Genomic DNA, 72,089 nt, shown 5'->3' with positions numbered 1-72,089 from the left:
CTGTGACGAATGTGAACTGCAAATTGTTTGAAGCTCCTAATCAGAAAATGTAGCCTTGATGTCTGTCTCCTTTTCAATGCTGGAAATAGTAATTGGTTCACCAGTAGTGAGGACCATGCTCGCTGCTACCTCAATCATAGACAAATAGGAACAGGAGTAGGCCATTGTATAATGGCTGATCTGTATCTTAACACCATCTATCCACCTTGGTTCCATATCCTTTTATACATCGTCAGGCAGAAACACTATCAATTTTGAATTTAAAATCGTTAAGTGAGTGAGAATCTGCAGCTGTTTGCGGGAAAACCTCTGCGTGAAGAAATGCTTCCTAACTTCTTTCCTGAATTATTTGACTTGGATTTTAAGGTTACGTCCTTCTGGACTCCCCCACGAGTGGATCAGGTTTCTCAACTATCCTTCCGAAGTCATAGGAACCCCTATCAAATCACTCCCTAAACTTCCACATTTTAGGGAATACAGACCCAGTTTGTGTAACCTCTCATGATATAACACATGGATCCCTGGTAACATCCTGATGAATATCCCATATGTGTGTCCTTTCCAATACTAATATATTCCTTCTAAAGTGCTGTAGCCAAAGCTGTGCACCCATTGTAAGAACACACAGTATTTCTTCATGTAGGTGCTCTCCGTAATCACCAGAAGGCTACAAGAAAGATAAGCAAAACCCCTTCTCATTAACACCTATTTTGTCTTAATTTTATAGCACTTTAATTATATTTATCAGCAGATGGCCATTTTCTTCAATTTAATTAAGATTTGTAGCATTAAGGCACCTTTAATTAATAAGGTTGTTTTTTGGGAATGAAAGGACATTAACCTAAGAGATGAATATCTTTAAACCACAAGCAACGAGAGCTACTTCTTAATTACAATAAGCCTTGCAGTCATCTAATTAAAACATATATATGTAAGGAATGACCTTTAAAATTAGATTGTGACATATTAACAAAGTCATGACTATACTTGTTTTACATCTCATGAAAACATTAGTGTTTCATCCCGGTGAATAATAATTAACCGTAAGAATCGACAGGGCAATACAATTGTGAAGTTTATGAGATTATTATGGTTTAGGATTGGATATTTTGGTATATCAGATTACTGTATTTTGAGATCCCAGCTTTAAATGTAAGGGAGATGAAAGTGACCATGTAACCTATGCTGGAGGCAGACAGTAAGCCTGAGAGGTTTAATTGCTAGAGCTTTGTGGAAGACTCAGATTGTTTTATTGAGAGAGAGGTGACAGATATTTACACCTGGGGACAATGACAGCTGGTGCTGAGTTTCCCAAAGCCTCATAAAGGAGTCACAGCTCTCATGTTGTGAGCATGGTGCTGTATATTATCCATTTGCTTCTAAGATGAAAGGAGAGTTGGGGTCAAAGATAACTGATTAGCATTCCTACTTAGATGCAAAACTGACGTGTTTGCCTTTGCCATGGGAAAAAGTAGCGGAGACAATTTGCAGATCAGGTTACAGGCTTCCCTAAAACCCAGGTACATCACAGAAAAAAAGCAGTTGCAGTTTATCTTGTGTGATCTGTAAGCAACTGAGGAGAGAGCAAATATATAACACAGCTAGGCCTGCACCATAAGCAGAGAAAATGGTGAGTCTGACATTCGCAAAATGCTAGTGGAAGCTCATGCTCAGATTTCAGATTGTGTTCAGGAGGAGTTAAAGGAGACTCGGCCTAGCTTGGAACTGGACGAAGGGATCTACAGCATAACCCTCCATGTGAAAGGCAGCTCTGGAATTACAAGTTACCAGGTTGGGAAAGTTAAAAAAAGGAAGCAACCCATGGGAAGCTCAGAGCAATTGTGAACTATTATCACCTTCTATGCAGATGGTAACAAGGATATAAATTTAACATCATTGTGACCATTTTATGGATGCCCACCTGGGCCATTCCTGACCTCAACAGAGCTTTTGTTCAGTTCGCCAGATGGTGATGCTTTAGGTGAATACAGGCCTTATTTCAATACAGTAAATCCCTGCCTCTTGTGACTTCCTTATTTGCATATTCACTTACCTTTACTTTGTACTTTGTACACTACATTGCCCATCACGTGAGTAATGTTCACTTATCTGTGTTTTCAGAGGAGAACTCTCTGGAAAAGGATTCCTTCTTTTAGTTCTGGCTATGGACATACAATTCATTCTTTTTAAACAGCTTTCTGACAGGGATGAGAATGCCTGGAATAGTCGCAGCTGAAGTGCAGCTCAAATGGAGAAATTAGCCTGGAAGTGTCCGAATCTCTCAGCCCAGAGAGAAATGTTCACCAGTTTTGTCTGCCAGATTTGAGGTGATTACTGCTTTTCTTAAAAGAGGATTGTCTCTTTTTAAAAAAAAATTCAACATGTGTCTTGTATTACACAAAGGGCCTGATTGTACCAAACATCGCGCCCGTTTTCAGGCGCGAAATCACGGTAAAGTTGGGCGTCGGGCCTATACTGCGATCTGCACCCGATTCTGAGCAGATCGCGGCTTTACCAACACCCGATTCGGGCGCAGGTCCGGCCCATGCCCAAATCAGGCGACCCGACGATTTAAATGCATTGGCATGCATTTAAATCGACTTAATGAACCGCGTGCCCAACTCTACCGCCAAATTCCACTTTACCGTCTTCTGGCCCGTTCCGCATCCGCGCTGTAAGCGACCTGCAAAATAAAAGTCTGAAGTCGTCGCTGCAGCTTCCGAAGAGCGGGGCTAGAGCCTCCAACGGCTCTCTGACCCAGGTCATCCTCTGGTTGGGGTGGGAGGAGGAAGGGGGACGGGATCCAGATCATCCTCTGGTCGGGGGGAGGTGAGGGGTGGGAGGAGGAGGGGGGGGCGGGACCCAGATCACCCTCTGGTCGGGGCGGGGGGGGGGGGAATCCGCTGCCAGTCTGCAGAGAGAGAGGGAGAGGGGGGCAGAGAGAGAGAGAGAGGGGGGCAGAGAGAGAGAGAGAGGGGGGCAGAGAGAGAGAGAGGGGGGCAGAGAGAGAGAGAGAGGGGGCAGAGAGAGAGAGAGAGGGGGCAGAGAGAGAGAGAGAGGGGGGCAGAGAGAGAGAGAGGGCACAGTAAGAAGTCTCACAACACCAGGTTAAAGTCCAACAGGTTTATTTCCTATCATGAGCTTTTGAAGCGCCACTCCTTCCTCAGGTGAGTCATCAGGTGAGCCATCAGTAAGAGACTTCTCACTGTGCCCACCCCAATGTAACACCGGCATCTCCACATTCACGTTGCTGGAACCTATCTAACTAACTTCCATTGAAAACAATGCACATCACTCGTGATTTTGTCATTTGTGAGGTTTCGCGAGAACCTAACCCCTGTGAACGGCGGGATTTTAACCTATCCATTAATGGACCTGTTAATAAAAACCATTTAAACTAGTTGGAACTTTAGCTGTGCATTCCCTGATCACTTTTTCAGGTTCTACTATGGCATTCCTAAAGGAGCAGCTGAGACAGTCACATTTTCAGGCAAACTGTTCAGCATCCAAATGGGGCCTGCAGCTTGTCATAATTAAGATGATGTGGCCAGAAGACTAATTTAGGACGGCCCTAGGGTCCTTCCATTTCATCCTGTGCTGCACTGATTGAGTCTGGTTTTGGGCACTAATGAAGCTAGGCTCCAACTATGTCCAAATATCAATTGTGATGATTAATGCATAAAATTGCTGAGTTGGCATTAATGTACCTCCCAGAGCTACAATGTTTTTAGACTAAATTCTACCAGAAGGAAGCATATTTTCTGAAGACCTCACTTAAAGGAGTTGCTGATCTTGTGCAACCATATTCCCCAACCAATTTGCTTCTGTCTTTCTCGTGTCAATAGTTGGTCAAATGTATTGAATTAAAAACCTGAGGGGGTCACAATGGAATTACCTATTCTTAGCCAGGAATACTCTCCCCCTCTCCCATGCCTAACAAATAATACCATATGATCATAGAATCGCTACAGTGCAAAAGGAGGCCATTTGGCCCATTGTGTCTCCCTGTAAGTTTACCCCATAATCCCACGTATTTGCCTCACTAATCACTCTAACCTACATATCTTGGGACACTAAGGGGCAATTTAGCATGGCCAATCAACCTAACCTGTACATTTTTGGACTGCGGGAGGAAACCGGAGCCCCTGGAGGAAACCCACGCAGACACAGGGAGAATGTGCAAATTCCACACGGACAGTCACCCAAGGCTGGAATTGAATATGTGTCCCTGGCGCTGCGATGCAGCGATGCTAAGCACTGTGCCACCGTGCCAACGCTATTACCACTATCCCACCCTATCATTTAATATGATCATGGTTCAAATTCAACAAACATTTGATTTTCTGCTCTATCCTATGTCCCTTGTTCCTCTTAGTGCCCGGAAATCAAGAGAACACAAATGGCCACACGTGTCCAATTGCATGCGCTCCCCAGCCTCCCTCCTCAATCCCTTACAGCAGTGCACGTCTCCTTTGTGGCTGTCAGCAGTGTGAATGGCACTGTATCACTTGATTAGTCAGCTGAACTAACAGTTCAGAGCTTCACCTTGCAGCCACCTGCGGCTCCATTCATTAGATCAGACACTAAGCACAGAGAACCAGCCGAAATATGTACCCTTAATCCCCTACTTATGGCCTCTGCGTGGCAGAGATGCACACTAATGATAGTCTGCACGGATTCCCATTAGTTTCATCAATTGGCTCCTTAGCATGGCCGTGGTGGGCCTTCCAAATTTAAAATCAATACAGGGTCTGCCAGTTTAAATGTACTGCTCACTGATGCAGGCTGACGTTGCCAATGATACAGCTGCAGGCGATTTTGCCAAAAGAAGGACCACTCTTTGAAAATCTAAATGGTTTTCCCATTACCCGCAAAAAACCTTCACTCACATGCATCAAGCATTTGATTACTAATAGCTTGGAAGAAAAGTAAGCATTCTATTTATATGATGCCCTTGACAACCCTTGCGTTACAAGGTGCTTCCTTGTCCTGCCGGTTGCACAGAAAGAAATATTTCATGGGCAGTTTTCTGTGGGTTCTTCAGTGGTCCCCTTAAGAACTGAGGGTTAGACTGCTCACCACTTGGTCCACATATATTACAGTACAATCTCTAATTACTATTGGCATACAATTACAATAGGGCCCTAATTTGTGCATTTAACCAACCTTAGGCTGCATTGAGACTGGTGGGCCACTTGCCCATTTATAGCCTTGACTGAAAATCACATTTAGTAGGCCTCAAACATTGAAAGGGAGCTGCAGTGTCTCCCCCTACCCCACAACCGCCTCCCCCCCCCACCCCGCTACCACCATGCCCCCACGAGATCTTCAACTGTTACATGGCACGGTGGCACTGATGCCTCACAGTGCCAGGAACCTAGGTTCAATTCCAGCCTTGGGTCACTGTCTGTGTGAAGTTTGCACATTCTCCCTGTGTCTGCGTGCGTTTTCTTCCGGGTGCTCCAGTTTCCTCCCACTGTCCAAAGATGTGCAGGTTAGGTTGATTGGCCATGCTAAATTGACGCTAGTGTAAGGGGGAATAGCAGGGTAAATGAGTGGGTTATGGGAATAGGGCCTGGGTGGGATTGTAGTCGGTATAGACTCGATGAACTGAATGGCCTCCTTCTGTACTGTAAGGATTCTATGATTCTATGTTACCTATCCATTTCTATGGTGAATCGGCAGGTCAGTTAGTATATATGTAATGAGACAAGAAGATTTTGCTGTTCTGTGGGTGTAACCCTTCACCAGTTGAACCATTGGTCGGTATTTTCCAGCCCGCCGTGACAAGACCCTGTGGCAGAAGTGGCGGACCAACCAAAGGTCCATTGACTTTCGGTGGGACTGGAAGATCCCGTCAGCGAGCGGGGCCATAAAACCCCAGCTATACTAAAGTATCTTTTTCTCACTGACTGAAATGATGCCTTTGCCCCATTTCTTTTAAAATTTCCAATCTTTTGCAGTTTTTTGCTTTTATTCCACCTGCAACAGTACAGATCACATACTTTAATGTATGGGAATTAGCAGGTGACCGGGTTTGTGATCAGGTTATTCTGCACATTCTCCATGCAGTACATAAGATTTGATTCAAATGGGTGCATGAGGTTAGCACAAAGCCAGGAAGTAGAGAGAACAGGGTGGGCCTGGTGGTGGGAGCCAGGTTCGATTCCCGGCTTGGGTCCCTGTCTGCACATTCGCCCCGTGTCTGCGTGGGCTTCCTCCGGGTGCTCCGGTTTCCTCCCACAGTCCAAAAGACGTGCTGGTTAGGTGCATTGGCCATGCTAAATTCTCCCTCAGTGTACCTGAACAGGCCCCGGAGTGTGGCAACTAGGGGATTTTCACAGTAACTTCATTGCAGGGTTAATGTAAGCCTACTTGTGACACTAATAAATAAACTTTAAACTTAAAAAACCATCACCTTGTCTTTGACCTCCAGGCACCATAGCCTAATGAGGAGGATGAGAGCCTGGAATCACATCCTGCTCCTGATCCCTCTTAAGAAGTCAGGCAGGTCTAACTAGATTTCACAGTGACAGTGGAGCAGCTGCCAATGCAATCCAGGGGTTTGTGGGCGAGGGGGGGTGTGTGGCGTGTGGCGTGACTAACGGCGCTCCTGATGGCCATGGTCTCTCCTCCAAAGTCACCCCAGGCAAAGGCGGCATCATGGGTCAGCAGCTCATCCCCACCGTAGCTGGTAGTAAGGGGGGACACCATGCCACAGCACCCAGAAAATAATCGAGAACAACCTACATTAGTCACACCTGCATGCAAGTGGGTACCCTTCTCAGTTGTGAGATCCAAATATTGTTATGTGTAATTGTGTATATTGTTCTTTTCCAATTATTATCCGGCCGCATTTGTTCATTATCTCTGTATGAATGGATGGGTATGGATGCTTTTATCTGATTCTATGACTAGGTGGAGTTGCGAGTGACATTATTTGGCTGAGTATAACATCGCCCATATGCGTGTTCATGTCATGGAGCTGCACAGAGAAGGTGCCAATGGCCATGAAGGTGATATGGAATTGGAGAAACTCAGCTGCTGCAACCTTCTGATGGTCAGAGATTTTTGTGTCTCATGGGCATCCAGACCCTCCCTTGGATAGGTTTGGACAATCGTCTGCTGAGGCTGCCCCACCTCTCCCCCCCCCCCCCCGCCCACCCACTCTTCCTCATCATAGAACCAGCCTGCCGCCCTCAATTCCTCCTCTGATAGGGTATCTCCTTTCTGGAGGGCCAAGTTGTACAGCGCACAGACCATGACGATGAGGGAAACTGGCTGGTGCATGCAGCAGTGATTCACCTGAGGCCCATGGGAGACAGTGGTGTAGCGGTATTGTCGCTGGATTAGTAATTCAGAGGCCCAGTGCATTGCTCTGGGGACCCAGGTTCAAATCCCACCACGGCAGATGGTGAAATTTGAATTCAATAAAAATCTGGAATTAAAAGTCTAATGATGGCCACGAAACCATTGTCAATTGTCGCAAAAACCCATCTGGTTCACTAATGCCCTTTAGGGAAGGAAATCTGCTGTCCTTACTGGGTCTGGCCGACATGTGACTCCAGACCCATAGCAATGTGGTTGACTCTTAAATGCCTTCAGGGACGGGCAATAAATGTTGGCCCAGCCAGCGATGCCCACGTGCCATGAATGAATAAGATTTCAGAGACCACCCTACTCACTGCATTTTTGCAGACTGGTGCAACGATGGTGTGGTTGCAACCCAACAATATCATGCTGGGTTTATGTTTCTGTAGGACCATGGCGACCCCACTGTGGCCATGTCAAATTCAGCCCCATAGACCAATGCAATTGGATCAATAAAGTGGCATTTTATTAAGTCATTGTTTATTTTTCCCAGCATTTAAAAGTGTTCCTTGAAGTATTTAAGAATGGTTATCAAACTGAAAATGGGGTTTGTGAAAAAACCCTTTGTAGTTTTCTACTGATTTTGCACTCTTTGCGTACTATTATACCCGTTCACTGAACTTTGTACACAGAGGAAGCTATGGTCCTAAAGGTACATGTGAATATGGTCTTGATTCTTCAGATATGTGTCTCTTTGCACATTAATCTTCTGTAATGCATACCAGATGATGAATTTCTTTGTAATGTGCTGCAAATGTGGAGCAAACCGTGTAAAGCTATACGTCTTATCATGTGAGCAAATATACCTTCAGGTTCTATGCCATTAAATTGCTAACATTTGGCCTACATCATATGTCACTGCTTTTATCTTGAAATCAATGGAACAGAGTAAAGAAATTAAAAGAGAAACAATTTAAGTCAAAAACGTACGATATGGTACATATTAGATATAATAACAAACACCTGGAAGTGTGTTAAGAGATAATAATTTAATTTTAGAGTTCAGTTAATGAAATGAAAAGCACTGAGCCTTCACTTTTGTAGCTAGAGGCATCATTTGACCTCATTGATTGGATTACTAGGTTGTAAATCACTTGAAGGTTCCATTATCCTCTATTTTGTTTTATGTATGTCAAATGCAGGAGCTTACGCTTTTGTTCTTGCATCACCTTCCACTGCTAGATCCATTTTTGATGTTAGCATCCATTGAAAAACAAAGAGAGTTCTTCAAGCATTTTTATCAAAACCACCAAGATACTTTGCCTCCGTCTTCCTCAGGGCCCCAGCCGCAGCAAGCGAGGAAGGGGGCACCCAGATGTGACCACAAAGTCTCCCTCTCTGTCCAAACTGAGGCTGAACCCTCCTTTAGGGAATCGGAGCAAAATGAAAAGCCACATCTGAAGGATTCCTGTGAAAATCAACAGCTGCGAAAAGCTCGGGTGATGCTGACATTTTATCTGGGATGGATCAGTCTCCAGGCTCTGTTCAGTGAAGCAGGTCTAATCCTGCCATCTCCTCCGTCTGCCTGTAAAGTTCATTACTTTCTAATCAGTCCTTATGGCCCTTGTCAGTGAGGCCTCTGGGACCATCAGACTGGAACAAAGTGATGGATCAAAAGGTAAAGACCCGTTTCTTCTTCAGGAAGTCATCCTTTCAACCCATACCTTTTTACAATCAGGAGCAAGCTTATTGTGAAGTGACAGCTGGTGTCAGTTTGGGTCTCCATGACTCATTAAAAGAAGAGCTATAATGATGATAACCTTTCTTTATTTCCCAGAGAAATGGAAATAATATGCAACAAAGATTTTTTTTTCCCCAAGATTAAAGAACTTGGCAGGTGAAAAGGTTGCTAAGCAATAGACAAAAATGGCAGTTACCAGCACATCTTTGCTTTCATTATTAACTGTGTGTGCACCAAATTACTGATCTGTAGCATTCAGCAATGTGTAGGTGAATCAAAAATATCTTAGAATCATAGATTTGAATCATAGAATCCCTACAGTACAGAAGGAGGCCATTCGGCCCATTGAGTCCGCACCGACAACAATCCCATCCTATCTCCGTAACCCCACACATCCACCCTGCCAATCCCCCCTTGTTCAGTTTTTTCAATTACTGGGCGCAAGACTAGCAATTCCCACTGTCTACCCCTTTCCAACACCCAAGATCTTTTTATTCCATTCTCTATTTTATGATTTTTTTTCTTTCCGCACATTTTATCTCATCTGTCCATTCTTAGGCCCATACATTTACCTGGAAGCAATTTCCAAGCAGGGGGAAGTGAATGGAATTGCTTGGCTGAAATCCAGCAGACAAATGAGCAGGATGGACGTTAATCTCAGTCTGGAAGAAAGCTGACACCCTCACTCAGTCAGTGTGCTCACAGGTAACTTGGGGATGGGGACAGCAGAAGCATTGTTCCCAAGTCTTGGCACTGCAGTGCTGCATTGGCACCTGGAACCTAGAAAAGTGGCACCATCTCTCCCCCGCACCCCCACCTTTCACTGGCCAGAAGCTTGCAGGGCCAAACCCGCCAGGCTGCACATTCGGCAGAAACCTTTCCTTCCACCAATTAAATCTGAGTGGCGGCTGGATGAGGTGCATAAGTGGGCATTGGTTGCCCAGAATAGCACGGTGGCACAGTGGTTAGCACTGCTGCCTCACAGCACCAAGGACCCAAGTTCGAATCCAGCCTTCGGTGGTTGTCGGTGTGTAGTTTGCACATTCTCCCCGTGACTGCGTGGGTTTCCTCCGGGTGCACTTATTTCCTCCCACAGTGCAAAGATGTGCTGGTTAGGTGGATTGGCCATGCTAAATTGCTCCTTAGTACCAGGGGGAATTATCAGGGTATATACGTGGGGTTCTGGGGTTAAGGCCTGGGTGGGATGGTGTCGGTGCAGACTCGATGGGCTGAATGGCCTCATTCTGCACTGTAAGTGTTCTACGAGTCTATGAATTGAGCCACGGGCAGGTGGCCCACCCAATGCTTCGCATGTTGTTCATAAGATAGCTGCAGGGGAGGGGTGGGCAGGCCAGTGGTCACACCCTCTTTTACACATCCACTAGTCTGCTTTCCAGGTGATGTGTAAAATCAGCCATGGAAGCAATATAGGAAGTAATTTAATGACCTAACCAGGTTAGGAAAAGTAAGTACATTTGGTGATTCAACTACATTCTGTTTTTCTTCACTATGCCTTGTTAAGCATACTCCAACACATCATTGCTCACATCCTTTCAAATTTCAACAGCATCTAACCATAACCTTTAGTACACTTCATCGCATCCTTATTTATCCATCCATCATTGCCATTCATCTTAATCCCTGTTGCAATGTGATGCATCTGTCGCATGGTCACTCTCTTTGAATGTTCTGCATCTGTCAGGTGAACGCCTGACCTTCACTCATTCACAGCTCTGTTTTACCTTCCCTTGTTGAAGAAGGGAACATGAAGTCTGGTGTTGAGCTGCCACAAGCTGTCTTGCTCTCTGATGAAGACAAGAATTCCCTGGAGATAAGGGGCACATCTGTGTCCTGCTTAGTTCAAGATGGACAGATGAGGAGCTTATAGATAGCTTGTGACAGAATTATGAATATCTCTGACACATATATACTGATTTCATATTTTATTCCTTTATGGATGTGGACATCAGTGGCTAGGGCAGTGTTTATTGCCCAACCCTAATTGCCCTTGAGAAGGTGGTGGTGAACTGCCTTCTTGAACCACAGCAGTCTCTGATGTGTAGGAACAACCACAGTGCTGTCAGGGAGGGAGTTCCAGGACTTTGACCCAGCGACTGTGAAGGAATGGCGATATTTACCAAGTTAGGATAGTGAGTGACTTGCTGGGGCACCTCCAGTGGTGGTGTCCCAGGTATCTACTGCTCTTGTCCTTCCAGATGGTCGTGGTCATGTGTTTGGAGGGTGCTGCCTAAGGATCCTTGGTGAGTCCCTGTAGTGTACCTTGTAGACGGTACATGTGACTGGCAGGACTTACTCAGTTAATGGTAGGGTGTTGGGGGCAGTTACAAAGCAAAGAGATCTCGGGGTACATGTTCATAGCTCCTTGAAAGTGGAGTCACAGGTGGACAGAGTGGTGAAGAGGGCATTCAGCATGTTTGGTTTCATTGGTCAGAACATTGAATACAGGTGTTGGGACGTCTTGTTAAAGTTGTACAAGACATTGGTAAGGCCACATTTGGAATACTGTGTACAGTTCTGGTCACCCTATAATAAAAAGGATATTATTAAACTAGAAAGAGTGCAGAAAAGATTTACTAGGATGCTACCGGGACTTGATGGTTTGAGTTATAAGGAGAGGCTGGATAGACAGGGACTCTTTCGCTGGAGCGTAGAAGGCTGAATGGTGACCTTATAGAGGTCTATAAAATAATGAGGGGCATAGATCAGCTAGATAGTCAATATCTTTTCCCAAAGGTAGGGGAGTCTAAAACTAGAGGGCATAGGTTTAAGGTGAGGGGGGAGAGATACAAAAGTGTCCAGAGTGGCAATGTTTTCACACAGAGGGTGGTGAGTATCAGGATCAAGCTGCCAGAGGTAGTAGTAGAGGAGGGTACAATTTTGTCTTTTAAAAAGCATTTAGACAGTTACATGGGTAAGATAGGTACAGAGTGATATGGGCCAAATGCGAGCAATTGGGACTAGCTTAGGGATTTTAAAAAAAAGGGTGGCATGGACGAGTTGAGTCTAAGGGCCTGTTTCCATGCTATATTCCTCTATGACTCTATGGTGGAAGGACTGAATGTTTGTGGAAGGGATAACAATCAAGTGGGTTGCTTTATCCTGGATGGTGTCGAGCTCCTAGAGTGTTGTTGGAGCTGCACTCACCCAGGCAAGTGGAGAGTATTCCATTACCCTCTTGACTTGTGCCTTGTAGATGTTGGCAGGCTTTGGGGAGTCAGGAGGTGAGTTATTTCCACAGGACTTCTAGCCCCTGACCTACTCTTGTAGCCACAGTATTTATATGGCTAGTCCAGTTTAGTTTCTGTTCAATGGGAAGCCCCAGGATGTTGATAGTGGGGGATTTTGTGACGGTAATGCCATTGAATGTCAAGGGGCGATGGTTAGATTCTCTTTTGTTGAAGCTGGTCATTGCCTGGCACCTGAATGGCGTGAATGTTAATGACCACTTCTCAGCCCAAGAGAGAGGCGATACCCATCACCTCCAATCAGTCAGCCTTTGGTCTATTTCCTGTACTCCTGGAATGAAAATGTCTGATCATCTTGGACTAACATATTATGAAGACACCATGACAGCTCTCAGGAAAACTGTTACGGATCTGCAACAACCTCTTCCTGTAGTTGTGCACAGGCTGTGCACTGATGAACAAGTATTAATTTTGCTTTATAAAAACTGCTCGTCCCGGTGTGGTGGGTTGGTGGGTTTGGGGCGGGGGGTGGGGGTGGGGGGGGGGGGGGGGGGTGTGTGGCTCTAATTACCAGCTGCGTACAGTCGATGGTACCCTGTACCCGTAGCAATTCAGCCAAAGACACAAATCCAAGTTCCTGCTCATTCTCTCTATGGTTGTCACAGTGGAAATTTAGATCATTATTGGCCTGGCCAGCCATTCATTAGTGACCTGTCTTGTGCATTTATATGTGGCTGACTGGAAGATCTGAGATATATTAGCAGCAGTGTCTGGAAGGAACAGGGGGTGAAAAAATTGAGAGTGGTAGTCACTTTAACAGCCACTGGTAATGCATGGCCTCCAGGTCCAGCAGGGAGCAGGTCTTCCTGTAGGAAAGTGCAGATATCTGCCACCACTTGATGTAACAATCTCACCCTGCGCTGCTCTACTAAGAGGCCAAAATAACTGAGTCTGAGTGATGTGGACATTGTCTCCTGTGATCTTGAATCCTCTTCTACACACCTGTCCCCTGTGCAATTCTGTCCTGTTTATCTCCCTCCCATACACTCACCTTCTGAACATGTGCTGGTCCCAGCAGAGCATGTCATCGCTACCAATGATGTCAATGGTCTTCCTCTTCGAAAGGGCTGTCAACACATCTAATATGCCTCCCTTACAGATTGTACCTCTTTGAGATCTTCCACAGTTGAAAAGAAACTTTATTCACACAACCATTCTCTGCCAAACATCTGCCAAAGGGAGCTGTGACACTGATGGCAATAGATGAGTTTTTACACTGGTGGGATAAGGTTAAATACCCAACAGCTGTTTAAACTTGCCCCCATTTACCTTCATAAACCTTTCCCATTGAAGAAATGGTGAACAATCAGGGCTTGTATCAGCACATGGGTAGAGTATGCCTTTTGCTTAATATCGGGAGTTCCGTCTCGGAATCACAAGGTGTGGAATTTGAACTGCCCCCCAGAGACTCCCAGTGAATGGAGACCAGCATTATGTAGGTCTGAATTCTGAGTTGACATTGAATCCAGTTGGTGTTGATAACTCCTCCTCATCATATGGATTGTGAAAGCAAATAAAACTTGACCCTTGAATAGGACTATTGGCTGTTATAAAGATGGTCATGACTATGGAAGGAACATTTATGTTGAGGTCAGTTATACTGTCAGTCAGTTTGGGTGGGTTTTCCAGCCCTTCCTGTCAGCAGGATCTTCTGGGCCCGCCAAAAACGACCTCGTCTGTGGCGGATTCCCTGGCAGTGGGACCGGAAGATCCCACCAGCGACTAATGCTGAGTCGCCTTCACTGCCGGAAAACATGTGGAAATTCCCACCCAAAGTGAATCTTTTCACTGCGTTACAATACTCAATAATTACAGCGGCATGGTGGCACAGTGGTTAGCACTGCTGTCTCACAGCGCCAGAGATCCGCGTTCAATTCCCAGCTTGGGTCACTGTCTGTGAAGAGTCTGCACATTCTCCCCGTGTCTTCATGGTTTCCTCGGGTGCTCCGGTTTCCTCCCACAGTCTGAAAGACGTGCTGGTTAGGTGCAGTGGCCATGCTAAATTCTCCCTCAGTGTACCCGAACAGGTGCTGGAGTGTGGCGACAGGGGGATTTTCACAGCAATTTATTTACACTGTTAATGTAAGCCTACTTGTGACACTAATAAATAAGCTTAAACTTAAAATTAACTACTCTCCAAGGGATGAGTGCGGATATATAAAAACAACACTAACCACATGAGCGCAGTCAATGGTCCCAGTCACCTTTAGAAAGGCTGTGATTCTGTAAAGAAATAATCACCTGCTCACTCATCTGACTGGTACCATTGTCAAAGGAGATGAACTGAGCTGCCCTGGCACTTGGCCCATTTGTCACCTGTCTTATGCAGCAATGCATTGCAAATTGACTAATCTGTCAGAAGACACAGTAGCTTCCTCGAATGAGTCTATGGATTGTTGTCACTTTTTCTGCTGCTGTGCGTGCTGTCCTTGTTCTTAAGGCCGTCTGGAATTTCCCTGAAGACGGTCACAACATTCTTCCAAAGCTGCAGGATTCAGAGACAGCTTCCAAAGACAGAAATGGGGAGTCCCGATCCCCAGAGCCTGCTCACAGGAGTTGGGACTCAGGATTATGTCTGGTGCTATCTCATTGGTTTTCAAAGGTTTCAGCTCAGCAAGGGGTCTTAGAACAATTGAAACTTTAATGGCCCTATAATAGCAGAAAATGTCTTTGATGTAGTTTCTTATCAGTTTCCAAACCTAATTAGCACTGAAAGGATTGCAAGTTTTTCCCTTGGGAATTTTTGTGCATTCAGAATTTTTTCAGATTTGTAGAAATTTAACATTATTTTCCAATTATTTTACAATAATTCCCATTAGTATTCTTTTGTTCCTGAGCATTGTGTACTGGGTGAGTGGCTATGGAGAATACATTGAGTTGGGGGGAGTTCATAGAGTGGGCATAAGAAATCCGAGGGTGCATGGAGAATACAACGGGTCATAGGTTGACATAGGTAATTTGAAGGGGAATGGGTGGGTACAGAGATGGGTGGGGGTGAGGCCTGGGGTTTTGAGAATTGTTAGATAATATCGGGAGCTGTTCTAATTCAAGTCAGAAACTCCAAAGTGTTTTATGAAGTCCACTTGGATCATAAATTTTGCAATTTGAATTTGGCTAGGATAAGCATGAGGGCGGGGGGGAGGGGGGGGGGGTGTGGGGGGTGGGTGGGGGGGCGGTGCGATTCTCCCATCGGCTGCGCTGCTTTTTAACGCAGCGTGCCAGGAGACTCTAGCCGTTTTGCGGACTCTCCGCTGGGCACCCAGGACTGTGCATGTCTCCCAGTGCCGGATATCCGGTACCGTCAGCTCCAAGCCAGAAATAGGCGCAGTACTGAATAAATTATGCACCCACTAATTTTAATATAATTTAAATGTCAGATTTCTTATGCCCCCTCTATGCACTCTCCCCAATTCAATGTATTCTCCGTAGCCACTCACCCAGTACACAAGGCTCAGGAACAAAAGAATACTAATGGGAATTATTGTAAAATAATTGGAAAATAATGTTAAACTTCTACAAATCTGAAAAGATTAGAGGGCCCTGGACTGAAATTTCCAGGCCCGCTAGCATCTCCCCCTCGCCAGGAGTGTTTCATTCCAGCGGGGTTTATTATAGCTCCCCACTTGCAGGAAGCTGGAAACCTGACCCCACTGGAGTGAAGGGGGGGGCAATCAAGGTCCCCCAGATGACACTAAGATTGGTGGCATAGTGGACAGTGAGGAAGGTTATCTCCAATTGCAACGGGATCTTGATCAATTGGGCCAGTGGGCTGACGAATGGCAGATGGAGTTTAACTTAGACAAATGCGAGGTGATGCATTTTGGTAGATTGAACCAGGGCAGGACTTACTCAGTTAATGATAGGGCGTTGGGGAGAGTTACAGAACAAAGCAATCTAGGGGTACATGTTCATAGCTCCTTGAAAGTGGAGTCACAGGTGGACAGAGTGGTGAAGAAGGCATTCGGCATGCTTGGTTTCATCGGTCAGAACATTGATATATAGGAGTTGGAGTGTCTTGTTGAAGTTGTACAAGACATTGGTAAGGCCACATTTGGAATGCTGCGTGCAATTCTGGTCACCCTATTATAGAAAGGATAATATTAAACTAGAAAGAGTGCAGAAAAGATTTACTAGGATGCTACCAGGACTTGATGGATTGAGTTATAAGGAGAGGCTGGATAGACTGGGACTTTTTTCTCTGGAGCGTAGGAGGCTGAGGGGTGACCTTATAGAGGTCTATAAAATAATGAGAGGCATAGACAAGGTAGATAGTCAATATCTTTTCCCAAAGGTAGGGGAGTCTAAAACTAGAGGGCATAGGTTTAAGGTGAGAGAGGAGAGATACAAAAGTATCCAGAGGAGCAATTTTTTCACTCAGAGGGTGGTGAGTGTCTGGAACACGCTGCCAGAGGTAGTAGTAGAGGCGGGTACAATTTTGTCTTTTAAAAAGCATTTAGATAGTTACATGGGTGCAGTGGGAATAGAGGGATATGGACCAAGTGTGGGCAATTAGGATTAGCTTAGGGGTTTTAAAAAAAAGGGCAGCATAGGCATGTTGGGCCGAAGGGCCTGTTTCCATGCTGTAAACCTCTATGACTCTCAGAGGGTCGGGCACCGGGGGAGGTGCCCCCTGGGCATTGCCAGCATGGCATTACCAGGCTTGGCCCCCAGCACTGCCCAAGGGTCAAAGTGCCAATGCGCAAGGGGCACCTTGGCACTACCCACCGGGCATAGGGCAGTGCCAAGGGGGCAAGACCTAATGGGGACGGACTTGATGGTGGGGCAGGGCCCAATGTGGGTGATCGGTGGGGTGAGGTGTTCCACTGCCTCTGTGCAATCAGGACCAGGGGGGAGAGGGAGGCCAGTGATCGGGGCTGACCATTGGGGAGGGTGGTGCAGCCTGCTGGGGGCGGGGGGGGGGGGGGGGGGGGGTGGGGGGCGGGCTGCAGGGGGTTGGGGATGCTGGTGAGGGAGGGAGGATCGGGGCCGGGGATCGGGAGATTGGGGCTCGGTGGTGAGAGGGTCAAGGTTGGCCCAGACATGTCCAGGAGACTAGCGATCAGGCTGGGGAGATGTGGGGGGTGGGGCGAGGTGTGGGGAGTGGGGGGGGGGAGGTGGGGTGGGGTGTGTGGAAGTGAGAGGGCCGGCATTGCGGTGGTTGTGGAGCTGGCCAGCGATTGAGCTGGCCAGCAATCGGGAGGCGGCAGACAGGGGCCACTGCACATGCGCCGATCTCGGCACTAACAGATTGGCGCAATGCGCAGTGGCGCGCTCAGTGCTATGCTACCAGCCTCTTTTGTGAGGGTAGGCTTTGCCCATTGAATTTCTACAGGATTTACACTGAGGCACTCTGCAGTGCACAGAGTGTGGGAGAATCATTTTTGAATTCGCACTGAAAAAAACAACATGATTGACTCCAGTTTTTATGCGAATTCGACACTTCGAATTCTTTTGGAAGAATCATCCCTGAGATGTTTCATTTCAGGCACGATACAAATGATGCACGAGGGAGCTTTTATCAAGCAAAGTTTATTTCAGAATACAGTTAACAGATATAGAAAGAAAATTAACAATAGTTTTTACAATTACAAATAAGAACAAAAACAACCATGATGTTGTATCAACCTGAACAGCTAAATACCATTCCAATCAGACAAATCCCACAAATAAAACCCTTGCCACAGGTTTAGCATAGAAGATACGAATGCTCACGTGATGCTGGAACTTAGTCCTTTAGATGGATGCTGCCGTTCTCTTGATACATACACAAGCTTGAAGTCAGAACAGCTTCCCAAAACACCAGGGGCAAGAGACTCAAGTTGTTAGCTCGCAAACCGCCAACAGCAAACTTTCACTGCAGGAAGGCCAGGAGACCTGCTTCCAACTAGCCAGCAGGGTTTAAAAAAACAGGGAGAGACAGAGAGAGAAAACCTACCTGCCACTTGACAACCAGGACAGCTTCTGACTCTGAACCAAAACTGAAAATGAATCCTTGGATTCTTCTGGGGAAGGAACCACCTGACCCTGACTTGTCAATCAATCCTCTCCCTCACAATGCAGGGCCATTTAAAAAATCCCAGAAAGTACCTGAGACTCAGAGTAAAAATAAACAAAACTCCATTTAAACCACTGAAACAGCAATAAAAGGACTTCTAGCAGACAGCCAGTGCCACAATGAAACCAAAAGGCTGGCTTACAAACTGCAGAGAGCATGATTTTAAAAAAACATTTCTTAAGGGCACACGAGCGTCACAGAGCTTGGCTGCTGCATTGGAGAACTGAGTAAGAAGTTTAACAACACCAGGTTAAAGTCCAACAGGTTTATTTGGTAGCAAAAGCCACACAAGCTTTCGGAGCTCTTAGCCCCTTCTTCAGGTGAGTGGGAATTCTGTTCACAAACAGAGCTTATAAAGACACAGACTCAATTTACATGAATAATGGTTGGAATGCGAATACTTACAACTAATCAAGTCTTTAAGAAACGAAACAATGTGAGTGGAGAGAGCATCAAGACAGGCTAAAAAGATGTGTATTGTCTCCAGACAAGACAGCCAGTGAAACTCTGCAGGTCCACGCAACTGTGGGAGTTACAAATAGTGTGACATGAACCCAATATCCCGGTTGAGGCCGTCCTCATGTGTGCGGAACTTGGCTATCAGTTTCTGCTCAACGACTCTGCGCTGTCGTGTGTCGCGAAGGCCGCCTTGGAGAACGCTTACCCGAATATCAGAGGCCAAATGCCCGTGACCGCTGAAGTGCTCCCCAACAGGAAGAGAACAGTCTTGCCTGGTGATTGTCGAGCGGTGTTCATTCATCCGTTGTCGCAGCGTCTGCATAGTTTCCCCAATGTACCATGCCTCGGGACATCCTTTCTTGCAGCGTATCAGGTAGACAACGTTGGCCGAATTGCAAGAGTATGTACCGTGTACCTGGTGGATGGTGTTCTCACGTGAGATGATGGCATCTGTGTCGATGATCCGGCACGTCTTGCAGAGGTTGCTGTGGCAGGGTTGTGTGGTGTCATGGTCACTGTTCTCCTGAAGGCTGGGTAGTTTTCTGCGGACAATGGTCTGTTTGAGGTTGTGCGGTTGTTTGAAGGCAAGAAGTGGGGGTGTGGGGATGGCCTTGGCGAGATGTTCGTCTTCATCAATGACATGTTGAAGGCTCCGGAGGAGATGCCGTAGCTTCTCCGCTCCGGGGAAGTACTGGACAACGAAGGGTACTCTGTCCACTGTGTCCCGTGTTTGTCTTCTGAGGAGGTCGGTGCGGTTTTTCGCTGTGGCGCGTTGGAACTGTTGATCAATGAGTCGAGCGCCATATCCTGTTTTTATGAGGGCATCTTTCAGCGTCTGGAGGCGTCTGTTGCGATCCTCCTCATCCGAGCAGATCCTGTGTATACGGAGGGCTTGTCCGTAGGGGATGGCTTCTTTAACGTGTTTAGGGTGGAAGCTGGAGAAGTGGAGCATCGTGAGGTTATCCGTGGGCTTGCGGTACAGTGAGGTGCTGAGGTGACCGTCCTTAATGGAGATGCGTGTGTCCAAGAATGCAACCGATTCCGGAGAGTAGTCTATGGTGAGCCTGATGGTGGGATGGAACTTGTTGATGTTTCTTAAAGACTTGATTAGTTGTAAGTATTCGCATTCCAACCATTATTCATGTAAATTGAGTCTGTGTCTTTATAAGCTCTGTTTGTGAACAGAATTCCCACTCACCTGAAGAAGGGGCTAAGAGCTCCGAAAGCTTGTGTGGCTTTTGCTACCAAATAAACCTGTTGGACTTTAACCTGGTGTTGTTAAACTTCTTACTGTGTTTACCCCAGTCCAACGCCGGCATCTCCACATCTTGGAGAACTGAGGCAGGCTTTGCAACCAGCCCACCAACACATTCACAAGTCTTCATGTACTTCTTGATGGCTCACAAAATACACTTCAAACCTGACCCCTGTGTGAAAAGACAAAAATGGTCTGTGAAGGCATACACAGGTCAGGTGTACAGTTAGAAAACTTTGAAAGCGCACACGTCAGATTTTCTGGTCCCAGATGAAGATTTGGCCAACACAATCAAACACCAAACAATTAACCGCATCTTTCTTCTCTTGTGAAACTAGAGGACCTTAGTTTATGGTAAACCATCCTAAAAAAAACGAACATGTGCATTGAGTATTTTCTAATTGTTCAAAGTGTCTGTTTTCTCTAAGCATAATAAGAAGTCTCACAACACCAGGTTAAAGTCCAACAGGTTTATTTGGTCGCACAAGCCACAAGCTTTCAGAGCGCTGCCCCTTCATCAGGTGAGTGGGAGTTCTGTTCACATAATGGTTGGAATGCGACTCGCATTCCAACCATTATTTTGTAAATTGAGTTTGTGTCTTTATGTGCCCTGTTTGTGAACAGAACTCCCACTCACCTGATGAAGGAGCAGCGCTCTGAAAGCTTGTGGCTTGTATTACCAAATAAACCTGTTGGACTTTAACCTGGTGCTGTGAGACCTCTTACTGTGCTTACCCCAGTCCAACGCCGGCATCACCACATCATGTTTTCTCTAAGTGCAGAGATAGTCTGTGAGATCTGAAGGTTGCTAATGAAGTCTACAAATTTGAGGTTGTGGCTCAGGGACCAGTTCACTGAAGCAGATGATCAACATGGCGCAACTCATCAGAAAAGAAAGTTTATTTTCGTAATTATTGTCCTCAAAAATATCTTGGTCTGCTCGTCATCAAGGGCCTAATGTTGCACTTTGTGTTGCCATTCAACAGATAAGCATTGGTACTGAGAAACTGCTTGATCTGTTTGGTCCTGATAGAGATGATGTGAGCTTGTGATCATGATTTGGCCAGTTGATGCAAATCCAATCTCTGGCTTCAAATCATGACTCGCTTGTACCTGGTCATATCTTGTTGCTTTGAAATTTCTTCTGCTTTCTCATTGGATAACAGTAATGGCTGAAGAATTGCCAGTGGCATGTGTAAGTTACAACCAATCATAAGTTCAATCGGCGTCCTTCAGGTCAGAGAGTGTGAGATAGATGGGCATGTGTGAAGCAGGGTATGAATGATCAATTGCTTTCCCTTCTGACAGGCTGCCTCTCACACTGGCCTTGATCATCCCTTTGAATTATTTGATGCCACCTTTTAATTGCTGGTCATATCATGATATCAAGTGATGGTGAATTCCATAGCTTGCTAAGAACTTTGTGAACAGACTGGAAACAAACTGCAGTCTATTGTCTGTGGTGATAAGAACAAAGAACAAAGAACAGTACAACACAGGAAACAGGCCCTTCGGCCCTCCAAGCCTGTGCCGCTCCTTGGTCCAACTAGACCAATCGTTTGTATCCCTCCATTCCCAGGCTGCTCATGTGACTATCCAGGTAAGTCTTAAACGATGTCAGCGTGCCTGCCTCCACCACCCTACTTGGCAGCGCATTCCAGGCCCCCACCACCCTCTGTGTAAAAAACGTCCCTCTGATGTCTGAGTTATACTTCGCCCCTCTCAGCTTGAGCCCGTGACCCCTCGTGATCGTCACCTCCGACCTGGGAAAAAGCTTCCCACTGTTCACCCTATCTATACCCTTCATAATCTTGTATACCTCTATTCGATCTCCCCTCATTCTCCGTCTTTCCAAGGAGAACAACCCCAGTCTACCCAATCTCTCCTCATAGCTAAGACCCTCCATACCAGGCAACATCCTGGTAAACCTTCTCTGCACTCTCTCCAATGCCTCCACGTCCTTCTGGTAGTGCGGCGACCAGAACTGGACGCAGTACTCCAAATGTGGCCTAACCAGCGTTCTATACAGCTGCATCATCAGACTCCAGCTTTTATACTCTATACCCCATCCTATAAAGGCAAGCATACCATATGCCTTCTTCACCACCTTCTCCACCTGTGTTGCCACCTTCAAGGATTTGTGGACTTGCACACCTAGGTCCCTCTGTGTTTCTATACTCCTGATGACTCTGCCATTTATTGTATAACTCCTTCCTACATTATTTCTTCCAAAATGCATCACTTCGCATTTATCCGGATTAAACTCCATCTGCCACCTCTCCGCCCAATTTTCCAGCCTATCTATATCCTGCTGTATTGCCCGACAATGCTCTTCGCTATCCGCAATTCCAGCCATCTACGTGTCATCCGCAAACTTGCTGATTACACCAGTTACACCTTCTTCCAAATCATTTATATATATCACAAATAGCAGAGGTCCCAGTACAGAGCCCTGCGGAACACCACTGGTCACAGACCTCCAGCCGGAAAAAGACCCTTTGACCGCTACCCTCTGTCTCCTGTGGCCAAGCCAGTTCTCCACTCATCTAGCCACTTCTCCTTGTATCCCATGAGCCTTAACCTTCTTAACCAACCTGCCATGTGGGACTTTGTCAAATGCCTTACTGAAATCCATATAGACGACATCCACGGCCCTTCCTTCATCAACCGTTTTTGTCACTTCCTCAAAAAACTCCACCAAATTTGTAAGGCACGACCTCCCTCTTACAAAACCATGCTGTCTGTCACTAATGAGATTGTTCCGTTCTAAATGCACATACATCCTGTCTCTAAGAATCCTCTCCAACAACTTCCCTACCCCGGACGTCAAGCTCACCGGCCTATAATTTCCTGGGTTATCCCTGCTACCCTTCTTAAACAACGGGACCACATTCGCTATCCTCCAATCCTCAGGGACCTCACCCGTGTCCAAAGAAGCGACAAAGATTTCCGTCAGAGGCCCAGCAATTTCACCTCTCGTCTCCCTGAGCAGTCGAGGATAGATGCCATCAGGCCCTGGGGCTTTGTCAGTTTTAATGTTCCCTAAAAAACCTAACACTTCCTCTCTTGTAATGGAGATTTTCTCTAACGGGTCAACACCCCCCTCCGAGACACTCCCGGTTAACACGCCCCTCTCCTTCGTGAATACCGATGCAAAGTATTCATTTAGGATCTCCCCTATTCCCTTGGGTTCTAAGCATAATTCCCCTCCTTTGTCCCTGAGAGGTCCGATTTTCTCCCTGACAACTCTTTTGTTCCTAAAGTATGAATAGAATGCCTTAGGATTCTCCTTAATCCTGCCTGCCAAGAACATCTCGTGACCTCTTTTTGCCCTTCTAACTCCCCGTTTGAGATCTTTCCTACTCTCTCTGTATTCCTCCAGAGCTCCATCTATTTTCAGTTGCCTGGACTTAACGTACGCCTCCCTTTTCATTTTAATCAGATCCTCAATTTCCCTGGTTATCCACGGCTCTCGAATCCTACCTTTCCTATCTTTCCTTTTTACAGGCACATGCCTATCCTGCAGCCTTATCAATAGTTCCTTAAAAGACTCCCACATGCCAGACGCGGACTTACCCTCAAACATCCTCTCCCAATCAACATCCACCAATTCCTGCCTAATCAGGCTATAGTCAGCCTTCCCCCAATTTAGCACCCTGCCCGTAGGACAGCACTCATCCTTGTCCATTACTATCCTAAAGTTAACAGAGTTGTGGTCACTATTTGCCACATGTTCCCCTACCGAAACTTTGACGACCTGACCGGGCTCATTTCCCAGAACTAGGTCCAGTATAGCCCCCTCTCTAGTCGGGCTATCTACATACTGTTCCAAAGAACCTTCCAGTACGCATTTTACAAATTCCTCCCCGTCCGGACCCCCAGCTCTAAGCACTTTCCAGTCTGTGCCAGGGAAATTAAAGTCCCCCACTACAACAACCCTATGTTTTCTGCACCTATCCAGAATCTCCTGACATATCCTTTCCTCCACTTCCCGTGGGCTGTTGGGTGGTCTGTAGTACACCCCCAGCATAGTGACTGCACCCTTCCTGTTTCTGAGTTCCACCCACAGCGACTCAGTACATGACCCCTCTAAGTTGTCTACCCTCTGCACCGCGGTAATATGCTCCTTAACTAATATCGCTACTCCCCCACCTTTTTTAGCCCCTCCTCTGTCTCGCCTAAAACACTTATACCCCGGAATATTCAGCTGCCAGTCCTGTCCTTTTAACCAAGTTTCCGTCACCGCAACCACATCCAAATTCCGCATAAGCATTAAGGCCCTAAGTTCGTCTGTTTTACCCGTTACACTCCTCGCATTGAAGCAGATGCACTCCAGACCTCCAGGCCCAGTCAGGTCCTCCTCCTCCAGAGTGCTCCTCTTCTTAGCTAGCCTTGCCCTGGCCCCCAGCTCGACCCCAGCCTCAGTATTTACTGACCTCCTGTTTTGTTCCCCACCCCCCTGCCACACTAGTTTAAATCCTGCCGAAACACTCTAGCAAAACTCCCAACCAGAATATTTGCTCCCTTCCAGTTAAGGTGTAACCCATCCTTTCTGTACAGTTGCCATCCTGACTTGAAGATTTCCCAGTTATCTATGAATTTAAAACCCTCCCTCTTGCACCAGTCCTTTAGCCACGCGTTCAACTGTAGAATCTCCCTGTTCCGAGCCTCACTTGCACTGGACACCGGGAGCAGTCCAGAGATTGCTACCCTGGAGGTCTTACTTTTTAGCCTAGCACCCAACTCCCTGAATTTCTCTCGTATGACCCCCCTGCTCTTCCTACCTACATCATTTCCACCAATGTGTACAATCACATCAGTTTGATAGTCTCGGAAAAACCCCACTTTACAAATAACCTGTCTAGAATGTCTAACTGAAATGGTGGTTACAGAATTTGTTGCAGTGATTTCTGACTATTCATTACGTAGATCCGAACAAGCAGAAAATGTTGAGTCCTAGGCATTGTTTGCACTTCTCCAAAAATATCTACTTGGGGAAGGTTGCCATGGTTTTATTGGCCATAGGGTTGGCTGTAGTGGTTTGGGACATGGCTTAATAGATTTATCACTGAGTGTACATAGTTTGTAATGAACACTTCTATGCAGCAATCTATTGCTGGCCCATCAGACTACTTCATGCAATTATTGTTTTATCTTAATGACTACTGAATGTCCTTCACGGGAAAGATGCAATGCTCATTTCTGAAGCTCTTTCAGGATATTCGTTTGAGTTCTGCAAGGGATGCAGTTGTCATCAAACAATGCAAACTCTGTGATGCCCTGTGGACTTGGATCCAGCACTGAGCTCATTCCAAAAGATAATTTCTTCAGCCTTGTCAGATGTTGAGGAGACACTCAATCTACTTGACGACGCCATTATCCACGGAAGGGATAAGTTTTTTCTCTACTTCACGAGGTCGCTCAGTTTTTAGGTACAGATTTACTTTCTGTCGCATGCCTCTGTCTCCAACTCCTCTTGCGAAACAAGATTCACAGTTACTTGTGGAATCACTGCGATCATATTGGCTGAAATTTTCCAATCTCGCCCATTGCTGGGCTTCTCCGGTCCCGCTGCTGAGGATGGAGATTTGGCTGAGTGCCAAGTTCTCCGTTCTCGCTGGCAGTGGTAGGGAGGTGTGCGAGACCAGAGAGTCCTGGTCATTGTCTGCAACATCTCAAGTCACTTCACTATCACTAACATTGTCTGTGGTACTAATGCAGTTAAGCATGCCAGCTTTGAGTAGTGTGAACCTGTGAGTTACTCAACCTCAAAGTTGTACTGATGAAGATGATCTGACCATCTCTAGACAAATAAGGCCAATTACACACTGGCTTTTCCAGAGACACCCACATCTCATGAAGGAATATAAAAGAAGATCATTTTACCCTTTATTTTACTTCCAGTGATTGTGTATGTGGACCATATATGTTACACTGCAAGTGGCAAGAGCCTCTTTACCCAAGTTGTATTTGTATGAGCTAGGTATAAGCAACAGCAGCCTCACCATAAGAGTAATTTCTACACTCCTGCTTGTCCCCCATATCGACTCCCTTGTCTATCAAAAACCTATCTAACTCAATATGAATATCAGCGCACAAGTAAATTTTACTGCAAATGTATACAATCTATAATTCTTAATTCCAAATTTGCTTAATTAAAGTATTCTGACTACTCAAAGTTTACGTACTCAATTCCTACTTTGCAGTCTTATTTCTGTCATTTAATTAAATTTTGGACATTCTAAATATTTTTCAACTTCAATTTATGAGTAGACTATAGCATGCATTCGTAAATATTGAACATTTAGCAAAACAATTGTTCAAAATAATCAATAAACACAAATGCAACATATTCCACACTCGTCTCAGATGGTATTCCAAGATATGTTGGTGACTGGAAAGTACAAGGACCTTGACGTTTGTGGGGCAGTGGTTGGGGAGTAGGGCAGTGAAGGGAAAGTCACAGAGGCTGAGCAGCCTAGAAATGCAGATAACATATTGCTGAATTTAAAGACAAGACTGATGAATTGTTTCCCAACCTGTAGCAGGCCAGATTGGAAGCCCTAGGCCGGGGAGTGGGAAGGGAGAGATTGTTGGGGGCGGGGGAGGGGCTTTGGTGACGTGGTATGGGAGCGTTGAAGAGATCATGGGTTGGAGGTGCTTGTTGTGGGTGGGCATTGGCCGATGCAGCGAGGGAAGTGGTTTGTTTGGCTTTACAGGAGGAAGCACCCCTTCTCCTCTTGGCCCACAAGCAATGTTGGAAAAGCATTTAAAAATTGGGTCCAGCCATTCTCACGTCCCTTTATATGCCGTGTTTCCTGAACCCTGGAAAACCTGGCCCACAGCCATTAACTCTAAAAGTCTGTTAAACATTGAGGACATTGTTAAACAATGAGGGAGTTAAAACTGTCCCCAAAATCATTATTGATCAACCAAATTGTGAATGTGTCAAGGGAGAGCAAGCAGGGATTTTCTTTAAACTTTTACCCAAATTATAAATCCCATTATCCCTCAAGTTTTATCTTCCGTGCATGTAACTTAACCATTCACAACAAGTCACCTGCTGCAACACATAGTTTACAAGCCACACTTGAGTTCACCTGCCAGCTTGTATTAGGCAAATCAATAAGTACTTGCGAATAACAATGAGGCTGTGGCCTTGAATGCATGCAAATCTAGCAACCGGTCTCCGAGGTGATTATTCTTATAAAAGCAATGTGACTGTGATCTTCAAATGTTTTTGCAGCCATGTTATGGCTTGCCTTGGTACCATGACTAATTGTTTTTTGATCACAGCCCAAAGTGCAAACATCCTCTTGAACATCATTTTAAACGGTACCGCTTGGGAAAATGTGCTGGAGGAGACTCAGCAAGCTTCTTCTGAAATTATTTCTATGCAGCTGTCTCAACAAAAAATGTCCTACTTAAGCTTTCAGATCTCAAATGCTTTTGAACGTGACTGAAGGAACTTTAACAAAGAAATATCTATAATCATAGAATCGCTACAGTGCAGAAGGAGGTCATTCGGCTCATCAAGTCTGCACTGACTACAATCCTACCCAGGCTCTACTCCTGTAACCCCACACATTTATCCTGCTAATCTCCCTGACACTCGGGTCAATTTAGCATGGTCAATCAACCTAACCCACACAGCTTTGGACTGTGGGAGGAAACCGGAGCACCCGGAGGAAACCCACGCAGACATGGGCAGAAAGTGCAAACTCCGCACAGACACTGACCCGAGGCCGGAATTGAACCTGGGACCCTGGCGCTGTGAGGCAGCAGTGCCATCCACTGTGTCACCGTGCCACCTATAATGTGACGAAATTCAGCAAAATTATTCCTTAATTTTAGTAAGTTTAGTAGGGTTTAAATTTTAGTAAGTTTCAAGGATTTCTTAACAATCTGCTTTGAACATTCACAAAATGGCATTGAAAAGGTTTTAAAGATTTATTCTATGCAATAGATTTTTAGGGGGTTTTTTTGGCTAGCCATCCATCATCTTGTTTCTGCATTCCCAATTCAAACTGCAGATAAATGTACACTGGTCAAGTTTTGTTTGGCTTATATGGAATGTAAACTCTCCCATAGAAGCACACTTCAGGAAACCTATGCATAGTTGGATAGGTGGGCTGCTAATGCCAAACAGCCTGTCAGTACCAAGCTGTGAGCACCTTCCTGCTTGTATCATAGAGGCGTGCATTCACCATCACTTTACACTACAGAATGTTCTGTGTTATATTTATGCTGCTGCTCTATTCTCTTTCTTCTTCAGTACATCCCTCCTTTTCTTCTCATTGAGATGCCAGAGTCAACTCCTCTTGTTTCCTGTCAAAGCAGTTTCATCAAGACGAGGTCACCAGGACCGACGCCAAGTACAGTTGAAGGCATCTGTTCATCAAATATTGAACAATCCATCTTACAATTCTTTCCATGATGCCAGCTTGATCCTAGGCACAAAAATATAACGTGCCAGGCAAAGTGAATACACGTTACAACACAGGGGAGGTGATGGCCTAGTGGCATTATCACTAGACTATAAACACTCAGCTATAACACAGCTAATGTTCTGGGGAACCAGGTTCAAATCCCATCACGGCAGATGGTGACATTTGAATTCAATAAAAAATAATATCTGAAATTAATGTGGGGGGTACTATTGGGAAAAGGAGGGACTCCTCCCAGCCCACAAAAAGGCCATGATGTTTTACCTGGTAATCTTACCACATGGCATGGACATCGCCTGCTGCTGGCAGGTGATGGACAGATGGCATCAATTGAATGTTCCCTCCACTGCACCCCTCCCACGCCTTGCCTCCACATCTCCCAACCCACTCCCAGGAATGGGGTGGTCATGAAATTTCACACAAGGATTTAGTAATTTTCTAGGACAATTGCTCCAATCAGTTTGAATTCTTGGTGGAATTGTGGATTCATTGTAATATGTCGAGCATGTGTTTCCGAGACAGAGAATCACAGGGTTAAGCTTTGAGTGGCATCCAACCCATAACAATACAAGTGGATTATTTTCTGTGCACCGACATGTATTCATAGAAGAAAAAAAGCTTCTCTTGTCATCAGGTAATAGCCTGAGTTAAGATTGATCTCCAGCTCTGTTGTGGATGGTCAGGAGAGTTCACAGAGAGTGTAGGGTATCGGTGGAATTCCTAAGCCTAGCTTTGAAGGAGACACTGAGAACAGGGTGCTTTGGTGGAGGCTGCATATTGCTTTCTGGAGAGCTTACCAATTCTTCTTTTGTGCAGATGTTTGGGCCCGATATTCACATGGTCTCGAAAAGCTGCTAGTATTGTTTCCTTGCTGAAGAGTCCATTCACACAATAAAAATGGCCAGACATGAATGCCTTCCCAAATATTTTTGTAAGATTTGGACATTTAATAATTTTTGTAAGATTTGAACATTTAATTTGGACATTGGACAGTCAGAAGCTTTTGGATAGTCAGAAGCTTTTTCCCAGGGTGGAAGAATCAATTATTAGGGGGCACAGGTTTAAGGTGCGAGTGGCAACGTTTAAAGGAGATGTACGAAGCAGATTTTTTACACAGAGAGTAGTGAGTGCCTGGAACTCGTTGCCGGGGGAAGTAGTGGAAGAGGATACGATAGTGACTTTTAAGGGGTGTCTTGACAATACATGAATAGGATGGGAATAGAGGGATATGGTCCCTGGAAGGTTCGGGGGTTTTAGTTAAGTCGGGCAGCATGGTCGGTGCAGGCTTGGAGGGCTGAAGGACCCGTTCCTGTGCTGTAATTTTCTTTGTTCTTTGTTCTTTGTTAATCCAAAAGTATACCTTTTTCTTTGAATCTAACTCCAGTTAAAACAAAGAGCCTATTAATGTTTGATGGCTTAACACAGTCCAATAATTCAAAGACCTGTACTGACTGAAGAGTTTCCAAGTGGAATCATTGCAATTTCATGTAGAGTTGTTTAAATTCCCTGATGTATTTTTCTATGGACGAATGATCCAGCTTTCTAAATTTATCAAAGTCCAACCAAGCCACATAGACATTCAAAAAGTCATTTTTCATATAAATTGTATGCATGAATTTTAAGAGAATGCCTAAACTTTTGGTATTGTTCAGTTCCTGAGTGTGTATTTCCAAGAGCACTTTGTGGCGGACCTTGCTCCTGACAGGAAGTGAAAGTGATGTGGAACTGCCGGCGTTGGACTGGGGTAAACACAGTAAGAAATTTAACAACACCAGGTTAAAGTCCAACAGGTTTATTTGGTAGCAAAAGCCACACAAGCTAGGCTCTGAAAGCTTGTGTGGCTTTTGCTACCAAATAAACCTGTTGGACTTTGACCTGGTGTTGTTAAACTTCTTACTGAAGCGAAAGTGCCAGAGCTATCTCTTCCTTTCTTTTCAGTAGAGATGTAACCCATGTTCATGTCTCAAATTCATTTTTCCATTGATTATAAGGTGCTGTGTCACTAAACAGTGGCAGGAAATCATATCCTGCCACCTTATAATTGAGATATTGGCATATCAAATCAAATCAAAGTTTATCAGGATTGTTTATCATTTACAATCGATCGGGAAACAGCACCTAAGCTAGTATTTACATTTTAACTACTTAGTATCTAACTTGCTCAGCACTTTTACTTTTAAACTCAAGTCAAAAAACTTTGCATTAAGATAAAAAGCGAAAGAGAAATCGGGGCAGCGTCATCTCACTCGCAGTGCTGACCCCCCCCCGCCCCCGCCACCCACCCCTGACCCCATCGCTCCAACACTTTTAAACTTGACTGAATAAACTTTACTTAAGATAAAGCATTTGAAGGAACTCCTTTCCCAAATCATTTTTATGGGAAAATCGGCATAAAGTCCTGAAGAGATAGTTACAAGATGGCAGGTTGAAGTGGATTATAATCTGAGCCTCTTTTTGGGACTATTCCGGGATCAGGCCTACTTCTTGGCTGATCACTCTTACTTGAGGTTGATAAAGACAGGTCTCACGGACAGTTCTGAAGAACTGATCTAACTCTTCCTAAAGGAAAGGAACCACCAGAGAATATTACCACTCTCCAGATAACCCTTTTAACAAGGCTTAGCTAGATAATAACAAACTGGATACTATAAGGGTCTGACCCTCTCTCCTCAACAATGTAGCTCTCTGCTGAAGAGTGTACAAGGATGGGCTGTCAAGTTTTGATACAGAAGTGTATATCAGACAACATACTTTCAAAATTATACAACAGTTTAATAAAGAACCAAACATGCAATTCACTTTGGATGATAATCATAAAATTGATAGATCTGGGAAAATAAAGTATTATGCTATTTCTAATAGAGAATCTAAATCTTATTAATATTACAGAGAGATGTTTAAAATATCCATCAATATTTAAAGTAGTATTAACTTTCAATCCCCAAGTTAAAAGCTACTGAGTATAGCAATATACCAAGGGGAGAACTATTATGACTACATTACAAAAGATGCAGCAGTGAAAGCAACAACTTTGAAAATCCTACTGTGGGGCTCCAACATTTATACCATAAAATAATTGAACCAGCAGCATGCATGTTGAGCAGTCATGCTGGATAACATCATTCATTTGCATCAACATCCTTTGTTTTAGTAAACATCTTTCAAACAAGCAAGGTACTGAACAGTTTAGATAGTAATCACTACACTAAGTTTCCAGGATTCAGTCGACAAGTTATTTAGGGTACTCTTCAAGTTTATTCATTGTTTGATTGCGGTATTCTAACAATTTTTCGATGCCTTTCTGAGGCGATGTAAGGCAAGTTCCCGTTTTTTTTTAGGTCTGCCTTTTGTTAGAGGATATACCATTTTCTGCAGGATGTTGGTGTCCTTGAGCACATAGTTATGCCCAGAGATGCTTATAAACTTCTAAACCTTTGTCGTGTTGATTTTAATATTTCATCTCTGATTCTAATATTTTGATATTATTTTAATATTTATAAGTCTCTGATTTTTAACTCTGATTTTAATATTTAATCCCTACTTCATTAAAGAATCCCTTTTTTAATTTAATAACTCCATATTTGTAGCTGGATTCTCTTATAACTCTGTATTTATAACCACATTTCTTCACAAAGTTACCATTGGCTACTTTGACCAGGGCAGTCATGTGTCTCTGTTTTGATTAGAAACTGACTGAAAAGGTTCAGAGCTGTTTGTGACAGATGGGCATGAAGTTAAATGGTCCAAAGTATTTGAAAACCTGGAGATTAGGGTTGAACTGGGGCTGTAGTTGAAGGTTTAAGATTTTTTTTAAGGAAGATAGCAATTTCAAAGGTTATCAGAGTACATGAAGTAGAAAGAAATTATCTAAAATGTAGTGTACAATAAACAGCCTCTGTGCCAGTCAGTAAAAACAACACAACACAGTGTGCAAATGTTACAGGTAAAGAACAGTACCAAAATGACTAAGGATTGAATTTTACACTATCAACTAGAGTGGCATCAAGCTTTGTCCTGGATGGTGTTGAGTTCTTGATAGTTGCTGGAGGTACACTCATTCAAGCAAGTAGGGAGTTATTCCATCACACTCCTGATTTTTGCCTTGTCGATGGTGCACAGGCTTTGGGGAGCCAGGTAATGAGTTAGTTGTTGCAGAATTCCCAGCCTTTGACGTACACTTGTAGCCACAGTATTTATCAGGTAGGTCCAGTTAAGTTTCTGGTCATTGGTGACCCCCAGGCTATTGATTTTGGGGAATTAAATGATGGGACCACCATTGAACATCAAGGGGCGATGATTAGTCAGTTAGTTAGTTAGTTTCACTTGTTGGTTATTGCCTGGCACCTGTGTGGCACAATTGCTACTTGCCACTTATAGCTCAAACCTGACAGTTGTTCAGGAATGGACAATAGCTCTGAGTCTTAAGGACTCGAAACGTTCGGTGGAAACCTCCGACCTCATTCGCGGCTGGGATTCTCCAGTGTTGCTGCAGTGAATGGAGTTTTGGTTGAGTGCCAAGTTCTCCATTCTCACTGGCAGTTGGGTGAGAATGGATGAGATCAGAGTATCCCACCCATGAACTTTGTGTTTTTTCTCCATACAGATGCTGCCAGAACTGTTGAGTTTTTCCTGCATTTCCTGATTTTGTTTCAGTATTTTTCTTTTATTGTTATGAATAACAGTTATTTGGACATGGACTACTTCAGTATTTGGTGGCGGCATGGTGGCACAGTGGCTAGCATTGGTGCCTCATGGTGCCAGAGACCCGGATTTGATTCCAGCATTGGGTGACTATCTGTGCGGAGTTTGCATGTTCTCCCCATATCTGCGTGGGTTTCCTTCGCGTGCTCCGGTTTCCTCCCACAGTCTAAAGATGTGCAGGTTAGGTGGACCGGCCATGCTAAATTGCCCCTTTGTGCCCCAAGGTGTGTAGGGGGATTAGCGAGGATGGGGTGGACATGGGTAAGATCCGCTGTTGAAGAGTTGATGCAGACATAATGGGCCGAATGGCCTCTTTCTGCACTGTAGGGATTCTATGATCTGAGATATTAAATTGACTGACTGTGTAGATATATTAAATCCCATTGCAGCATTAGAAGGCCAGCAGAATGTTCTCCTACTACAGACACCAACAAAGACAAATTCTCTGGCCATTCCATTGTTTTATGTGTTTGGAGCCTTGCAACATCAATTTGTCTGCTGAATTTTCCTACAACGCGACATTGACTGCATTTCAAAAGGAATCAATTGGCTGCAGAGCACTTTGGGACTGCTGATGAGGTATTTCATCATGCAAGTTCTCTCTTTAAATGGGTATCATTTTCCCATTCTCGTCAAAGCAAAAAATAAAATTTTGATTTTCAATTTGTCAAAAATTACATTTTGTATTCTGTACAAAGTTTAAACTGCAGACATTAGGGTAGATCAACCACCAGTACGATTCTATGTGTCACTTCTGTTACCAAGCTGCCTGATGATTGATTTTAGTATAGTTTCTGATTATAAACAAATATAATTAAAGAATGGCTCTAATCATATTTAGAGATTTAATGCCATCAGACTGTTTATATTCAGACTGTAGGATTATTTATAATCTCCAGTCGAGATTTGTAAGGGCAGTATTATTTTTAATGAAGCCATCATACTACAGAGTTTGCTCAGAATCTGCATCGGCGACAGAATTGCTCAGAAGTCAACTGCAAGCTATTTCTCGATATTGATTATATGTTTGCTTGTCTGCTTGAATGTCACGTAGCATACTGACAACCACTGTCAGCACATACAGCAAGTCAGAGCTGTGTTAAACCATGCCACAAAATCAACTATATATAGATTATAAATATAGGAGATACCCTGGAGTAATTTTAAGGCTAATCAAATCTCTGGGTTCTGATGATAGTTACAATTAGATTACTGCCTTGTAATCACTCCCAGGTATCCATTATGTATACACATTAGGCAGTTAGGTTTTATTATCAGGAAGCTGCTATCTCATTAAAGAAGCTATTATGACATCATGTTATTCGCCTAATCTGATTTCAATGAATTAACAGAAAACATTTCGCCTAAATTAACAAAAACATTTATCATAGTTTGGGATCTCAGGAACATTTTACTGTGCTCTTTCATGCAACTGGTTTGACAACAACCATGCCAATAGCGGTGGCACGATAAAATGGCACAAATTTACAATGTTTGCCACCATTGAAATCAATGGAAGTGGACTACTTGCACACCAATACCAAACCTACAGAGAAAATGTGTCATTAGAGGCTCAGAAAAGTAGTTTAGGACATAGAATTTGGGTGAGATTCCCAGCTGCATGTTTCCCGCTGGCGGGAGGTGGCACCTTGTTTGCTAGCAGCGAGATTCTCTGATCCCACTGCTGTCAATGGGAATTCCCATTGATGTCACCCCATGCCAGCGGGAAACTCGCTGGCGGGGGTGCGCTGCCAGCAGGACTGGTGAATCCCGCCGGCGTGAGCGGCCGGAGAATTCCGGCCTTTGTCTCTATGCTGTCGTGACAAACAAGCTGATATCATGCACCAGAGAATAAGTGTGAAGGGTGTACTGGGAAGCTGGATCTAACCTGCCTTTGCCCAGCTTGTGAACCTGTGCAAGGTGAGATCCTTTGCAAGAGGTTCTGGTAAAAGTGGAATGCCACGCTGAGGAAGTTGGTGCGAAATTAAAATTTACCTTCTTCGACATACCTTCCACAATTCAACCCGCTCTTCAAAAGTAAAGCCTCGGTTGTGAAGCACTTTTGATGTCCTGAGGACATTAAAGGTGATATAAATGTCAAGAGTTATTATTTAATCCAATCTGAAATGCAATATACATTAAACATATTTCTTCCTCAGTGCCAAGTGCCACAGAAACATAATGAGTATACTCTATATCTGTGTGAGGCAGTGCATGCTCCTTTATTGATTAATAAAGGACAGTTAAAACATCCATCAATGTCCCAAAGAGATACAGCAAATCCCATTACTGGAATACGTCAACATAATTGTGATTGTATGGCACAGTAAAATCCTTTGAAGCATAAATATCAAGTGCAGTCATAGTGTGGTGGCTGGTAATATAGGGACTGCTGGGTCAAAAAATATACTAAGACTGGAATTTTCTGCAGGTTTTGCCACAGTGGAGGAGGCCTGCTATTGGAGTTTTGTGTGACTCGCCTGCCCCTCTCCCATGGTGGGGGTTGATGTTGGCGGGAATGGAAGATCCCACCAACACAAACGACTGGAAAATCCCACCCTAAGATTCATCTAACAGCCTGACAGTCTCATAATAACTGTCAGTGTGGCTCAGTGAATAGCACTGTTAACACTAAGCTCCAAGTTCTGTGTTCCAAGTCCCACTCGTGGACTTGAGCACGGTGACACGGTGGTATAGCGGTTAGCACTGCTGCCTCACAGCGCTGGGGACCCGGGTTCAATCCCACCCTTGGGTGACTGTCTGTGTGGAGCTGCAATGTTCTCCCCGTGTCTGCGTGGGTTTCCTCCGGGTACTCCGGTTTCCTCCTACACTCCAAAGATGTGCTGGTTAGGTTGATTGGCCATGCTAAATTGCCCCTTAGTGTCAGGGGGATTAGCAGGGTAAATACGTGGGGTTACGGGGATAGGGCCTGGGTGCGATTGTTGTCGGTGTAGGCTCAATGGGCCAAATGGCCGCCTTCTGCACTGTGGGGAGTCTATGATTCTATGAAAAAAACCAAGGTATGCGCTCCAGTTAAATACTGAGGGAGTGATGCTTTGTTGGATATGTTGCATTTCAGATGAAGCATTAAGCTGGGGCCCTCTGCCCTCTAAGCTGGATTTAAAAGGTCCCTGGCACTACTTGAAGACTACTTGAAGACTACTTGAAATTCCGCGCATATGAGGACAGCCTAAACCGGGATGTTGGATTTATGTCACATTATCAGTAACCCCCACAGCTTGCCTCCTGGACTTGCAGGCTATCCTGTCTGGAGACAATACACATCTCTTTAACCTGTGCTTAATGCTCCCTCCACCCACATTGTCTGTATCTTTAAGATCTGGTTGGCTGTAGGGATTCACATTCTACTCAATATTCTGTAACTTGATTTTGTGTCTCTGTGCCCTGTTTGAGAGCACATTTCCACTCCATCTGACGAAGGAGCAGCGCTCCGAAAGCTAATGGTATTTGCTATCAAATAAACCTGTTGGACTTTAACCTGGTGTTGTTAAAACTCTTACTGTGTTCACCCCAGTCCAACGCCAGCATCTCCACATCATGACTACTTGAAGACAAGCAGGGGAGTTATCCCCAGTATTCTGTCTAATATTTTTCATCAGTCAATATCGCAAAAGCAGTTCATTATCATATTTCTATTTGTGGGAGTTTGCTGTGTGCAAATTGGCTGCCATACATTACAACGGTGACTAACATTGCAAAAGTACTTCATTAACTGTAAGGTGTTTTGAGACATATGGTGGCCATGCTAAAGTGCTTTACAAATGCAAGTCTTTCTTGCTTTAGGAGTGTTGATTGATTGTTTCTGCTCATTAATGTTAACGGACAGAGAATTGTAGACTGAGATTGTGGAATTTTGCCATATTTGTTCACATTATTACACCATTATTGTATAAATGGTGGAATTATTACACCATGGGTACAACCCTCACTATTGTTATGCCATCTTTTCTGTTCCTTGTTACTTCCAGTTAGAGTTGAGTGATCAGACTTGGTTGAATTAATAGAGAAAAGGCTTTGTTTTCGTCTATCTGTAATTGTAGGAATCTTAGGGAATGAGCATTGGAGGCTGGCAAAGCTACTTCACGGGGTGAGGATAGGGAAAAGAGGGAGCTCAGCGTAGCACAGAGAGGAAAAGGAAGCATCATTTAATGGCAAGTAGACTTGAATAGAGCTGAAGCACAGAACGGCTCGGTAACTTCAAGTGCCCATGAGCTATCATAGGTTCCCAGTTGACACACTACATGCGGCATCTTTTACTTTATAAGTATCTACCCCAATAACAGAGCAAGTGCTGACAACAATTGTTGAGCGACGCATCACTGACGCTTCCTCTCTGCCTAGTTTGAAAAGATTGCAGGCTTGGATGAGTGGCTCACATCAACATGTTCAATGTCTGATCCATCTGGATATCCACAAAATGATCCGACTCCTCCGGCTGCCCACGCCGGTAGGATTCTCAGGTCCCGCCGGCAGCACAGCCCCGCCTGCGGCTTTCCCGCCGGCGTGGGGGTGATGTCAATTCCCATTGACAACGGTGGATCAGAGAATTCCGCCATTTGCAAACAACGCAGTACCTCCTGCCCACGGGAAACGTGCGGCTGAGAGGCCGGAGAAACTCACCCAATATTTTTGGCATTCGATAGTCCCTTGTTTCATTTGATTAACAGAAGAAATCCTGGCTGAATGTTAAAAACCCAAGTTACAGTCTGGACTTTTCCCCGCATGCTTGCACCAGTAACAAAAAAGGTATCTTCCACAATCTGATTGAATCTCTAATGGTCTGAAACCTGAGCCCTTACACATGCCATGTATGGCTTAGTGTGCCCAGCTAACAATTGCCCTAACTGCAGTGCATGTTGCATCAGAACTGGGATAACCATTACATTCTCCATATGTCCTGAAAGATGGAACAATACTTGGCTACAAACCAATGTATATATCATTATAAAATTACATGGTCGGATATCTTTATAGACTAATTAATACATGGAAACCAAACGATACAGCATGACACCCCATTGGCACAATGCTAAGAAACAAATCTTTATTATAGCATACTCGAGGCAGAAAAATGATGTTCTGATGTAAGTTCGTTGACTTGAAATGTGAACTCTCTCTTTCCACAAATGTTGCCTGACCTCCTAAGTGTTTCCAGCACTGATCTGCTTTTAACTGAGAGCAAGTTTGGAGTTACTCCACAGGAAGTTAAAAGACTCTTTTAAAAATGCTTTTTTTTGTTACAGTCTGAGAAGTGAAAGCAGCTCAGCTGGTATTCCTTCCAGATACGATTGTGTGCGGACAATAAGAGTCCAGGATATCCACACAGTATGGATCTTCTGCCAGAAATGACGATAATTGGAGATGTTCCAATATTTGCACAATTCTGAGTCTTCTGAACTCAGAGCTCTCAATCATCTATGATTAAAGTCACAATAGCAGAAACTATTGCACAGAATGGTAATGAATAGGTGCTCACATATTACGTATTCATGTCATGTGTACATACTACTGTATTTCATCAGTTCCTTTCAACTGAACAAAAAGTTTCCAAGTTTTCTCAGGGCTTATTAGATACAAAGGGCTAAACTTTACCAAAAGATGGCCTCCGGGAAAACCGGTGTTTTTCTCTCCAGATCTTAAGACACACTGCAAAAATAAACTGAGGCGTGTTTCACGCCATCATACAGTGAGGCGGGGTCTAAACACCTTGGCAAAACCGGGCTGCACGGAGATCGGGCGCAGTCTTTAAAGGGGGCCCTGATCATAAACTGTATCAATTGCTACCCAAGCCCACCACGGAGGTCTCAGGGTCTCCCATCCCTTCCCCCTGATTGGAATTGACCCCTTCTCACCATCCATGAACATTGGCCCCTTCTCCAACCCCCAATCATCAGCCCCTTCTCCTCCCCAATCCCTTCCCAACAGCCATTGCCAACATCCCCAGCTCCTCTGACTGTTTCCAGCCACCACCACATCTAAGTGAATCCAAACCCCCCCCCCCCCCGCCGCCTCAACGAGCCTCCCACTGTGGGCCACCCTGAGGCACAGGTTGGCACTGCCAAATTGACACTGGCAGGTTGGCACTGCCAAATTGGCACTGGTAAGTTGGCACCATCAGGTTGGTACAGGCATGGTGCCAACCTGGAAGTGCCAACCTGTGCCACAGGGTAGTGCCAGGGGGCATTGCCAGGCACTGGCTGGCCATGTCCCTCCACATCATGTCCCTCTCCCCAGGGGGCTATACTTTCCTTTACACCCCCTGGGGAGACTCCCACGACAGGTTCACATCTGTGTGAACCTGTTGTAAGCCATGCCAATGTGACATCACATCGGCACAGTGTTAATATACGGTGGGATAAGTGGAATAAATATCGGGTGAGGGGACAGGTTAGTAACATTTAAATATACTCAAATCCATGTAAAGCAGGTTCATGCCCATTATGGGTGTAAACATCATGACATCGTCGGCGATGGCTGGGGAAATCCAAAATTACGATCTCGCCAGCGGGAATTGCGACTTCTGAATCTTGAAACCTTATGGACATTCGCACGGATGGCAAACACAGGCTCAAGATCATCCCCAGAGAACCTATTATATTACACGTTTCATAATAGCTTCAAATACACACATGTATCATGATATAGTTTGATACATTAGGATGAAGGCTTTTTGCCTAGAAAGGAAAAACAGTTCAGATCAGTATTCTTATTTCCCCGCTTTTTTCTCCTTCTAGATGGTGACAGGGCCAGGGTTATTCTTAGTCAGGGACATTTGTAATCATGGGAGTGGGGCTACAATAGAATTATAGAAGAGAATCATAGATTTGATTTGATTTATTATTGTCACATATTAATATACAGAGAAAAGTATTGTTTCTTGCGTGCTGTGCAGATAAAGAGAAGAGAAGGGAATGAGAGAATGTAGAATGTGGTGTCACAGCTATAGCTAGGCTGTAGAGAAAGATCAACTAAATGCAAGGTAGGTCCATTCAAAATGGCAGCAGGGAACAAGCTATTCTTGAGTCGGTTGGTACGTGACCTCAGACTTCTGTATATTTTTCCCAACGGAAGAAGGTGGAAGTGAGAATGTCCAGGGGTTGGTGGGGTCCTTAATTATGCTGGCTGATTTGCTGAGGCAGCAGGAAGTATAGACAGAGTCAATGGATGGGAGGCTGGTTTGCGTGATGGATTGGACTACATTCATGACCTTTTGTAGTTTCTTGCGGTCTTGGGCAGAGCAGGAGCCATACCAAGCTGCGATACAACCAGAAAGAATGCTTTGTATGGTGCATCTGTATCAGTTTAAAGTTAAAGTTTATTTATTTATTAGTCACAAGTAAGGCTTTCATTAACACTGCAATGAAATTACTTTGAAATTCCCCTGGTCGCCACACTACGGTCCCTGTTCAGGTCAATGCACCTAACCAGCACATCTTTCAGACTGCGGGAGGAAACCGGAGCACCCAGAGGAAGCCCACGCAGACACGGGAGAACGTGCAGACTCCACACAGACAGTGACCCAAGCCGGGAATTGAACCCGGGTCCCTGGTACTGTGAGGCAGCAATGCTAACCACTGTGCCACCGTGCCGCGGTGGGCTCGTCAGATCGTAGCTGACATGCCAAATTTCCTTATTCTTCTGAGAAAGTAGAGGCATTGATGGGCTTTCTTAATTATAGTGTCGGCTTGGGGGGATCAGGACCGATTGGTGGTGATCGGGACACCTAAACACTTGAAGCTTTCAGCCATTTCTACTAGAATCCCTACAATGCAGAAGGAGGTCATTTGGCCCATCGAGCCTGCACCAAGAACAATCCCATCCAGCCCCTATCCCCGTAACCCCACGTATTTACCCAACTAATCCCCCGACACTAAGGGGCAATTTAGCATTGCCAATCCACCTAACTTGCACATCTTTGGAGGTAAATGGAGCACCCGGAGGAAACCCATACAGACGCAGAGAGAATGTGCAAACTCCACACAGACAGTGACCCAAAGCTGTATTTGAACCCGGGTCCCTGGCACTGTGAGACAGCAGTACTAACCACTGTGCCACTGAGCCGCCCTAAATAGGCCCAGGTAATAGCAGGTCTTTAATAGTGAAGAACAGAATGCTTGGCATGACCTTCTCAATAAGCAGACCAGCATCATACCAATTGTGAATGACCAGGATGAAGGAAAGCCCTGGGATCTTTGACAGTTTCATACCTCTTTTGTGTGGTCCACCCAACATGTGCTTTAGTTGTCTAATGTCCCACAAATATCTTTGACCACGTACTTGTTGTGGGAGTTGTTGGCTTGTGGCTAGATTCTAACAGTAATTGTGCCTTTTTATTCCTGGAGAGATTCTACACAATATTATTTTACACCTAAAACAATGCCTCCATATTATGACTAATTTTCAGACAAGCTCTGTGAGCAACCTGTCTCTAGACATTAACTTTGTGATTAGGCGAGAGGGGAGAGTTTCCATTTTAGTTCCAAACATTACCATAAAATGTGGGAAAGCACTCTATTTTTTTATCATACCTTGCAGGGTAGCACAGCGGCACAGAGGGTGCCACAGTGGTTAACACTGCTGCCTCACAGCTCCAGGGACCCAGGTTCGATTCCAGCCTTGGGTGACTGTCTGTGTGGAGTTTGCACATTCACCCCATGTCTGCGTGGGTTTCCTCCGGGTGCTTCCGTTCCCTCCCACACTCCGAAGATGTGCGGGTTAGGTGGGCTGGCCATGCTAAATTGCCCCTTACTGTCCCAAGATGTGTAGGTGAGGGTGATTGGTTGGTGTTGAGCATGTGTATGGTTTGCTAAGACTTCATTTTAAGATATTTTTGCCTGTGCAATTACATTTAAGTGCTAAGCTTAAAAAAAAACTTAACTTGACTACATTTTAAAGCTAACTTGACCACACTTTAAGACTCTGCAGGCATGCTGGGCTAGCTGGGACAATTGACGGCATTTTTGAATGTTCAATGCCAGCAAAAACAGGCTTTTTCATAAGCCTAACAAAGTTTTGATAACAACCGCAGCTGCAAAACCTGCTTTTGCAGACAGAGACAGCCTGTGAAGGACAGCCACAACAGCGAGATAAGAATTAACAAAAATTATAGTCACAGTTCTATGTTGTTAGTTCAGTCCAGAGTCTGTTTTGAGTGTTGCTTTAATCAGTACAGAGCTGGCAAAAGCCAGTACCTCTCTCTCTCTCTCTTTCAATCTCTCTCCAGTTTTTTCGCTTTCTGTAAGGTTTTAATTTTAAGTTCTGTTCAATAAAAGAAATTCAACTCCGTACAGTGGGGTAAATATGTGGAGGTACGTGGATTAGGGCTTGGGTAAGTTGTCCTGTTGGAGAGTCGGTGGGTGCCTCCTTCTGCACTGATAGGATTCTATAACCCAGATCTGGCCTAAATTTGATTCTGCCATTATTCTGTAAATTGAGTCTGTGTCTTTATATGCCCTGTTTGTGAACAGAATTCCCACTCACCTGAAGAAGGAGCTTAAGGCTCCGAAAGCTTGTGGCTTTTGCTACCAAATAAACCTGTTGGATTTTAACCTGATGTTGTTAAACTTCTTACTAAATTTGATTGAGAGTAGAGGTGGGGTTTTTTTTGTCTTGTCCTGATACACACAAGTCATTTTCTAGATTTATTTCAGTGGTAGTTTAGTGGTTGTAATCTGCATCCAGGGCCCACATAACATTATTGTGTACTGACCTTTTACTGTCTCCAAAGTTACAAATAATTAATTTTACCTCTATTTCTCTGTGGCGATGGTAATATTATGTGCTTCTAATTCCTGATGGCTTAAAAGTGAGTGCACAGTCATCTTTATTTTATTTCCTTAGATCGGAACAGAAACAGAATCCAGGTTGATTCCAAACCTGCAAAAACCTGAATTTTGCGTTTCGGATCCTGTTGGAACTCTGGTGCCAAAAGTGACAGTATGGCACATGCTGGGCAGCTTGCATCTCATTTACACTTTATTAATTTTAATAGCAATTCTGCAATGTAATGTGCATAAGTCACAGTAGAATACATCAGCAACAGAAGCAGCATTTTAAACAGTAATCTTTATCATAGGAGAATCCTTTCTTCTTCTCGTTTCTTTTAATATTAAATCTCAGTAGACTTACCAAAGGGAGAAATAGAAATTGACCTAATTTACACTTTAGAAGGCATGTTTCTTGTAAAGTCATGTTTTAAAAGTGTTTGCAGCTGTTTGGGGCCCTGGTAGACATTAGTCTTTGTAACATCCTAGCTTTACCAATCTTTTTTTCTCTTCTGTTTGATTCCTGTAATTAACAAAATCAAATTACTAAATGTCCATTGATTTCTGATATCCTCTCCTGCTGGTCCCCTTCAGCCTTGAGCTCTTCTGTTAATCCAATAGACTTTATCCTAATGAGCCTTTTATTCTCCTATCAAACAATTCCCTATTTGCGTTCTCCATTAAACTGTAAAGCATCAAGTATCCCTTTATGGCTACAAAGAGGGTTTGTCAGTGCATGGCTTTGAAGCGGGAATGTGCGGTGCACGTTTTAATCTTTGTAGGTTTGGGATGCCAGACACCCAGGGTGTGCAATAGATTAAATCGGATTGATGGAAAAATCAGATGTTCAATTCCAGAAACTAATTTTGCTTTGTAAAAACTCACCGCTAATCTCTCCTAAAACAGAGTGCAATTCCATCAGACTACATGATTTATTGCAGCCACGCTGTCTGGACCGAGCCTGAATTGCTCTGCTAAAACAGTTGGCCATTTAACCCTTTCTCTGTAAAGCAATTTTCACTTGCAGGTCCAGCCTCCCCCCCGACCCCCCCGCCACTCCATCGCGCCGCACACAATTTCCTGTGTGCGATAGACTTCATTGCAGACATGCCTCAATGCCAAGTACTATCAAAATTGTGCTTTACTGTGATGCCAAAGTTAGAAAGGAGAAAAATCCCTGTATATTGATTTCAAATGAGAAACTGAAATGCGGCATGTGGAAGACAGCTAGTCCGTACAATGGTTGTTTTCAGCTTTCTGAAGTTTCACTCCCGCTCGGAAAAAAGATATTTTCCTGGCATTGGAAAAGCAGTGCGGTGGGATTTTAAAATCTTTACACTGGAGCTGAAAATCCATCGTGCTGTGATTTAAATTCAGTGCAGCATTATTATATAGATAGTCTAAGTGAGTGGGCGAGGGTCTGCCAGATGGAGCACAATGTTGGTAAATGTGAGGTCATCCATTTTGGTAGGTGATGCGCGTTATCATACACGAGGCTTGATGCTCAGGAAATAAAGGCTTTTATTTGCTGTAACAAGGCAGCTACTAATTATATACACGATCCCAGACTGAGGGGTCCCAGCCAGAGCAGGGACCTTTATACCTCTCCCAGGAGGTGGAGCCCGACTGGGATGTACCACAATACTACAATACAAAGGTGTAACAACCCCACCCTAACCCCAACAGCAACAAATAGAACGACCCATCCCTAAACCCCAACAGCAACATATATACATCTTGTAGTACTGGCCAGACCCTGGCTCAGTACTATCTAGTGGGAACCAACGATGGTTCACCACAGTAGGAAGAACAGCAAAATGGACTCTTATTTAAATGGTAAAAAATTACAGCATGCTACTGTGCAGAGGGACCTGGGTGTCCTTGTGCATGAATCACAAGGAGCTGGTTTGCAAGTGCAGCAGGTAATTAAGAAGGCAAATGGAATTTTGTCCTTCATTGCTGGAGGGATGGAGTTTAAAAACAGCGAGGTTATGTTGCAGCTGTATAAGGTGCTGGTGAGGCCACCTGGAGTACTGTGTACAGTTTTGGTCTCCTTACTTGAGAAAGGATATACTGGCACTGGAGGGGGTGCAGAGGAGATTCACCAGGTTGATTCCAGAGTTGAGATGGTTGGTTTATGAGGAGAGACTGAATAGATTGGGGCTATACTCATTGGAATTCAGAAGAATGAGGGGAGATCTTCTAGAAACATACAAGATTATGAAAGGAATAGATAAGATAGATGCAGGGAAGTTGTTTCTACTGGCGGGTGAAACTAGAACTAGGAGGCATAACCTCAAAATAAGGGGGAGCAGATTTAGGACTGAGTTGAGGAGGAACATCTTCATACAAAGGGTTGTGAATCTGTGGAATTCTCTGCCCAGTGAGGCAATTGAGGCTACCTCATTGAATGTTTTTAAGGCAAGGACAGATACATTTTTGAACAGTAAAGGAATTAAGGGTTATGGTGAGCGGGCGGGTAAGTGGAGCTGAGTCCACGAAAAGATCATCCATGATCTTATTGAATGGCGGAGCAGGCTCGAGGGGCCAGATGGCCTACTCCTGCTCCTAGTTCTTATGTTCTTCTTATGTTCTTATATATCCGTAACATTTGTGAGAAATTAGGAAAGATCTGTGATGGGTGGATTTTTTTATATATTATGTTTCAAGTCCTTGGATTTCTGTTGCTGTCATTGCCAATACCGAAACATGATGAAAAGTTGATCGCAAGTTGTCTTTTCTCATCAACACCTCCTCCCTTTTAAAAGTTGGGTGCCTCATTGTAGTAACTGCAATAATTGGCAACCATCTAACAAACAACAACGGGTTTATTACCATCTACAACTATGTACAGGGAGTTACAATCAATCGGTGGAATTTTATATCCTCGCTCGTCCCGAAACCGTAAAATCCCGTCCGAGGTCAACGGACCTTCCCATTGTCCGCCCCTTGCCCATTCCGATTCCCATGGTGAGCAGGGCGGTAAAATTCCGACCGATGTATTGATTCTCAGCTCCAGGATCCTGGCTGCAAAAACCCTCGCTTTGTCCTGAGAGCCCTGTACTCGTTCCCCATTGGGGTCACATGACCCTTCGAATTCATGCTCCTGAAAGGGGCCAACAATGACATCCCTCCCCCTTTCCGTCCCTTATTACACAGCACAATGATAACTTATACAATTTTCACAACATTAACAATAATGAACATTCTTGACATAGTCTATCAGAATCTCAGTCTGTCAGGGAATGTTCTCTTTCTCTGGGAGCGTCGTAGCTCGACTGGTTGCGGTTCAACTGAAGGTATAGTTTCGGATGGACCTGTTTCACTGGGACTCTGTCCTGGTACCAACACATCACTTTCCACGATTCCCTCAGTTTCATCGGGAGCTGCACTTTGTCCTGCTACTGGCTGATCAGCCACTTCATTCCTTGGACAAATGTTTGATACAAGAACAACAGCAGGTCTGTACACATTTCTTGCCCGATGCACTTCAAGCCATTCCGCTTGCTTTGTCACTTTTTCACATTGACATAGGCAAATCGCAGGGACATTTTTTTGTAATTAATTAGTTCAAATTCTGTATTCATAAAAATAAAAACTCAGGAGCTGTGAAAAGTGATCACAATCGACAAATAATCAGAAACTGTACCTTTTCAAAACTACTGTTATCACTCCTCTTCAAAAAAAACAACTGTCAACCCAATTTTTCTTGAGATTTACTGCCATTTCTTCCACCTCCAAAACCTTTAAATATGCCTCTGAAATTCATACCTATTATTCCCGCAGCTCATGCCCGAATCCCTCCAATCAGGTTTCCGATGCAGGAACATCACTGAAGCCAAAGCCACTGTGGCCATGGCACATCATCCCTCCTCCGCCTTCTCTATAACCTCTCTGCAGTCTTTGACTGGGTCATCCTCCTCCAACGTATCTCTTCTGTTGTCCAGTTTTGTGGGATTGCTATTGCTTGGTGCCGTGCTTCTTATCAGATCAATAGTTCCTGCATCATTACCTGTAGAACTCTCCTCCTCTTCCTCATGTGCATGCTGCCTTTGTCAACATTATCTAAGGATACCGGAATCAATGTTAACCCCCAAAAGACAGGAGAGGTCTAGGGGCTTAGGGCTAATATGTCAGTTTTGTGAAACACCCACAACTTGCTGCAAATGTGCCTCTTTCTCTTTTAACCAGGGTGGGTTTTGGGCAAAGATAGTCCACTCTTGAGATGGGTGGGTACTTACCTGACACTTGGTAAGGTTTCCCTTTGTAGTGTTTCACAGGAGGTGCACATGAGTGCAATTGATGGTCATATTAATTAAAATTATTCAACAGATTTTCCTTAAATGAATCTTTATGGGGCCTGTAGATTAAGGCCTGTGGAAGATTGTTTCAGTCCTTAATTGTCCATGGGGAAAAAAGAGTTAGCTAAGGAAGTTCATTGGAGTGTAGACGACTGGAGTTGTTGGTTATAATCTCTTTGAGCTCTGTCACTTAGAACCATAGAATCATAGAAGAGTTATAGCACAAAGGAGGCCATTTGGCCCATCTTGTCCATGCCAGCCCAAGGACACCCAGGTGCTCCTTCTAATCCAACCTTCCTGCACCAGACCCATAGCTTTGTAGCTTACTGCATTTAAGGTACAGATCCAGGTGTTTTTAAAAGAGTTTGGGGTCTCTGCCTCCACCACCAACTCAGGCAGCAAATCCCAGACACCCACCACCCTTTGCTTAATGTAGATGTCCCCATCTACACCTACAGCCACTTCCCTTGAATCAATGTCCCCTGGTTCTAGAATTTTCCACCAAGGGAATCAATGTTATCCTATCTACTCTATCTCTTCCCCTCATAATTTTGCGCACTTATATCAAGTCAGCCCTCAGCCTTCTTTGTTCTAAGGAAAATAACCCCAACCTATCCAATCTCTCCTCATAGCTACACTTTTCCAGCCCTGACAACATTCTTGTAAACCTCCTCTGCACTCTCTCCAGAGCAAATATGTCTTTCCGGTATATGTGGTGACCAGAACTGCACACAATATTCCAATTGTGGCCTCATCAGTGGTTTATACAATTCCAACATTATGTCCTTACTTTTGTATTTCATACCTCTGCCAATGTAGGAGAGCATTCCATATGCCTTATTTACAAGCCTCTCTACTTGAACTGCTGCCTTTAGGGACCTGTGTACTTGTACGCCAAGAGGGCATAATTCACGGCTCAGACATATTTAATTGTTCATTCAAAAATTTCTTGAGGCATGTCGACCTGTGGGTTTTTCTTTGGTTCTGGAGACTATGATGTGGAGATGCCGGCGTTGGACTGGGGTAAACACAGTAAGAAGTTTAACAACATCAGGTTAAAGTCCAACAGGTTTATTTGGTAGCATACCAAATAAACCTGTTGGACTTTAACCTGGTGTTGTTAAACTTCTTAGTCTGGAGACTATGCCAGCCTAATAACGTGACCAACTGGGAGACACTAGAATCTCACAAGTAATTGTTTGTAATGAAATGAGCTGCCCAGCATTAGACTTTTTCAAGGAGCATAATTTTTTTAGCAGTGTATGGGTTCTGAAATTGATGACTGCTGCATGGGTTTTACAGATTTTGGGAAACTCACCATTGAAATGAAGATGAGGTCGAGTGGCACTTCATGTAGAATGCCAAAGGTCAGGTATCCCAATATAAATAAAGTTCAGTGCTCACAGCTGCTTTCCCAGTTGTCTCAGAGAACCTGGTGAAAGAGTTCTTGTTGTTTTTGATTACTTTTGATTGGACTTTAGGTAAGGAGGACGATCATCATTAGGGCGGCATGGGGACACATGCGCCAGGGACCCTGGTTCGATTCTTGGCTTGGGTCACTGTTTGAGTTTGCACATTCTCCCCGTGTCTGCATGGGTTTCCTCCGGGTGCTCCGGTTTCCTCCCACAGTCTGAAAGATGTGCTGGTTAGGTGCATTGGCCATGCTAAATTCTCCCTCAGTGTACCCGAACAGGCACCAGAGTGTGGCGACTAGGGGATTTTCACAGTGACTTCATTGCAGTGTTAATGTAAGCCTACTTGTGACACTAACAAATAAACTTAAACTTTTCAACATCATATCAGCATCGAGTGTGTGTTGTCGAGAAGCTCAACTGAGAGGGAAGGAATAACGGGTTGAGCTCACAGGAGACACTACCCACTTGAAAATGTTGACAGGGAGAGGCTCGGCTTCCTTGAACTCTCCAAAGAGCAGTGCTTCTGAAGGCTGAGATTGACATGTCAATCGGCTGCAAACACCTGCAACTTCCAAGAAGACTTGCTACCTGCTTCAGCTGGTGGTCAAGTATTATCAAGGGCTGGGAAAATCACCTCTCACATTAATTTTCTTATTCCTGCTTGTTCCCAGGACGCAACTGGAGTCATACCAAGAGTCTTGCAGCTGGTTCTGTATAATTGCATGCGCAAGTGACAGATGGATTGAAGTTGGGAGTTAGGGAGTCTTTTCCTGTGCTGAGAATAACGAGAATGAGGTGAACACTCAGATTCATGTCGCTGGCTGGTGTCCTATGGGTGTGTAGCGCCATTTATTGCAAAATGCGACAAACCAAACTTCACCAAATCAACCAGCTGTACTCCTCATTCCACTGAGGCTCAGCCAATAAAATGGGTGGCACATTGGAACAGTGGTTAGCACTGCTGCCTCACAGGGACCTTGGTTCAATTCCAGCCTTAGTCACTGTCTGTGTGGGTTTCCTCCGGGTTCTCCGGTTTCCTCCCACACTCCAAAGATGTGCGGGTTAGGTGGATTTGGCCCTAGTGTCAGGGGGGTTAGCAGAGTAAATATGTGGGGTTACGGGAATAGGGCTTGGGTGGGATTGTGGTCGGTGCAGACTCGATGGGCCAAATGGCCACCTTCTGTACTATAGGGATTTTATGAAAAGGTTGTGCAGGTCTGCACTTAGATGCACTGAAAGCTGCCAGGATACTTTCACACTGAATCTGATAAACGTTCTGATCTGTTCGTGTATGTTCCTTCAGTCACCGAGACCCCGTGATCCAGAATTCCTCCCATAAATACCTTTGCCTTCCTACTCTTTTAAAACTTTTTAAAATTTCCAATGCTGTTATTAAGATTTGGGTTACCCCTCCCAATATCTCCTTATTTACCTCAGTGTCTATTTATTTTTTAATTACACTTCAGTAAAGCACTTTGTGATGATGTTTAATTTTGTTAAAGATAAAGGCGTGTTATTGTTGTTGTGGGTGGAGAGCAGAGTCTCATATTGTCACAAGTGCAAGCTGTAGCTCCAAGCACTTAGGAAAATCAGTAATACCATGAATATTAAAGCACTGTTAATTCAATTGTCTTGTCTCTCTGTTAACTGGAATGGAATGCCCTGTCTTAGATAACATGGCATTAATGGTTATTAATGATTTCCCTTGCGGCAGAAATGGACAGGACAGCAACTGGGCTGGATGATGTCACTTGCTACCCTTAGGAATAAACCACTGACCAAGAAATTACAGAGTAACTTTCTAAGCAACATTTAACGGTACATTTCTTGAGGGAGTTAGGAATAGATCACGAGGGAGTTGGGTGGATCTTTTTGTAGGATGATAGGTCTTTCATAGAACAGACACTTTCATAGAATCCCTACAGTGCACAAGGAGGCCATTCGGCCCATCGGGCCTGCACCGACACCAATCCCACCTAGGCCCTATCCCCATAACCCCACATATTTACCCCGCTAATTCCTCTAACCTACGCATCCCGGGACACTAAGGGTCAATTTATCATGGCTAATCCACCTAGCCCGCACATCTTTGGAGTGTGGGAGGAAACCGGGGTACCCGGAGGAAACTCACGTAAACACAGGGAGAACGTACAGGCTCCACACAGACAGTGAGCCAAGCCAGGAATCGAACCCAGGTCTCTGGAGCTGTGAGGTAGCAGTGCTAACCACTGTGCCACCATGCCACCCGTTCCAGAAGTTTCTCTGAAGTGAACCAACTTACATATGATTACAGAACATTGGAATCGTAGAACCATGGGGGCCATTCAATCCATCGAGCTTGCACCAACTCTCCAATGGAGCGTCTTACCCAGGTCTCTCCCCCCCCCCCCCACACCTCCCCCCATGCCCCCCACCCGCCTTATCCTCGTAGCCCCATTTATTACGGCTAATCCTCCTAGCTGCACATTTTTGGAGTGCGGGTGGAAACCGGAGAAAACCTACACAGACATCAGGAGAACATGCAACCTCCGCAGACAGTGACCCAAGGTTGGACTCAAACCTGAGTCTCCGACGCTGTGAGGCAGCAGTGCTAACCACTGTGCCACCGTGCCATGACGGGGGTGTGGTTTGTTATGCTGTTCCGTTTATTTTGTTCTCGTCTTTTGTAAAACCAATTGTTCTATTTCTCCAAAGATGTGCGGGTTAGGTGGACTGGCCATGGTAAATTTGCGCCTTAATGTCAGGGGGATTGGTAGGGTAATTACGTGGGGTTACGGGATAGGGCCTGGGTGGGATTGTTGTCGGTGCAGGCTTGACGGGCCGAATGGCCTCCTTCTGCACCGGGGATTTTATGATTTCTATGATTTCTCACGGGCAATTAGGGATGAACATATTCTAGTTTAGCCAGCAACACCCACATCCGAGGAACAAACAATTAAAATCGGAAAACAGTTTAGTTTTGAGACCACCAACATCAGTTTTCCTCACCTATGGGTGAGTTGGTTATGGCAAACTCACTTTTAAAAGTTCAGCAACTCTTAGTCAAAAAGAAATAACAAGGAAAGAGTGTCTGTTGTGCTTTTATCGCAATATGAATAGTGTGCAGAAACATGATCTACTATTGGTCGGCAAATTGCAAAGCTCGCTATTTTAATAGATCTCACTGCCTGACCGTGGTTTACTGCGCAAATAGAATCACCTGCAGGAATGCAGACTGATTCTTATTTTAATAGAATCACAAATTTGGACACCTTTCACGTTTCTGTGGTGAAGGAGCATGGATCCTTATACACCTTCCTGCTAACACATTCTGCATAATCTAATCTCTCCAGACCAGACCACCATTTATTGTATGAAGGAGCAGTCAAGCAGTGAGAGAGAAAACTAGTTTCCTTCATAAGAGCTGAGGGCATCCCCAGTTGTTGGATGTGAAGCCTGCCTGGGTCTCTGTCAGTCAGCAAACAATCCAATGTTGCTTCAAGCAACCTGGTCTTTTCTGGTGGCGAAGAGGAAAGCGCAGATGTAATTGTGGCAGATATTGACACCCTTGATGCACCTGGTGGTGTGATGAGGGATTTTCCTTCACTGCCACCTCAGTGCCCGCAGGGTCCCACCTGAAGCTGAGGGCAAGAACATTGGGCAGCTGGTTGGCACAATGCGAGTCATTGCAAGAATTCTTCACTGATTGACCACTATAACTACAACAGCTACGGACATTGTGCCTGGAACCGAGTTGAAGAGCATAGCCTGTAATTCATCCTGGAGTGTGTGCTGTTTCCTATTTAATGACAAGACTTCTGTTTTAAACATGCCTATTAGTTGTGTTCATCCATTAGTTTGGAAGTGTGTGACATTGATCTATTGGGCAACACCTCTGTGCATTAAACATGGAGAACAGTGATTGATAGCCCTTCATTAACCAATCAGTATTGTTGGTGAGCCTCAGTGTTAGGTGTGTGTAATGTAATTGGTTGTCTAAAAAGAGCTGCAACTGAAAAATAAATCAATGAAACTAAATCGTTTCTTTTTTACTCAATTCATTGGGGCGATTCTCCCAAAACAATTCTAAGTGTTGAATTCGCGTAAAAACTGGAGTAAATCACATGTACTGCAGAGTGCACTGGCACGATTCACCCCAGAAAGCAGTGAGTGGGGCCTATTCCCGCTGGAGGTGCCAGCAGCATAGTGCTGAGCGGGCCGCTGAGCATGCACCGATCTGTCAGCACCGAGATCAGAGCATGCACAGTGGCTCCGCACTGCCAGCCTCACGATTGCTGGCCAGCCCCGCGACCTCCGCATCGCCAGCTGTGTGACTCCCCGCCTCCCGCACGGCCCAATCACTGGCCACCCAGACGTGTCCGGGTCCAGCCCCGGCCCTCCCACCACCACTTCTGGCAGCACCGATCTCCAGAACTCCCCCACCCTAATCCCTCCCCACGACCGGCAGCCCCGACCCTCCCACCCCCAGTCCTGGCAGCTCCACTCTCCAGATCCCCCACTCGCACCTCCCTCAGTCTCTCCCCACTACTGGCAGCTCCCTCCCCCCACCCCTGCAGCCCCAACCCCCTCAAGAGGTTAACCCAACTCCTTCCACCCTGATGCCCAGCCTAATTGTTGGCCTCCCTCCCTCTGTCACTCAGCACAAGTGCAGAGTGGCAGCGGGACCCCCCACACCCACAGATCACCCCCCCCCCCCCCCCCCGGAGACCCTGCCCCCATCAGACCTTGCCCCATTAGGCCCCATCCCCTTGGCACTGCCCCATGCCCATTGGGCAGTGCCAAGGTGCCCCATGGGCATTGGCACTATTCCCTTTGTGCAGTGCCAAGGGGCCCAGGCTGGCAATGCCAAGGTGCCAATCCCCAGGGGACCCCCACCCATTCCCCCCGGCATCCAACCCTCTGGTGGGGGTCTCGATTGCCTCCATTTATTCCACTGGGGCCGGGCTGCTAGCTCCCTGGTACTGGGGAGCTATACCAAACCCCGCTGGACTGAACCACTCCTGGCAGGGGTATGGGAGGGAGGCTTGTGGGTCTGGAGATTTCAGTCCCTGGCCCACTAATGAGATTGAAATAGTATTAAAATGAGCCTTTGCATATATTATCAGCTCTGTGCCGATTTTCAGCGCGGAGCTGATAGCACCGGAAATCCGGCAGTGGGAGATGCGCGGAGGCTGTGGTGCCCAGCAGGGAGCCTGTAAAAGGCCTCTGCTAGAGTCTGTCTGGATTGTTCCTTTTGCAGAGCTGACTTAAGCCCCATGTTACCTTGAGTGCAGCTCTTGTGATCACTAAATGTTCCTCTGCAGATGCAATGGCCGGAATTGTACCGCCCCGCCAACCTAGGGGATTGGAGCGGGCGAGGGGCGGACAGTGCGAAGGTCTGTTGACCTCGGGTGGGATTTACCAGCAGCACGCGCTCCAAAGCCTGAAAATCCCGCTCACCGTCAACAGACCTTTGCATGGTCCATCCCCCACCCGCCACAATTCCCTTGGCGGGCGGAAGGAGAAAATTCCCCCCTTTATCCATTTGCCCCAACTTATTCCCAACCAAATCCAGCAATGCCTCCTTCCCCCCAAAACATATTGATCAAGAAAATTCTGTTAAACACACTTCAGACACTCTTTCCCTGTCTGCCCTTTACAATACTGCTTTACTGGAATCATACAAGTCCCCCATTATCACTCCTGTGTAGTTTTGATCTAACCAGTAAATTTCCTTCAGATTTGCTCTTTTATGTCTTTCCTACTAATTGGTAGCCTATGGAATAAGCACAGTAGTGTATTTATAGCTCTACTGTTTCTCAATTTCTGAATTCAACTCAAGATCCTGTCCTGGACAGTTCTGGAACATTCTCTCTCACCAGCATTGTAACATTCTTGTTATTTTATTTTATGGAGAGGCCATGGCCTAGTGGTATTGTTACTATTAATCCATAAACTCAGTTAATGTTCTGGAGACCCGGCTTCGATTCCAGCCATGGCAGATGGTGGAATTCGAACTCAATTTTAAAAAAACTGGAATTAAGAACCTACCATGAAACCATTGTTGGAAAAACCCATCTGGTTCACTGATGCCCTTCAGGAAAGGAAATCTGCCGTACTTACCCAGTCTGGCCTACATGTGACTCCAGAGCCACTGCCCTTGGACAACTAGGGATGGGCAATAAATGCTGGCCAGCCAGCGACACCAATATCCCGCGAATGAATAAAAAAGAAGTCAATAATGCCACCCCACCTCTTTCCTTTCCTTTCGCCTTTCCTTTCCTATCTTTCCTGAGTACAAAATGGTCAGGAATAGTAATTACCCAGTTCTCCCCCTTTTGGAACTCCATAACTGCCACAACATCATACTCTCATGTGATAATCCGTAACTGCAGCTCTCCAACTTTGCTTACCACACTTTGTGTGTTTACATACATGCACTGTAAACCTAATTTGGATAATATTACTGACCCTATCTAATACTCTACGATTTCTTACTCCTAGTGCTATCTGTCTCTCCCCATCATTATTGCACCTTGTTTCTCTGGGTTCCTATTCCCCTGCCAAGTTAGTTTAAACCCTTCCCAAGCATCAACAAACCGTCTCACCAGATTGATCCTGGTTCTGTTGAGGTGCAGTCTATCCAGCCTATATCGGTCCCATCTCTTCCCAGTAGAGGTCTCTGTGTCACAGGAATTTTAATGTGCCCCTCCCACCTCCCATGCATTCGTTCTCTCTAACCTATTTCTGTAGTCACTGGCAGGTAGCACCGAGAATAATCTTGAGATTACTATCCTTCAGGTCCTGCTTGCTATTCTCCTTCCTCGCTACTTAAAATCTGCTGCAGAACAATGTCCCTCTTTTTACTTGTCAATGGTACCAATATGGGCCCCAAAATCTGGATGCACTCACTCCCACACTACCCAACGCCAGCCAGCAGGGTGCTCTGCAGCTATTCAGTGATATCCTTGACCCTCGTGCCAGGGAGGCAACATACCATCCTGGAATCATGCCTACGACTGTAGACTACAACTGAATTCCCTATTAATATTGCTTTCCCAACATTCCTCTTGTCACAATACCCCATTCACCCACCCTGCCGTACAATTCAGTCAGCTGCCAGTTGTGTTGGCGTGGACTAGGCTCAGGCTGCACTCTCCTGATGAACCATCTCTCTCACCGACATTGGGAACCCAATACCGGTTTAGGAGGTGAGATGCACTCGGGGACCACCTACATTGCCTGCTTGGTCTTCCTTGACTGACTGGCAGAAACCCATTCACTCTCTGCATATACACCCTTCAGCTGCAAAGTGGCCATCTCTAGAAATATTGCTCTCAGCCCCGAGGGACGATTCCAGCTGCTGCTCATTCTCCGAAACATGGAACTCAAACTCCTTCAGCTGACAATACTTCCTGTATATGAAGCTGTCTGGGACGTGAGAACTGTCCTGGAGCTCCCACATGTAACGGGATGTACGTTCCATGGGACTGAGCTGCCAGAGGTATATGTTGGCCGGATTAGACCACAAAACTATAAGATATAGAAGCTGAATTAGGACATTCAGCCCATCGAGTCTGCTCCACCATTAAATCATGGCTGATATTTTTCTCATCCCCAATCTCCTGCCTTCTCCCCATAACCCTTGATTCCCTTATTGATCAAGAACCTATCTCTGTCTTATAGACACTCAATGACCTGGCCTCCACAGCCTTCTGTGGCAATGAGTTTCACAGATTCACCACTCTCTAGCTGAAGAAATTCCCCTCACCTCAGTTTTAAAGGTTCACTCTGAGGTTGTGCCCTCGAGTTCTAATCTCTCCCACTAGTGGAAACGTCTTCTCCACATCCACTCTATCTAGGCCTCTCAATATTCTGTAGGTTTCTATTAGATCCCCTCTCATCCTTCTAAACTCCATCGAGTATAGACCCAGACTCCTCAACTGCTCCTCAGATAACAAACTCTTAATTCCTGGGATCATTCTTGTGAACCTCTTCTGGGCCCCTCCAAGGCCAGCACATCCGTCCTTAGGTATGGGACCCAAAACTGTTCATGATATTTCAAATGGGGTCGTATGCAGCCTCAGCAGTACATGCCTGCTCTTGTATTCTAGCCCTCTACAAATGAATGCTAACACTGAATTTGCCTTCCTAACTGCCAACTGAACCTGCATGTTAACTTAAAGAGAGTCCTGACCAGGGCTCCCAAGTACCTTTGTGCTTCAGATTTCCAAAGCCTTTCCCCATTTAGAAAATAGTCTATGCCTCTATTCTTCCTACCAAAGTGCATAAGCTCATACTTTCCCACGTTGTATTCCATCTGCCACTTCTTTGCCCATTCTCCTAACCTGTCGTTCTGCAGCCTCCCCACTTCCTCAATACTACCTGTCCCTCTACATATCTGAGTATCATCCGCAAATTTAGCAACCATGCCCTTAGTTCCATCTTCCAGATCATGAATGTATATAGTGAAAGGTTGTTGTCCCAACACTGACCCCTGTGGAACACCATTAGTCACTGGTTGCCATCCTGAAAAGGACCCCCTTATCCCCAACCTCTGTCTTCTGTCTGTCAGCCTCTATTATCCTTCTGGAAGCAGTGTCAAACACAGTGTTCACTGTGAAATGACAATGACATTAATCTCTTGAAATCATTGACTTCCAATTACTTTGTCAGGAATCTGTTCAAATGAGCTAAGCTCAGCTGTATGAACTTGATACAGGCCAAAGGTCAGCAGCAAATCAAAGAGAAACAGAGATCATGGAAGCCATAAGAATCATAGAATCCCTACCGTGCAGAAGAGGCCATTCGGCCCAGCGAGCCTGCACCGACAAACAATCCCATCCAAGCCCTATCCCCATAACCCAACATATTTATTCTGCTCGTCCCTCTGACACTAAGAGGTAATTTTGCATGGCCAATCCACCTAACGCGCACACCTTTGGACTGTGGGAGGAAACCCGCACAGACACAGGTAGAACGTGCAAAACCCACATAGGCAGTCACCCACGGCCGGAATTGAACCCGGCTCCCTGGGGCTGTGAAGCAGCAGTGCTAACCACCGTGCCACCCCGAATCTTAATTATAGTCAGACGATTTTCAGACTGTGGTGGTCAATGGCTTGTTACATGATACTCGGGTTGTTACAGTGCCAGGGATGAATATCTAATCTAAAGTGATCATCTGAGATTGCCCAAATTGAGATAATTCAAGTTTAATGAGAAAAGTATGTATTCCAATCTGGGCTAGTTCAGCTACCTGACACTATCTGCCTGACAGGGCATTCACATCCAAACCTTGTCGGGTTGCAGAGACACACCCACAGTTTCCTTGCAGGATCCATGTACCTGAGTTCTGGTATTCAGAGACTGTGGTGCTGTAGCCTTTTAAGGGGGTTGTGCCCTGAAAGGGTCAATGTGACCTTCTTGGTCCAATCAGGAGCCGAGGTAGGGACTCATCCAGACTTACCTGGGCTTGTTCCTGAGAGTCAGAGCTTTGGGCCACAGAGTGATGGTACCTATAGAGTGATAACCTTATTCACATGCAGTACATATAACTAATGTTTTCCATTTTCCCCTTTTCAAAACTACCACAAACAGAATCTCAAGCATGTCGTCACTTAATTGACAAGGTAAACAATGAAATGAATTAACGGAGAATACTTAAAAACTCTAAACCAGATACACATGTAGGGTAAAAACAACTTTAATTTTCCATGGAGTTTTCTTTTACAAATTATATTAAGAGGCTAATAAATTAAAGAACAATAATTTTAAAATATTCACAAGCTTTTTAAATTAATGGAAAGAAGCCAATGACTGGTTAATGGATGTGAGATAAGACATTGTCAGAGAATGTCAAATTCTATCGGTGTGAAGATGCACTTAAATTTGGACTTTGGAAGTTCTAAAGTACAGACTGTCTCAATCCAAACTTTGAATGTAATGTGTCCTCAATTGGCTCCTATATGTATCTATGTTGAAGATTAAATGCAATGCTTCTCAAACGCTCTACCACTGAGATCTAGGGATGGGTTGGGGAGGAGTAGAGTTGTGAGAGAGGGGGGATGTGGAGGGGAAAAGAATTGTGGGAGTGGGGGATGTGGGGGAGTAGTCTTGTGAGAGTGGGGAATCAGCTTCTGGAGAGAGGAGAGTGGGCTTTTGGGGTTCATCCACGGATTGTTTTTCCTCTTCTTTGAAAGTTCACAGTAACGGAACGGATCGAACAACTTTCACCCTTAAAGCTGCATCCTGTGTGAAGAGCGTTACACTTTAGATTCCAGCCCCCACCCCAAGAGAGTTGAGTGTTACAGGAACTGAGGCATTAGTCAGCACCAATAACCCCCTATCGGTTTCAGATTCACACTGGCAAGGTTTAATTCTCACTCAGTCCCCCCCCCACTGCACCTCAGCAAACAAAGCAAATACTCCTGATTGACTGGCTTGAATTCTAACTGGAGGTCAGCAGCCTATGGCATGAAATAACTGAAGCCATTTCTCTAAGCCGCAGAAAAATGAGATGACACAAGGATTTGCAGCTTCCAACCTGCTTTTCTTATCAACCTGGGAGGTTTTGGGAAGCTGCAGCTTCAGCAAGAAAGCCCCAGAGAGGCAAAGTGTTACTGTTTCTATTAACAGACTGGACACTCTCATTAGTCAGGTAATAAATGCAAACAGATAAAAACTCAGTAGTTCATCTGGGTTATTCTTTTGCCCAAGGAGATTAGCGATCCTGATGGACTATTTTTGACATATGAGTAACATAAATAACTTTCTTATGAATGGAGATCTAATTGTACCGCTGAGTAGGTGCTATTGTTCAACTGTAATGAGCAATTCAGTTTAAATCTACTTTAATTGGCAGGCAAAGACATAATAGTGCATTCCATTGACTGGGGGTAGTTTTTCACCTGAACCGCGGGTATAAAATGGGTTATACAGCAAGTCCAAGTCTCCTGAAATAATCAGGCTGGATGTATAATGGATGACCAATCACTATCATTCATCTTACACCATTGTTCAGAGTGAATTTAGCTTCACTGGCATTTCACTGAACAGTCTCTTCCAGGCGACTTCTGGTGATTTGATGCAAGCCAATGAGTCAATGACAACATCAGTTAAGCTTCATGCTTTGTCTTCTGGCCTTTATTTCTGTCGACATTGTCTTCACCCTCACTTCTGAGAATCTGGACCTTGCCGTTGGACATGGTGCTCATCTATCTGATGCCACTTTCTAATGTTCAAATGCAGCTCCAGCTGACTCTGTGCAAATAAATTTAACTAACTCACTGAGAGAAAGATTTGCAGGAATGGGTATATAAGAACACGGGTTCCTTTCTCCTTCTGTCCCCTGACCTTCCTCTCAGTTGACTCCAATGGACAGTAAAATTAGGTGGAATTTGAAAACAGCATTGCACCCAACCCCAGTTGTTTCCTGATGGGTGGGTTGGGATAAAATTGCTTCAGTCAGTGTGCTTCTCGCCTTCATTCCCTGCAGAGCTCATAGCTAATTCATCTGGAGAAGTATTTTGTCTGCTACAGACTGCACTGTCTTCCTCCTCTGCCTTCCAGTGGTTGAGGGCTGGTTGGGTGTGAGGTTCCCAAGCGATATATTGCTCTGTCTGTTAAATCAGACCCTCCCTTGGAATATGTGGTCAGCTGCTGACAGATCCACGCATGCGGATGGATGTAAGTCCCTCCAATTCACCAATAATATTAGGAAACTCAGGCCTTGGCGTTTCACTTTCTGTTATGACTAAATAAAAACAAAAGATAAAAACAGTAACAGTGGATGGAATCTTGTGGACTTAGTCCCTTGCAACACAACAGGATTATTTCTGGTCAGTAACTGTCCCTTCGACTAGCAGGGACTTCAGTTGATTTTTGTGAGAGCCTGCCTATTAACAGAATACCTCTGGGATTGGCATCCAGTTAGGAGGTATGGGTAGGTTGGGTGGGTGAAGAGTGAGGAGCCCAAATGAGAGCTAGGAGCTGAAAGGGATACTGGCAGCAATGGAAATGGCATCAATGTATATGGTGGATTCTTATTTGTTGGCACAAAAGAAGAAGGATAATGAATGGCAGAAAGGGAAGGGGCATCTTCTTGTATACAGATGCCTATTTCTGTGTTGTACGCTGCAGCTGCTGCTCCTATTGCTTGTTGCCTCCCCCGGAAATACTGGTGATTTCATGTCAGCTTTACCTCTCAATGACTGTGACCCATGCATGGAAAGAACAATTGCAGCTTTTAATTAGCCCTTTATTCAGAATCGCAGAATGCAGAAGAGGCCCTTCAGCCCATCAACATGTGAGAAACACCTGACCTTCCTACCTAATACCATTTACCACCACTTGTCCCATAGCCTTGAACATTATGATGTGCCAGGTGCTCATCCTGGTACCTTTAAAGGTTGCCTCCACCACCCTCGGGGGGGAAACGCTTCCAGACCGTCATCACCCTCTGGGTAAAAAAGTCTCTCCTCACATCCGCCCAAAACCTCCTGCCCCTCGCCTTGGACTTGTGTCCCTTCATGATGATAGCTGCTCCCTATTCACCCTAACCATGCCCCTCAGAATTTTGTACGCCTCGATCAGGTCGCCCCTCAGTCTTCTCTGCTCCAATGAAAACAGACCCAAGCCTATCTAACTTCTCTTCATAACTTAAATGTTCCATCTCAGGTAGCATCCTGGTGAATCTCCTCTACACCCCCTCCAGTTCAATCACATCCTTCTGATAATGTGGCAATCAGGACTGCACACAGTACTCCAGCTGTGACCTCACCAAAGTTCTATACAACTCCAACATGACTTCCTTGCTTTTGTAATCTATGACTGGACTGATAAAGGCAAGTGTCCCATATGCCTTTTTCACCACCCCACTCACATGGCCTTCCGCCTTCAGAGATCTATGGACAAATATGCCAAGATCTGTTTGTTCTACAGAACTTCCTAGTGTCATGCCATTCATTGAATACCTTCTTGTTAAATTACTCCTTCTAAAGTATATCACCCCACACTTTTCAGGGTTAAATTCCATCTGCCCATTTGACCATCCTGTCTATATCTTCTTGTAGCCCAAGACCCTCAACCTCACTGCTAACCATCATGCCAATCTTTGTGTGATCTACAAACTTACTAATCTTACATAGTCATCTATGCTATTTATGTAAATGATGAATAATAGGGGACCCAGCACAGATCGCTGTGGTACGCCACTGGACACTTCCGGTCACTAAAGCAGCCTTTTGTCATCATCTTCTGTCTCGTACAACTAAGCAGATTTTGAATCCATTTTATCAAGGTAACCTGTTTCCCGTGTGCATTTGCTTTTTGTATAAGTCTCCCATGTGGAACTTTGTCAAAGGCTTTGCCGAAATCCATATCAACTACATCAACTACATAAAAATGTAGTTAAATCCATATCAACTACCCTCATCTACACACCTGGTCACCGCCTCAAAATATTCAATCAAATTTGTTAGACATGACCTCTCTCTGACAGAGCCATGCTGACTATCCCTGATCAAACCTTTTTTCTCCAAGTAGAGATAGGTTATCTCCTTCAGAGTTTTCTCCAATAGTTTCCCCACTACCGACATGAATCTCACTGGCCTGTGGTTCCCTGCCTTATCTCTACAACCCTTCTTTCATAGAGGAACCACATTAGCTGTTCCCCAGTCCTCTGGCACCGCCCCCTGTGGCCAGAGAGAAATTAAAAATTTGGGTCGGACCCTTACAATCTCTTCCCTTGCCTCCCACAGCAGCCTGGGACACAATTCATCCAGACCTGGAGATATGTCCATTTTTAATCCTGCCAACACCTGTAATAACTTATCCTTCCTTATGTCAATTTGTTCAAGAACTTCACAGTCTCTGTCCCTGAGTTCAATACTTTCATCCTCATTCTCTTGGGGTGAGGATGAATGTGAAGCATTCATTCAATACTCTACCAATGGCCTCTGGCTCCAGCCACAGATTGCCCCCTTTGTCCCTAAAGGGCCCTACTCTTTCCCTGATTATCCTCTTCCCATTGATATACTTATGGAACATCTTGGGATTTTCCCTACTTTTACCAGCCAGAGCTTTCGAAAATCCCCTCTTTGCTGTCCTAATTGTTGTCTTAAGCTCCATCCTACACTTTCTGGATTCCATGAATGCTTCCGTTGACTTGCTCCCCTTGTACCTGCAAAAAGCCTTTCTTTTCCTTCTCTCGTATCCTAACTATCTCTGGTCATCCAAGGTTCCCTATGGCTTGTTACTCCTTCCTATTACCCTAGAGGGAACATGTTGGACTTGTACCACCCCCCTGCCTTTTTATAGATTACCCCACAAGGAGATGTTCCCAGTCTACCTTGGCCAGATCCTATCTTATTTTACTAAAATCTGCTGTTCCTCAATCCAAAACCTTTTTTTGCAACTTGTCTATTTTTTTGCCCATAACAAGCTTAAATTGTACCATGTTGTGATCGCTATCACTAAAATGCTCCCCGACCACCACCTCAACCACCTGTCCAGCTTCATTCCCCAGAATTAGGTCCAGCACTGCACCGTCCCTGGTTGGACCCTCTACAAATTGACTTTAAAAAATTTTTTTTATTCCTAAGCTCTACCCACAAAGCTTCATTTGATGACCCCTCCAAGATATCATCTCTCCTCACTGCAGTAACTAACTCTTTAACTAATAATGCAATGCCTCCTGCTCTTTTACAACCTCTCTTTCTCTCCTAAAGATTCTAAATCCTGGAATGTTGAGCTACCAATCCTGCTGCTCCCTCAACCACATCTCTGTGATGGCTACTATATCACAATTCCACACCTCAACCCTCGCCCTTAACTCTTCTGATTTACCTGCAATACTCCTGGCATTAAATAGAGGCCATCCAGCCTTGCCTTACTCCCTTGAATCCTAATACAGCTATACTCTCAATGACTTGATTTTTTTACTGTATTATGCTGTGTCTCTATTCTGTTAACAGTCTGTGTCCCATCCCCTTGCTGAATTAGTTTAAACTACTCTTTACAGCACTAGCAAACCCACTTGCAAGGATATTAGTCCCACTCTGGTTCAAATGTAGACCGTCCTGTTTGTACAGGTCCCACCTTCCACAGAAACAGTCCCAGTGATCCAGGAATCTAAAACCCTCCATCCTACACCAACTCTTAAGCCACACATTCATCTGCATTATTCTCCTATTTCTGTGCTTGCTAGCCTGTGACACTGGGAATAGTCCAGAGATTGTAGCCAGAGAGGTCTTGCTATTTAGTCTACTGCCTAACTCCCTGAAGTTTTGTTGTAAGAGCTCATCCGCCTTACTACCTTGTCACTGGTACCAACATGTACCATGACCTTTGCCTTATCATCCTCCCCCTTCAGGATGCCCTGCAGCCATTCAGTGCCATCCCGGACCCTGGCACCAGGGAGGTAATATACCATCCTGGAGTCACATTGATGGCCACAATAGTCCTGCATCTGTATCCCTGACTATAGAATCCCCTATTATTATTGCTCTTCCTCTCCTCCTGTATAGACAGGATGTTTGTGATGTCAAAAACTTGGCTCTGTCTGCACTCCCTGGAGGAACCTACACCCTCATCTGCTTCCAAAATGGAATACCGATTTGTGAGCAACTTCTGAACTACCTGCGTGTTTCTCTTGGACTGGCTGATGGTCACCCATTCCCTTCCTTAAGTCCCATCAGCTGTGGTGTGACCACCTCTCTAAACATGCTATTCACAATAGTCTCAGACTCGCGGATGCTCCACAGTGTCCCCAGCTCGCCGTTCCAACTCAGAAGCCTGACTTCCAGCAGCTGCAGCTGAACACACTTCCTGCACACATGCTGGTCCCGGGCACTGGAAATGTGTCTTGCTTCCCACGTAGAGCAGGATGTGCAAACCATGGCTTTGAGCTTTCCTGCAATGAATAAACCCTTTAAATTTAAAACTTTAGAAGACTTTTCAAAAAAACATTAATTAAGTCCCTACCCTTGCTTAAACAATGACTTACAATTTAATATAGTTTGAAAATACCTGTCAAGACTTACTCACAAATCAGGTGCTTCCGTTGTTCCCAAGTAACTTTCTGAGCTTTAATGTCACCTTGGAACGCTGCCGTCTATCCCCATACTCTCATTGATTAACCCTGCCACTGCCAAAAAGATAAGTGGATTAGGCCTTATGCTACTTCTCTTTTGTACCCCCTGAGCCTTGGGGTCTCCCTCCAGCTCTGCACTCTGCTACCACCACTGAAAAGGTATTAACTGTTGAATTGCCTTATTTAGTTGAGCATTCCACCTATCAGAGCTTCCGACTTCATGGACAACCCACACTCAAAAAAGTCAGAGGATGGAGGATGTCAGGATGCCAGCCTGGTGGTACTTTCTGGAAATTTCCCAGCCTACCGTCCCCGCCTCCACCGACTGAAAAAACTCCACTCAGTCAATAAAATGTTTGAAGACTATAAAAAAGATTCACGATCGATCGGGCCTGGGTGGGATTGTTGTTGGTGCAAGTTCAATGGGCTGAATGGTCTCCTTCGACACTGTAGGGATTCTAAGGATTCCACGAATACAGTCGGTTGCACACTTCTTGTGTAGATCTCTGGGATTGAAGGTTCGTTCAGCAGAAACCGAGACAATGCAAATCTCATGTTTTAAATGTTTTAAATGAAATGAATTTGGGCTGGCTCACTCCAATTGTGCACAGGCATGGGTTCACCACAGAAAACGACCCACCGTTCAGGATAAATTGGCACTAAATTGCTTGTTTCACTGAAACCACAGAATGCATAGTGTAGGAAATGGAACTGTCACACAGGGTGGGATAGCAAGAGTGATGCTTATAGAATAAAGCTGCCACTGTAGGCCGATAGTCATTGTTGGAATCAAGTTGAGAGAGCTTCACACTGCTATAGCTACTTTGGAAATGCACAATGTGTTGGACAACTGGAAAAAACATTAGAGAGAGAGAATACCAATCATCAACATGACAACCATCATCAAGACGAGAATAATTTTACTCCTGTGGCGTACACTGAGAGAAGATTAACATATGGACTCACTGCGGGCAGTTATTATTGAACAACAATATTTATACCTCCGTACCACAGAGGGCAGCAGAGTGGGCAATATAACTAAATGTATAGATCTTGCAACTCCCTTCGGGGTTATAAAAAAAATCCCAGTCAAATAAAATTAAAACAGAGAACATCGGGAATTTGCAGTGAAACCTAAGCTTTAGTGCAGATGCATAAAGCCAGTGAAGGAGTTAACAGTGATTTATGAGTCTAGTGGTTTGCACAGTCCCTGGACTCTTTCCTTTGTAAGTAGTTATTTTATATCTTCTGCTGGAATGAGAATATTTCCCATGTGACCACTGTATGACTTGACTTCCATTTGTTTCACCCAAGTTGCTGCTTGGCCAAACATTTACTTCAAATGCATTACTGGAGTATTTCCAGCTACTTCTGTGTGTATAACAAGCAACTTACCAACAATAAAGCACATTACAAGGGCTCGTCACAATGCACTGCTTCACTATGCGATGAAGTGTTTAAAGTGCTTGTGACAATCAAGGATGCTCTTGAAATCAGAAGAGTTTTTTTTTCATTCGTTTTTAGAATGTGAGTGTGGCTGACAGGGCCAATATTTATTGTCCATTCCTATTTGCCCTTGAGAAGGTGGTGCTGAGAGCTGTCTTCTGGAACTGCTGCAATCTATGTGGTGTAGGTACACCCTTATTTAAGTGCTTTCAGAATTATGCTGGACATTTTTTCATGGGATATGAGCATTGCTGGCTAGGTTAATATTTATTCTCATCCCTAATTGTCCTTGAGAAGGTGGTAGTGAACTGTCTACAATGCGCCTACAAGGCTCTTAGGGAGATCCAGGATTTTGACCGAGCGACAGTGACATCGGGCGGATTATCCGGCCGTGCTCGCCCCGAAACTGGAAAATCCCGCCCGAAGTCAACAGACATTTCCATGGTCCGCCCCTCACCCGCTCCGATTCTCGTGGCTGGCAGGACGGTAAAATTCACCCTATCATGTTCAGTGGTTTGATTCATCTGTATCTGATTATGTTTGTCTGTTCTCTGATTTTTTAAAAATTAATTCGTGGGACATGGGCATCACTGGCTGAGCCAGCATTTGTTGCCCATCCCTAATTTTGCCTGAGGGCAGTTGCGAGTCAACCACATTGCTGTGGGTCTGGAGTCACATATAGACCAGACCAGATAGGGGCGGGAAATTTCCTTCCCTAAAGGACATTAGTGAACCAGATGGGTTGATTCGTGCAATTGTGTTGATTGCTTACAACTGTGAGTGGAACTAGAGTTATGAAATCTGAGCATGTTCCAAAAAGACTGAGGCATCCTGAAGAAAGTACATGTGTACGATATCCTGTTGATCTGCGATGGCTGTATTGCTCCCAGAACTTGATCAGTTATCCCAAAAGCACTCCAGCAACGTGTGTTGCACCTTGCCCATGAAGCACATCCAGCTGTTGTTAAGCTGAATCAATGGTCACGTGAAGCAGGCTTAGGGCCCAGCAACAGATCACTGTGTAGAAGAGTCCATTACAAAATGTGTCGCTTGTACACTCAGTGGAAAATCTGCCAATCCATGTCCCACACCTCTACAATTGACCTCATGGCCAACAAAGTCTTGGCAACAACTCCAAGTGGATATTTTTTGAGAAGTGCAAAATGCATTTTCTGCTTGTTGTTTGTCTCAACTGTATAAATGGCTGGAAATAGCTACAACAAATTCCATAACCACCACTTCAATCATTGGCATTCTAGACAAGCTATTTACAAAGTGGGGTTTACCGGAGACTATCATTACAGACAATAGACTGCAGTTTGTTTCCAGTCAGTTCACAGAGTTCTTAGCAAGCTACGGAATTCAACGCCATCTGACATGACTTTGCAACCCGTAATTAAATGGTGGCACTGAACTATTCAGCAGGGTGATAAAGGACAGTCAGAGTGCCAGTATGTCAGAGGGAAAAACGTTTGAACAATCCACTCATATATCGATCTATCCCACACTCTCTGACTGGAAAGTCACCGTGTGAACATACGATATTCTTAACTTTCGCAGTCCGCTGACCATTTTTAGGTCATAACTGATCGTCGATGAGAATGTCAGTGTAGGAAAGCGGATGAAATTGCAAAGCGACATGGTAAAGCAAAAACATACTTTGACAAATGAAGAAATGTGAGGGTGCCACGGCTTGAGGTTGGAGATTGGGTTTGAATTAGATGGCCAAATTGCTGTGACATCATCTGTATCAGGTCCAAAGCAGACCAAGGGGTTGCTCAGTGCCAGTGCTTAGCTGGTGGATGACAACAGAACATTGAATGTGAAACGTTTGACAACGAGCAGACCAGGATTTATTGAGGACGGTGATGGTGTGGATACATTTCCTTTCCCTACGAGTGATGTTGATCACGTGCTTTCACAAGTTGATCACACCGAACAACAAATTTATATCCCTCATTGCAGATCAAAGGAATTTTCATTCCTCAGAGATCATGGATGGGATTTTCTGGCCGTGTTTGCCCCAAAGCCCGAAGATCCCACCCGCAGTCAACGGACCTTTGCACAGCCCACGTCCCACGCATTATGATTCCCGTTGCAGGCGGGATGAGAGAATTCTGCCCTATTTATATACTCAGAGAAAACAGATAGGTTGAATTGTAAGAAAATATTTAATTCAAAACAAGGGGCTGCATTTTCCGTCTCCCTGCAGAGTGTGTTTTTGGCGGGGGGGTTGGTGGGCTGCATGTAAAAAAGGGCAGGTGCCCACTCCACCACCTTCCCACACCCACACGCCCACCCCCCCCCACAAGCTAACCCCTATAATACCGTCATATTGAAATGGATAACCAAGGATCAAATAGGCTTGTTACCAAACCAATTGACCCTGATAACACACTGCCCATAAAATGTTTGGCCTGGGCAGTCTGGTGAGAATGAGCAGCACAATTTTTAAAATATTCTCTCCACAGGGAGGGGATGTTCTTTCTTTGGAGACTGCCCTTTGCTGATTGTGGGACTACCCCCCCCCCCCCCGACCCCTCCAAGATAGAAACCCTTTTTTCCTACCTGTCCACGCACTCAAACTCACCCCCTCCAACTTCTGCCCCGCTTCCTGACCTGCTAAACCCTCCACATCCAAGACCCGGGGCTTGCCTATTTCTGGGAATCTTTGGGATTCTTCCACCTACTCTTGCAGTCCCAGCAGTACCCGCTAACACATTTTGTGCTACCAGGACCTTTGGAGCTGCCAGCTAGCCTGTTTGGCTCCTGCGGGTGGGCTTCCTCCCCAGAGAGGGGCTGAAGTCCTTTCTTAACCCATCCATGGCGCATTATGGCTGCCAGGCAGGCTGATATGGAGTGGGCCAGCTCCATGCATGCAAGCTTCCCCCCCCCACCACCCCCAGAATATTCAGTCCTATACGTGTACAGGATGCTGTGAGTTCGGAGATGTTTTAAAGTTCTGTAAATGAACCTATTTGGATTCAGAATCAGTATCACTCTGTATTGTTCGGAGATATTTCAGCCTTCTAAGATAATACAGCATCCATGGATATAGTTCCAAGTCATGATGCTGTGCAGCGTGAAAAGGAGCGTGGTGGTTTTATTGTAATGTTCAGTTTGTCCTCATCTTGTTTGGTTGAGGCAACTTGGGGTTAGAGAGTGATAATTGCATGCAGAATGTAGAATAACTTCTGCTTCTCTTGCTTTGTTTTTTTTCAATCCACATGTAATAACTCCTCGGAGGTGAAAGTCCCGTCACCAAGTTACTTTATTTACACCATACATCTGTACACAGCCAGCTCTCCAGTTGCTCCCTGCTGAATGCAGGCTGGGAGTCTGACACACCTGCTTTAAATAGGGAGCATGAGGCTCCTGATTTAACCATCAATTAGGACTCATCAGGTAGTTCATAGTCTTGCTGAAGTTAGCACACCGCACAACATTTAAAGTGCAAATGTGAAAGTGCCCCACTGCGGCCAAATTGTAAATGGCAATAATCCCATATCAGAACTCTTTGAGTGAGGCACACAACGTAATAGTTAGTTCTGAATTAGAAGGATCTGAGGTGTTTCTTCATCCTCTTGAGCCTCAGTAACAGAATTACAAGGTGCAAAAGGCTCTGAGGCAAGATTGCATTTTAAGGAAAATCAAAAGCCGCAATTCATTGAATGGAGTTCTGCACTTCCCAGTATAGTGCTGGTAGAAGCCAAAGATCTCCTCGCCTTATCTCCATCTTAGTTGGTGATAGTGTGTGGGTATGGGAGTTGAGAAAAATCTATAAATATATAGGGACTTTTACTCTTATTCAAACAGTGGGCTAAGGAGACGTCGCTTTCACAGGACCAGTAGAACAGCAGGTGAATGACACAACACCCACACAGCTTAATCCAGCGTGGCTTTTCAAACTAAAAAAAGGATTGCAAATTGCAGACATCATCTGAAACAATAGGCCCCTGATAGTATGTTGCAAGAGCAATTTTATTTTCAGATTCTAGTGTCATGATGATCTGCCAGTGGGTAGTTTGTATGTTTGGAAAATGCGGTGTATAACAGTACCTGTTAACTGCTGGGCTGAAGGTTGATGTGGAACAATGAACCATTACACACGCCAGTCATACTAATAGCACAATTAACATATATTGTCACCAACATTTGTTAATTGTACTGTCAGTATGACTTACGCATGTAATGCAGATGAAGATTATGCACGTGGTACTTTGTCAGAAGACATTGTTGAAGCTGTACAACATAATCGCTATGGCACTAGTTTCTGGGGACTCACACTTCATGGTTTGTGGTGACATGAGAGCTATTGGATTAGGTGCCAGGCTAGGTTCAAGAGCTTCACAGTGACACAAGTGCCAGCAACTATACCCTCTAACAACTGCTGGCATATCTACATCTAGGCACATACAACATCTTGTTGTGAAGCCGTGCTTTATATCAAAAATGACATTTGAATTTACTGGCTTTTGGAAACCTCTAATTGATCAAAAAAAAGACTAAAACCACATTCCAGTGACTTGGGATCACAGTCAAAGATGGTTGCATGTTTGTATTCCTGTACCTTCAACACTCCAATAACAATGAAATGGAGATACCCTGTTGGCAAAGCTGCACCAGTAATAAAAGATCATGAAAAAGTATGAATGGTGACCATCACTTATCCCATTAGTAACTATCCAGACCATCAACTGGGTGGAGACAAACCATTGGACATAATCACCTAGGAAATGGGGCCCTGGCTGAGAGAGAAATTCCCAGCCATGATCTAATCAACCTACACTTGCCATGATCATATTTGGGTTACTGCCAGTTGGAGAGAGAGGGTCATGTGACAGGCCAACTCTTTGTGTGTTAAAGCATCTATTTCCTCTGCAGAATAAGACAAGCAATGGCGACATTGAAGGATCAAGGCCCTGAGTGGATACCTTCCGCTCCATCTAGCTTGCAAGTTTCAAACACTGCCTGCTGATTTAGACTAACCCAGTTCCTCAGACGGAGACTTTAAAAATAAATCAGCCCAATGCAGCTGTCTCCAGAGGAACAGATAAATTGTCTACCTCAATGTTTAAACTGCCTCAACCCCAAGAACGGCATGACCACTGAATAAAAGCAACAGGACCACTGAGTTCAGCCTGAAGCCAACCAAGTCAACAACCTTCAAGAGCAGTATACCCCTTTAATTTTGTAACTGTAAATTACTTAATCCACCCACCCAACCCTGAAACACGTGTGTGTGTGTGTGTGTGTGTAAGTTGGAGTGTTTTTTCATTATTTTACTTAAACCGGGTTAAATACAGTTTAAAACTAATCTCTTTTCTATTTAAAGCCCAAGGAAACTGATCTATCTCAATGGCACAGTGGTTAGCACTGCTGCCTCACAGTACCAGGGTCGCGGGTTCGATTCCTGGCTTGGGTCACTGTCTGTGCAGAGTCTGCACGTTCTCCCCGTGTCTGCGTGGGTTTCCTTCAGGTACTCTGGTTTCCTTCCAAAATCGAAGGACGTGCTGGTTAGGTGCATTGGCCATGCTATATTCTCCCTCAGTGTACCTGAACAGGCACCTGAGTATAGCAACTAGGGGATTTTCATGGTAACTTCATTGCAGTGTTAATGTAAGCCTTCTTGTGACACTAATAAATAAACTTAAAACTGATCATGGATGCGATTCTCTGGGCCTGTTTGCCATGCACACAAATCCTGTCATGTCTACTGAATCTCACGAGAGAGCAACAACAGGATTTGCGCCGGCGAGATTTCCGAACTCAATGTTCCTGGGCACTCTGCGATGGTGCAGCCTGTTTCATGCCCAAAAAGGGCGATGTCACGCTG

The sequence above is a fragment of the Mustelus asterias genome, chromosome 12, assembly GCF_964213995.1.
Source record: "Mustelus asterias chromosome 12, sMusAst1.hap1.1, whole genome shotgun sequence".
Classification (NCBI taxonomy): Eukaryota; Metazoa; Chordata; class Chondrichthyes; order Carcharhiniformes; family Triakidae; genus Mustelus; species Mustelus asterias.
Note: the sequence above shows the minus strand (reverse complement) of the source record.